The 72,089-nt window shown below is 38.6% G+C and overlaps 1 protein-coding gene and 1 pseudogene across 1 annotated transcript; both read right to left on the bottom strand.

Moving 5' to 3' along the window:
• Nucleotides 1–21,630: 21,630 nt before the first annotated feature.
• Nucleotides 21,631–23,947, bottom strand: LOC141657548 (3-ketoacyl-CoA synthase 7-like; annotated as a pseudogene).
• Nucleotides 23,948–25,014: 1,067 nt separating this feature from the next.
• Nucleotides 25,015–26,728, bottom strand: LOC141656155 (uncharacterized). The gene is made up of 3 exons (XM_074463029.1): nucleotides 26,591–26,728; nucleotides 26,391–26,481; nucleotides 25,015–25,350 (listed from the first exon to the last, which is right to left on the bottom strand). The coding sequence occupies exons 1-3, from the start codon at nucleotides 26,667–26,669 to the stop codon at nucleotides 25,215–25,217; spliced, it is 306 nt and encodes a 101-aa protein (XP_074319130.1). The 5' UTR covers nucleotides 26,670–26,728; the 3' UTR covers nucleotides 25,015–25,214.
• Between the last annotated feature and the right edge of the window lie 45,361 nt (nucleotides 26,729–72,089).

Below are 72,089 nucleotides of genomic sequence, written 5' to 3'. Positions count from 1 at the left end.
TAACTCCACAAAATCAAGCTCCAGAGATTTATTCATCAAAGCCTCTTATTACCGAGCTCCACATTCCAAATATCCAATCCAGTTTCACCTTGACCCATACACGGAGTCTTCAAATACTTTGCTACCCAGAACGGGACATACCCCAATTCATCCTTAGGGTCCACTTTTAGGTGTGCTCACATGACAAGGAAAATTTTTACAAAATTAATTATACCTCTTTGGTCTATAACCAGAGGGAGTTATCTCAAATCGATTCTTCGAGTCACCAAAGGAATATTACCCTTGTGACCCCTGCACTTTAAGGCCCTAACAACATAGCTTAGGCACACACTTGAACTACGAGCATGGTTTGATTTCACCTCTTCAGGTGGATACGTAGGCAGTCCTTTCTTACACAAGAAGGATACAACCACAACACCCAAACAAAATTAACCAAACCTCAGAACTACGATCTGGTTTGATTTCACTTCACGTGAATACGTAGGCAGTCCTCAAGGACACAACCATCCCACTTCCAACTTTCAATCTCAATTATCAACCACCATCAACTTTCAACCTCTATTTTCAACCATCCAACCTCAATTAACGTCCCTTCTACAACCAACGCCTCTATACTGGGGGCTCCTTATTGTCGCCCAGCCTCTTTTTACCAAAATTCCAGAGTCATCTTCTCATCCTGGGGGCTTCTCTTCCGAGATGCCACCCTTCCTTTATTCCTCTAAGTCTAGCTAGTACTCGGTCCGGACAATGACAAAGGTCTTAGATCGATTCTCCAAGTCATCGCGCCTCAAGAGGGGTCTCTTTTACAGCAAACGGTGGCGAAAGAAGTCCTAGTAGACAGCTGATCCATGGCTCATGCCTTACCTTTATATGCCTTCATCATTCTTGCAATTCTTATACCTTTGGAACTGATACGCATTGTCACCCACACTTGGCTAGGTTTGCGCATGCTTAAGCAAAGTCTGTCAAAGTTATCCCTGCGTCACGTCAAACCTAAGTTAGTGTCGCGTCAGTCCAACCTAAGTCTATATTTTCACGTCCGCATAAGGTCTACGCCGCGTCAGTCACGTGTCTAAAGCCCATTGAATATGCATAACTCATTACAAACGACAAATTTCCTTTACACAAGTTTTAAACAACTTTTATAAAGAAACGCCTTTTGCAAAACCTATGTGTTTCCACATTCGAGGTCCATGTGATAATTGCTTACGTGCATATGTGTTTATGTTCTATTTGCATATTAGATTGTATTCTTGTGTGGCTAATATCCATGCAGGTAAGTATCAGAAGCAGTGCTCGCTCCGATTGGGGCTTCACCCAAGTCTTCATTCTCCCAGTATGATATTTTTGCAAAGATTGCTCACTCAAGATTTCTTCCATGACGATCAAGATGTTCCTAGTCGTCAAAATATTTGTCCCAGTAGCAGCAAAGATATTTTTGCGATATTGCTCACTCAAGATTTCTTCCATGGCGATCAAGATGTTCCTAATCGTCAATATATTCCCCAACAAGAGTTCGCTTGAGACCGACGCAAAGCGATTCAACCTCAAGTTTTTTTGCCAGAGTTCGCTTGAGACCGACGCAAGCAGATTCCCCAGCAGTTTCTACCGACGTCCTGCTACCCTCGATATTATTGTTTCCTCACGGAGTTCGGCAAAGGTGTTGTTCTCCAGAAGTTCCCAGAGCCTCCTTCCTTAGGTTCGTAAACCCAAAGTTAGGATTCTTACTCCTAGATTCTTAGATCCCAAAATGGCCTGCTTTAGGTTCATAAACCTTTAAGCTCCCACACCAACGTCCTTAGGTTCATAAACCCATAAATCCATTTGGAGTTCTCATACCTCAGAAAGTTTAAACGCATGCGTTTAAAACAAGAATTAGTAACCCAGTAGTTCCTAAACTTAACCCTAGGATCCCCATTCCTTTTAGGTTCACAAGCCTTTAAGTTCCCATACCAGCCGTCCTTTTAGGTTCGTACACCCAGGTTCACACACCTAGCTTCTTTTAAGTTCCCAAACTCCCTAGAGTTCATACACTTTTACCCTTAGGATCATATTCCTTTAGGATCACCTTTTCCTTTTAGGATCATATTCCTTTAGGATCACCTTTTATTAGAGTTCCTACACCTAAACTTTGGTTATCCCTTAAGTTGAACTTATATTTGGCCTCCTTCCCGTCGATGCTTTTCTTTAGGGCCCCATACCCTAGCACAATCCTTATATATCCTTTAGGTCTTACCCTTAGCTCCCACGCTTACCCTTAGCTCCTATGCACCACCAGAAGCATCTCGAGAAAGAAGTCTCAGGTATGGTCTCTTCTTATGGCTGGCGAGCCTCCTTACGTAGTCTAATGGACTTTAAACGACCCTCCCCGATAGTCGACAGACTCTAAAATGTTCCCGACGACAGGTCCTTGGCTCAGACCCCTTGAGCCGCCTCGCGTCGCCATAGTCGTCAGGTTGTAATCTTCGATTGACCTGATGGCTATACTTTGACTTTCGCCTTGTCCAAGCCTCAGTCAAAGTGGGGGCTCTGTAGACACCTCGTTTCTACACCTCCCGCAAACCACCCGGTGATGATTAGGCCGCATGTTTGTTATGCGGAACGATTTGTGACAGTTCGTAAGTTTATCGTCAAGTGATTGCTCAAAAATTAATGTCTACCTCTTAGTTGTCATCTACGTGCCGATACGGTCGTTTTGACAGTAATTAGAGTACATTTGGAGTCCGGGTCAAAAACCGTCTTCATTTCCTAAAACCGTCAAATCCCGAGTCAAAGCAATGGGCTTGTCTACCTAAGGTTAGGATGTCATAAAATGTTGAGATTATATCTCATTTTGAGTCTCATGTCACTTCATTAGGCTAAACTAAAAGTTTACATTACAAAATGTGCATTTCATTTAGCTAAAATGACAACCCGAGCTTTAGGCCCGTTTTACGAGGTCATAACGGATTTTTTGGGTCAGGCCTATTTCACAGAAAGTTCTAGATCTCTTTCTTAGCTTTCCAACGCCACCGAAATCACCTTAATCCGAGTCTTGTAGAGAAAGTTATGCCTAAAATACGACAGGCTGTCAAACGCGTTTTCTACGCGCGGGAACCTACCCGGGAAAGGACGCGGCAAGTCTTTGCGCCTCTTCCAAGGGACGCAGACTGCTTTGCGCCTTTTCCCAGGGTTTTCTTTTTGTCCAAGTTTCCGTGTTTTAACCTAAGTCGGTTGTTTCCAGATCTTTCCTTCCGTATCCTACTCTTACCATAATTCCGTCGTGTGATTAGTATAAATAGGAGCCTTTGTTCGTCATATTTCTCACGCGAGTGTCCGCCCTTCTCTTCTCCCTTTGCATTCTAGACTTCGTTCTTACTAATTGGCGCCTACGTGCTTGGACTTCCGACCACGTAAGCTCGGATCTTTCCGGGTACCAGCCTTTCCGTTGCATGACCGACCAATTTGACCAACTACACTCAATCAACTTTAATTAATCAATCGTTTTCCTCTTACGAGGGCACTCTCTTTGCATTCGCGTCGAGCATTCACTAGTCGATATCTTAGTTCATCTCGTTTCGTCAACATGTAAGTCTGAGGGTGTATAATTCTCTTTTATTTATTGTATTTTATTTATCGTATCATCATTGTAAGGTTTGTGTCGAAAACACTATTAAAAACCGATTTCTAAAACCGTGCTTTAAAACCCGTTTTGCGGATTTCCGATGAGACGAGGCGTCGAGAAAAGACGCAAGAACTCTCGCGCCTCTTCGAAGGAGCGCGGTTCTGCTGCGCCTCTTCGTGAGGGCCGCCAGATTCCTCGCTTCTTTTCTTCTTCCTCGTCCTCTGTAATTCGCTTCCTTTTTATTTGTTATTTGTTCGTCCGTTAATTCTTTGATATAATCGTCACTGATAATTCACATGTATATTGTATCATATGATTCATCATTAGCATGCCTTAATCGTCATAAATCCGACTTAAATCCCTTGTAATTCATATTTGCGGGTTTTCGTCATTAAATTCATCCCGATTTTAGAGATTCAATTTGTTCATATTGAGTTTAAATTCTTCATTGATATAGTTTAATCTGTTTATTCGCATGTTCGTCGCATATTCGTTGTATATCCGTCGTATTTAGCCTAATTGACTTATTTCAACAGAGGACTCATTAATATTTTCATCATAATCTCATGTAATTAATCCGTTTGCATCCGTCTCATTCATGTTTTATCTTTTTTCATGACTCATTCACATGTAGTTAACTCCGTTAATCACTTCCATCCGAGTAAATAATTTTAATCCATCATTAAAATCACCAATCGACATTAACGGTTTGCGATTCCGGCTTCACGACCAGAATTCACCCTTGGAACAGACGCAAAGAATCGCTGCGCCTCTTCAGGGCGCGATCTGCTTCGCTGTTCGAGATGAGTTAATCCCCGAACTACGTTCCTGCCTTGACCTAATTAATTAGCTTTCGTAACTAACTAATATCCGTATTATCACCTTCTAATTCCTGTTCGTTTATTTCTTTCTTTTATTCCTTTTTCTCAAATTATCCGTTTTAAAGGTATTTTCGACATAAATCGCCTATCCCAATGTAATTATTGTAATTTTCATTATTGTAATTTTCTTTTATTGTATTTCTTTTATTTCTTGTATGCTTTCATATGTAAATGAGCATTAAATCCAACTTCGACTCAATTGTATGCTAATTACGTGTTTCACCGACTTAGTCTAATTCTTCACATGCTAGGATTAATCTAATGGATGTTGCATTGCATGCATTATAGCCGACGATATATCGAGTACGAATAACTTCCCTAATCATTAGTAGAGGCCGCTATCGAGGCGGGCGGGATTAGGTGTTCGATCAAAAGAGCTTCCTAATACGTACCCTCACCCCTTACTCCAGATCTCCGTGAGCACCCGTGTTCATTGGCATCCACGAGAGTCATTCTAGACATAGAATGCTAAGGGTAACGATTGCTTAGTGTTCATGTCACTACTTTGTGTCTTGACATGACACGAGGTACTCGAACGGTTCCAATTTCCCATAAAAATTGGTGGCGACTCCATACAAAATGCAAACGCTTGTTTTCGCTTCTCACCAAGCGCCCCCGTGGGCGGCCCGCTGTCCACACTCACTAATACTAAATCCTAGCTATATCGTCTCATTATCCTCATCACCACCGCATGTCAAAGATAACCACCTATAATCTAAACACTGCCATGCATATATCCAAGGCTCTCTTACTTAAACATTTCTCATAACTCACTCATTCGGCACACCCCTAACCTATACCATAAGGCTCGTAGCAAAATCACCACACTAACTCTCCATTATTTCTGCAAAACAACATACCTCTCTATGTAAAGCACCTATCTCCCAAAAGCATAACTCACGATCCACACTCGTTACGTATACTCACACTAGATCCTCAAGTTCTTTCCTTCATTATCGCAAAACTCAAACGTAACTTAACATGACACTAATTTTCCCAACACCCTACACTCACTGTCTCAACAAAGGATTATGGACCACCTGCATCTTTCAGGTCATTACCACACGTGTTTTACGAATCACTTGCCATTACCATGTCCACTAAAGCCTTATCTAGAACAAGATCAAAATTACTGTAACAACTTCTCACAACCGTGTCCCATCAACAGAATATCACTATACTATGACAACAACGAAAACATATACAACTCTATGTATATCATACTCTACCCTCATTCCCAACTTAACCAGGTAAAGAAAACATCAATAAACAAGACAACTGTCTATCTGCACAAACTGAAACTCGCAGGGAACAACATCAAACAAAACAACAATCTATGTATAACTGCTATGTGCTTTCGAAACTCGAATCATAATCATCCTGCCTACTCCACCACAACCGGTGACGGCATCACAACACCGCCAACAACAGCCACACCGCAGTGCGAAAATACCCGCATCACAACACTAAATATCGTGCCCGGATCACCACCCGAGGCACCACAACCACATCGATAGTCATCACGACTGCATACAACTCCCATAAATACTGACTCAGAATAATTTCTCAGACAAGGAAAAACTTACTCAAATCCACTTTACTAAATCATAACACAACATATTTTATGAATTAAACAGATAATAACCTTGTGAATATCATCCCCTTACCATATCACGATTGACATGTACCATGAATACGACAGCATAACTAGTCATGCCAAAACAACAAATTATTACCTTTTAAACATCCTTCCCTTACGTTCTCGTATCCAACATGTATTACAGAAAATTCAGATAACAACTTATAATTATCACACCATACCATTTCTTGTGAGGTCAGAACCTCACACAAACATTTATATATGACATAGACCCATAATTACATCCAACCAGTCAATCTTGATCACGTAAGTTACCACCTGTTAAAAGTTACCTCTCACCCGAGCTTAACTCGTATACACCTCATAACATAGTCTCTCCTTCGCATATCCATCACCCTCTGCCAAATGTAGCCACGCCATTAATACTCAACTACTAACAACCGCCTCATATAACCACATCTTATACTCTTTCATAACCATACTTATCAATCTTGTCCCTACAAAATCAATCTCTTTAGAATTGCTGCTTTTCTAATATACCGTCACCCTTAATCACTAGTCACAAACCATAACACTACCACTGTCCGGGCATCAAACCTCTTACACTCATCTCTAAACATCACGATTTCTTTCCTATATGTGGTTAGCATCCCAAATAACGAACATCAAATCCATCAACAACACTACCTCAACATTCTTCCCAATACTATCCTTAATTGTGTCATTATCTAACTCTCTACTCAAAATCTCATATCATGCAGATATTCTACCAACTTCTTACTCCCTTAATTCCCCGAAACTCATGATTAATCATGTTGTCCTGAAACTTCTGTATAAGCATTAACTTACTTACTCCTGATAGTATCATACATCTCGACGATTCCTTACTTTTATGTCACATAACTCCGGTCAACATTTTCCTAGTTTTACTCCCCTCATTCTTTTCTTTTACACTTGACAAAATCCATTAACCATTCAACTCTTTATCCCTTCTACCTAACTCTTCAGTGCTCCAATTACCTTTTTACCGCTCCAAAACTCAAATCTCATTATTTCTTATCGATATTATCTCACTCTTCCTTACCATGGGTCCCCTCTCATCACTCCACTCACTCACACTTATCACTAATTTGTCCTTAAAAATCAACATTTAAAGTTCAAACAATTACATCTCCCTTTTTACATCTCTAGAAATCAAAATTCTTTTTATACCGTTAATTGCCCAAGGAAATCACACATTAGTTTCGTCTCTCGATAACACAAATTTCTAAACTCAGACACTATCTGCGAATCCACATCGTGACATATCTCCATTAAGTTCAATATATACCACTCTTCTCAATTCCTCTAAAACGACCTTTCATTACATATATCCTTACTCAACACTATTTCCAACCATCTCCCTCCATAATTTGTTATACATCTCAGGTTGCTACTATCCACATCATTTCTTTCAATCTTTTCGTTCTCACGTTCCTTCAACTTACATCATCCCTTGCCCATATTCACTTACATTTCATTACTCAACATACAACCATGTCACTCATCTCGTCTCGCACAACATGCTATATGCCTCAATTAAGCCTTACCAATCTTCCTTTTCTTTTTCCTCTACCTATCATAACACATATAAATCATGTTCTCCTCACCGAACTCATACTCATCATAGGTGCCACTCTTTACATCATAAGATTGGGTAACTTACGCATCAGGATCAACATACATGTAAAACGGTGCATAAATAAGCAAAATAATACCTTTGAATTAAACATAATATGCAACGAATGTCAAAAGATAAGCATATGACCCAAAACAGGGGTCACTAGATCGAGTTCAGGCCACTCGATCGAGTAAGGGACTTACTCGATCGAGTAGGTGAAGATCAGAAGCACGTAAAACAAATTACCAGGGACACTCGATCGAGAATCGACGTACTCGATCGAGTACCCCCTACTCGATCGAGTACCTACGCATTTCTCAAAGATCTTTGTCCGGTTTTTATAAAACAGTCATAACTCACTCATTACTTGGTCGTTTTGGGCGTGTGACATATCGTTAGAATCGTAAAAGAACAAGATATCACCTCCAATTGGAATCACATTAAAATCATTTATGCATCTCAAGTTATAACAGTTTAAAGACAACTTTGCTGTAATCAGACGACATAACTATTCGATTTTCTCTTTCAAACAACTTAAACATCAACAAAGCGAATAAAAGCGACTCAATACTTGTAAAACCACTATCCCTAACCACATGTTATGACCTACCAAAAGCCAAACAATAACATTTATCATGCACATAATTCATTTAACTTGCCAATCATGGCTTCCCACGTGCTTTTATTCTATCACTTTTCGTAAACAAAATCACAAATACATGACATCAAGTCCCCTATTCACATGTTACTAGCATAACAACATTATAAAATAACTTTCATTATATAACATGCTTAATCATAAATCATATTATCATACAACGATTATTCATCTTTTTCCACTAATTCATCCATCATGCAACATATTTATCCACCACATTCGTTCAACATATTCACCCAACACATGTTCAATTCACACTCCCAACTTTCTGTACTCTTACTCAAAACGACAACAACAACATGTATACTTACGCATCGCTTTATATATATATAAACATAACACTTTTCCTTACATAATTATAACATGCCAAATTACATGTATCAATCATTATACTTTCATGCTTTACAATCAACCATCATACAATTCACGTCATCATCATCTTTCAACTCAGATCCCCCATCCTCCACATGCATGCATCCATCAATTCATACAACATACTACTACATAGATACACAAAGCACACAATAAGCACATAACGATCCCGACACATATCCCAAGGTGACCGGTTCAAAATTGTAGGGCGAGTTCGCGACTTTAGGACGTCTCCCGAGTCTTTGCATTAGCTCCTACAACCTTTACCCCGGGTTCATTTTAATTAGACTCCCTAGGTTCATTAGATTCATTGGTTACAGGTTTCAGGATCGTCGCTCTGATACCATTTGTAACACCCCCATACTCCAAGTGCCTTACCAGGACCACTCAGGTATAAGGATGTCACCATCTCGGTTACCCGAGGCAATGATATTCCTAAGACAATAAAGAAACATATTTAAAAGTAAATAGTTTAAGTGATTACATGATCAAAACCAAAACTAATAAACTGAAATACAACATTCTCGGGACGGTCTCATCGCTAAAACTATCAAAGCTATAAGACACCGTCCGACACAAATGAAGACTTCTAACTGCCACGTGATGACTCATCCCGGCTATCCCATACGCGTCATATCATACCCGCTCAATAATCGCTCACCACCCCCGAATGGATCACCACAGTTTTTAAAACATTTAAACGGGTCGACTAATCACACAATTCAATATATCAACAATAAGATAAATGCAGACGAACCGTCACCCACACACACAACCACACCAATCCCAACAATCTCAATCATCGATCGTCCACTGGACCCACCACCGATGGGGGACCGCAGCCGTACCCACCAAATCCCCGCTCCACATAGTGAGCGATAACCTGTCCATTAATGTGCACTTCCCTTCGTGGCGGGTTCCACGAAGGCGAAACTAGGGCGTGAAGCCACTCCCGCAAGTGACCCCACTCGGTAGGCCACGCCTCGCGAACCATCAACAACGATCACAACCACAATCACAATACAATTACTATATCAAACAACCAAACACAATACATCAACCAATATCCCATTATGGGACTAATACTTTTGAGTAGGAAATCCTACCCGTAAGCACACAATCGACGGTCTCTCTACCGCCGAATCAAAAAGCTTCCTCTATGAACCCTCCTTCTATCATACAACATATAAAGGCTACCAAATCACATACTACACATAAACCCCCAAATCTCTAAATTAGGGTTTAACCAAATCAAAGGAAAGACAATAAAAAGGGTACATAGATCTTACCCTCGACGCAAGGAACTCAACGGTATAATCAACGCTAAGAACTGACCTTCCAAACTCCGGGTATTGCTAATAATGCGATTAGGATGAAGAACTTGCTTGCTTTCTCTCTTAAACTGTAATTTAGGTTTTGCAAAAGTGATTTAGAATAATGACGACAAAGCTTATATACCTTAATCGCATAATTAACAAAACCCGAGAAAACTCCCCGTAAAACCGGCTACTCGATCGAGTACCCAAGGCTACTCGATCGAGTACCCCCTTACTCTATCGAGTACCTAAGGCTACTTGATAGAGTACCCCCTTACTCTATCGAGTACCTAAGGCTACTTGATAGAGTACCCCCTTACTCTATCGAGTACCTAAGGCTACTTGATAGAGTACCCTACAGGTCAGAAACTTTTCTAAAACGCAACTTACCCTTACTCGACAGAGTAAGGCCTACTCGATAGAGTACCCCAAGACTTATAAATACGGAGTATTACAATTTTTTTGTTTATCATATTGTTCATTTTCAAATTGCCATTGCTTGTTTTATTTAGTTGCGTTTTTCGCTTCTTCCTTTTTTACAGTTTTATATTTATCCTTCAAATTTTAGAAAATATTAGATAGGATAAGATAATAGGAAAGATATTATCTATGTTAAATTGTTAATTTATACTCGATAATGTTATTGGTATCTTGCATCAATGTTACTCTTTTACCATAAGCGACTCCAAATGTTCTTTTATAGTAGGAAATCTTGATGTATACTTCGTATTGAATGCCACGTGTCATAACCAGGTGAAAAACTATATATTAAAATATTATTACCATATATTATCATAATCATATATTATATCTTCCAAACTGTTAATTGTTAAGAATTGTAAATTTAGCTCAAATAACAATAGTGTGATTTGCGTTAAATTTGGCAGGTGTAGTTTGAATACTATCCTCATTAACTTCAAACAACCGCATCTCCCACAACATTTAGAAAAAAAAGGAATTCTTTCCAATTAATATTTCAATTAGAAAATTAGCATATTAATTTGACCAAATTCATTCAAAATGATTTGGATTATGATTATTCCAATTATGATTACCCTCATTAACGTCAAAAAAGGGATTCATTTCCAATTAATATTCCAATAAGTAGATTGGACTGTAGTACTCCATATTAGTCCCTCCGTCAAATCCATTTGTTTATCTTTAATATTCTTTATGAGAGGTCTTTTAATCAAAGATACATAAATAAATGAATTGGACGAAGAGAGTATCTTTCAAGAAATGTAACAAATACAAATTGACTGAACAATTTATTGGAGACGAGTTAGATAGAGGTTAATATTGGATTCGTATAAATTGATATGTTTAATAAATCATCCTTTGATTCATCCTTTTTTATGCTCTAATATACTCTTCACAATACTTCTTTTAACTTACAGTTACTGGTTACTCTTATGGGCAGTAGACTTTGGACAGTAAAGGTTACTCGGTGAGCAGTGGATATGAGATGCTGAGGAAAAAATTTCAGACTGTATATTGGCATCAGACTGTGTGGAACTCATGGTGTATTCCTAAACACTAGTTTATGGGCTGGCTAATTGCAAGGAATGCCATGCTCTTAAAAGATAAGTTGTTTGCCTTACATATTGCTGAAGATGATAAGTGCTGGCTGTGTTGGAATGCATCAGAGACTCATGAGCATTTGTTTCACACCTGTGAGTATAGCAGGCATGTCTATGGGGAGCTAGCCAGGCGCTGTGACATTTCATTACCAGCTGGGAATGTTCTTCATTGGTTGGGATGCTGTCAAGTGTCCAGGTTGAAGAAGGGGGTACTGTTGTGTGCCTTTATGGCTGCTCAGTACCATATATGGATGCAACGGAACAAAGCAAGGATTGAAGGTTGTCTCATTAGGCCTGACATTCTTGGTAGTTTGATTTTCCAGAAAATCAAGATGTGGGTGCACACTAGACTTAGTTCAGCCATCATTACTAGTGATAAAAATTGGCTTGCTAGTTTGCAATTGTTAGTGTAATGACCTTCAAGGTCGTTGTAATTGTTTGTTCAAAATTGTAGCTTGTAATAGCTGTTTTGTGCTTAATGGAAGTTTACATTTCACCACAAAAAAAAAAAACTTGCAGTTACTCTAATTAAGGTTGATTTAAAAATATATATCTACCATATAATTTTACACAAGTGACAATATATACAACACTAACCAATGACGTAGAAATTCACAACGATTATGGTTGTATTTACCACCATTTTGATACTTCACATTATAAATGCATAGTTGGTATTTATTAAGATGGGGTTAAATAACACCGTACTTGGATAGATCGGACAAGCTTATTATTAATCCCTAGATGTTATGCTTTTGTCCTATGTATTTTATTTGATCTGTTTTAAGTTTAAGACGGGGTATTAGAATTTAAAACGTAAACATTGATATGTCAACAGGGTAGGAAAACCATTTTATACATCTTTACTTAAATGCGTATGAGAACGTAAATATTGATACTTCAACGGGGAAGGAAAATGACATGTGTCGCATTGCAATAGTTCCAGTTTTTGCAATTGGGTAAATAAACTATGAAGTTTCATACTCCCTCGAGTCCTTTTGTCCCGATCATTCGTTTGCCTTTGGTCTGGACTCAAATGCCAAGAAAGGAGGATGGGGTCAATTATTAAATAACAAGTGAATCAAATTGAGTGTGGAGTATCAAATTGCTTATCAAAGGCATTCCCAAAATATAAAGGCACACAATTGATTGAGACAACCCAAAATGGAATAAGCAAACAAATGAGTGGGACAAAGGGAGTTTCAAATAAGGAGTTACTTATCCATTGTTTTACACAATTCAGGTTCAGATCAAGTTTTGTTCCTGAATTTGGGTGTCGGGTAGGGTTATTCGGATCAGCTCAATTTTGACAAGTCTAAGTTACCTCAGCCGCCAACTTCGACTACTTGCCAATAACTTATCAAAAGTCGAGAAAAAAATCATAGTATTTCGAATAAAAAATATCATAATTTTCTAAAATTTAATAACTTATCAAAAGTCGAGAAAAAAATCATAGTATTTCGAAAAAAATCATAGTATTTCGAATAAAAAATCAAAAATGTATGGGTAGTAGACAAAGTGGAATTTTCTAAAATTTAATAATTTACTAAATCCAAAAAATATATAAGTTGTTACTTTTAATAATACTTTCCGTTTCCACCCGTGCAGTGCACGAGTTCAAAAACTAGTTCATAATTAGTTTCATACATAAGTATGTATAATGTAATATATGAATTTTATCAATGAAATTACTTTTTTTCTTTGTTGGGACTTAAATTTAGGGCACGTGTTAATAAGTAATTAAATAAAAATTTATAAGATTATTTCATTAATTATGGTAAAAATAAGAGTGTAAATCAGTTTCTCATTTACAAAAATTAACTTATTAACGTTAACCAATAAAACTATTAGGATAAATATATGTAACTATTTATTCCTAATAATAAAAAACAATTTTGCTCACTTAAGTTAAAGAAAATAATCCATCTTAATATCTCATCATGTCCAAAACCTTCATTTTCTAGATTAACATCGTGTTCTAAAATTTAGATCGTGAATTATGATAATATAAATTGTAAGTCTCTTTAGCTTTTATGTTATTTTAGCATAGGATCAGACTCATTTACTCACTTATCTACAAGAGAATACAAATAAAAAATGGGTTTTTTTTTGTCAAACACAACTTTTAAAAAAAAAAAATTCAAACACCACCTTTAAAAAAAAAGTTTGTCAAATACAACCTTAAATAAATATTTTTGTCACACGGCTTTTTGGCCAGATTTTGACAACTTTCTGACCACTTCCAATAGGGTGACTTTCAGTCTATATTTGAGATATCAAACGAAGTCGGTTTGAGGTGTTCTTGGACTCGTTGGAAAGGTGGGAGTACAAGCTTTTCAGGGGTTGTCAACACGGTGGTCAAAGGTGGCCTTATGTGGGGTCGATTGGTGCGTAAAGTAAGGCCGGTAAGAGGAAGGGCTGTAAGTCTGGGTTTACACCGGGTGGTCAGGGTGTTTTTCGTGGGTCTTTTAATGGGGTTATGATATTTTATTTGGTCTGAAATTTGGTATGTAGGTTGACGGAAGTGCAAAGTATGTCGTAGTTATGTTGGTTGTGGTGGTCGTTGGTTGTAAGTGGTGATTCGAGGGGTGTTAATTAACACACGAAAAAATCATATTTTAACTAACATCAACCCTTGTGACCAGCCTTACTTTACACACCAATCTACCCCACATATGACCATATTTGACCACCGCCTTGACAACCGTTGGAAAATCAGAACTCCTACCTTTCCAACGAGTCCAAGAACGCCTCAAACCGACCTCGTTTGCTATCTCCAATATCGACTGAAAGTCACACCATTGCAAGTAGTCAAACTCTGGCCAAAATGTCGTGTTTGACAAAAAAAAAATTATTAAAAGTTGTGTTTCACAAACTTTTTTTTAAAGGTAGTGTCTGAATTTTTTTTTTTTTTTTTAAAAGGTTGTTTGACAAAAAAAATCCATAAATAATAGCAACAACTATCAATTACTATATGTATGAACGTGTTTTACAACAAGATTATTGTAAAACCAAACAGTGAAAACAAAAGACGAGTGAGTTATGCTCAAGAAAAACCCTTCTATCATCAAGAAATTCTGATGCTTCACAAAAGAACTCTTTTACATGACTAAACTTAAATTTCTAAAGACTAGGACATCATATCATATATTTATCTAATGCAAAAGCCAAAGCCGCTGACATGGCATCACAAAATTTGATCTCAAGATGACATGTCAACTAATGAAACAACTAATGTCAACTAATGAAACAACTAAGTTCAAAACACAAATATGACAACAAATTTAAAGCTTCCTATAATAAAAATGAATTTAAAATAAAATATGATATGATGTATTCCCTATCTTCTTTAAAAATATTTTAATTGATTTTATAGTTAACTTATGAACAACTATAATAGTAATCCAAATATAAATTTTATAGGAGCTTTTTTGAAAATCATTTTTCAAATACTTTTTTTTTTCCAAATTAAACGGGTGTAATCATTTCCGAAAGCATACACATGATAAAGTTGGCTGAACTTATCAACTGCGAGTAATTAGTGGAAAATGAAAATCATTCATTTGAATGAACATATAAATGTTTTAAAGGTGTTAATAGCAGTATGGCTCAATACATCTATATAACTAATTTTATCAATCTTGAATCAATATCTATCTATATTAATAAAGGAAGCTTTTTTCGAGTGATTAAAGAGAGTCCAACAATTGCGAAAGACTACATATTTTTTAATTTTATTTTTACAAAGGTCAGATAAATTATTATATTTTGTTATGGTCTTTGATTGTGTTTCAAAGTCGAATGCTTTTAAGAGATCAAATTGGAAGCAAAATACCATCGTAAAAGATATAGTTGTGAGGAATATTAATCGTAAAATAACTCTTAAGCTACGTATATGCTCCTATATATATCTAATCTACCCTTGCCTAACCAACCATAACCATTCGATTATTCCAATTATTTCACGTAATGTTTTTTTATTAGTTCATAATATTAGACATTGATTGAATGATTGATTCATGTTCTTTTTGTTCGTGTCTTCACTGTATTTGCATTGGTTCTTTTAATCCAATTGATTGTTTAAGATCGTAATTTATGTGTTTCTATGTGAAACTATTTTTGTAGTTTATTAAAAAAAATTAATATTTTCTTTTTATTTTAACGTTCAGGTTACTTCCACTGCGTTCCACGAATATTCTCCGTCTTACCGTCTATAAAGGTATGCAATCCAAACTTTTGATTTTTTGTTTTGATGTTTTCCGATTATTATAATCACATATGTGAAGTTATTCAATGAGAAACAAAATTTGTTATTGAATGTGTACGTCAACAACTTAAATTCAAGGGGTTTTTTAGTTGCTCACTTTTATGATTTAGCTCTAGGATCATGTTCTTTAATATACCTCATTTACATCAATCTATCTATCTATTTTAATAAAGGAAGTTTTTTTCGAGCGATTACAAAGAGTCCAATTTCTCGGAAACCCTTTGGAACAATATCGCTGCACTTATCATGAACTGTTTTACCACTATCATTTTACGTTTAGAGTCCTATCATGAACATACTTAGTATAGAGTAATCGTTGCATTGTATATTTGGTATTACAACATGCCTTGTCCCATTCCTATATATAAATGGTACAATTCACAAATTATCCCCATGACTCGGCAGATAGGAATACCTGCATATAATTTGTGTTGTGTTATTTTATGCCCCCAAGTCCCCAACCACACAATTCATGCATATGCAACTCCTTTCTAAAAAAAAAAAAATTATGTTTCGTCAATTATGATCTATGAAGTAATATGTTATTTACATTACCCTTTTTGTACGGTGTATACTTAAATTTGCATAATTTGAGTTTATAATTTTGTTGTTTATTCGTTTTGCTAGGAGGTTGAGATCATGGGAGAATGTGTTGGATTATTATGATCCAAAACATTCCATAATAATAAGTCACTTTAGTTTGATAGTTTTAGTTGGTGGAGATTATGGCTCCTAATAAGTAGGGTAGTTCACGTATGGAACTGTTATACGTGGGATTGATCCCACTTTTTCCTAATTCTTAGTTTATGGTTATGTAAGTTGTAAGTCTATAAATAGGCAAGATTAATTTGTTAGTAATTGAGCAAGTTTACGATTAACTTCTCCCTTTTCTCTCTAAATAATATTCCCCTTAGAAATTCTACAGAATGATTAGACGTGGTATTATGTTGGCGAGGTATAGTCACCCGGTTTATTTTATTGTATGCTAATCGTCTTTTGTTTGACCTAAAAGATATTAGGTAAGATGTTTTTAGTGACTTTTACTAATGAATTTATCTTGTCATATTGATAGGGCGAAGAGGTCAATAACTATAATTTATAAGTGCATGATCAATTATATGGAGTATAATAGATGGAACATGGCTTTGGTATCCATGTACCCTACTTAAGTCATTCATACCTATTGTTTACATCTGTGTCATTATTTTGCCATGGGAGTGTTGACGAGATGTGCTTTTGTTTGGGTTAGAGCACATGAATTATGAAGTACGAGTACTAATTAGTATACTATTTGAGATTGTTTATAAGTGTGTTAGTGATAATTTCAGTTTCGTTTTGCAGGAAACATCTGATCCGTTCAAGTTGAAACTTCATATGCACGCAGCTTTTGAATTGCGGGGTACAGAAGTCCTAAGAGTTGATCTGCTTAGTTAACTATCAACTACGGAGTACTATGGTAACTTGAGTATTATATGCTATCGAAAGAGCTTTTCGCGCGGCTTTGAATGTTGTACGTAGTATTCTCATGTGCGTGTATTATTTTGTACAGATCATATTTTTCCTTCAGATATTGCATGAAAATGGAGACAATGGGTTACAAAAGCATGCTTCAACCATACTCCATATTTTGTTTGTTGCCAAAAAAAAAAAAAAAAAACCTCCATATTATTGAAAAACCCCAACTAACATATACAAAGTTACCGTCTCTCCTAAATTAATTGTGTTACAATTAACATATATAGAGTTACCTTCATACTTCAAATGAGGTTCGAACCATATTAGACTCCTAGAGACTCCAAATATTCACAAACCACTTAATTTTTAGAAGGGAAAAAAAAGTAGTATTACTTAATTGATATCTAATTGGAATAGGAGATGATAAAGTATTGCATATTAAACCGATAGTTTTCATACAATATTCACAAACCACTTAATATTTAAAAGGAAAAAAAAAGTAGCATTACTTAATAGATATCTAATTGGAATAGGAGATGGTAAAGTATTGCATATTAAACCGATAGTTTTCATACCTTATAAAAAATACACATATTAAATGGATTACTCGGTTTCCTGTTGCTTTTTTCGTTTTCGGTTTAATTCCGTTTCGTGTAACCAAAAAAAAAAAAAAAAAAAAAATTAAATGGATTACTCGGAGAAACAATAAACCCGTGGAAACACGATCGGAGGACTCAAGTTAGACTTCGGTGGAAATCCGTCTATTCATGGACTCATATATACGGAGTACATAGATAAGCACGCCTGATTCTCTTCTTCCAACAGTTCCAAGCATTGCTACGTTCTTATTACAACAGTACAAAAGTAAAAAATTTATTAGCAATCGTGCTCAATGAATATCAATATGGCTTGATTAGTGATTGGCTGACTTTTATATAATCTCAAATAACAAATACGGAGTATGATACAGAGAAGAGCACATCAAATCCATATTTTTACTTTATTTAAGTGTTAAACTGTTAGTACACTCCTAATATAAAGATAGAGAATTTATTAGCTATCTTACTCAGTTAATAACAAATTGACAGACATTTATATAATCATAAATATTAATTTGCAATGTTGCTAAAAAGAAGTTAGGCATTCAAAGATTAAAACTAACAAAATAATTTAATTTGGATAATGAAATGTTTACATATACGTTATATACTAAGAGCAAGGTACCTAGAGGATTATTTTTATATTATGAAAATATAAAGCGAGAGTAAAATATACTCAAAACATAAACGCCAGTCGTCAACTATTGATTGAAACATCCAAACAAAGAATGTGTAAACTATTGATCGGGGTGAAGGGAGTACTTAGTATAAGTTTGGCTATAATAATTTATAAAAATTAAGATTAATTAACCTTTTTCTATTATTGAGACGGTCTGTTAGTTGTTAAATACGTACAATTTTAGGTCCTGTTCTTTCTGACTTAATTTTAGCTCATATTTCAATTCAGCTCATCTTTTTACAAATTAACTCTCACTTCAGCTCCCTTTAGTTCAACTAATCTTCATTTAATTAACTCAGCTCATATCCATTCAACTCAGCTCCGTTCGATTCTATTCGGCTCATTTCAAAACCGAAAAGATTGAGATAATACACGATAATAAATGCTATGTCATTCAACAACTGTTTATAAAACATAAAAGTACAAGCGGCCCGTGCATCGCACGGGCATTAAATCTAGTATATATATAAAAGAGGCTTTTTTCAGGCAATTCTAGAGACTCCAAATTTTTTAAAACACTCTAATTATAATAATAATAATATTGATCTAAAAAATAACAGAATTTTTAATTATTAATCTAAAAAGACAACTTTTCTTTCATGGAAACTTTATCTCTTTAAATTTTAAAAAAAATTATTGGGATGTGTATATAAATGCATCCGATCATGAATTCACGTTGACCTCATTAATGACTGTATATTCATCATATAAGGGCACTTTCCTTAACGCATTGTGATGATTTATTTGCAGTACAGTATCCATTAAATCGCATAATATAGAGTTTCTAATTACTCATATTTTTTTTGTTTTATTATTGAATTTGTTTATTTATATTGATCATGTCCAAGCTAGGTTTGTGAGTCTTATGGAAGGGAACATCTGGATTGAAAGTGAAGGTCTTGGAAAGGGTTGCACTGCTAACTTTGTTGTCAAACTGGGAACTCCTGAACATTCAAATAAAGCTATGATTCCATTTGCTCCCAAACCCTTGGCTAATCACGTACCATCAAGCTTTCCTGGCCTCCAAGTTCTTGTTATGGATGAGAATGGGTAAGTAGCCAATATACCTCTGTTAGTTCAAGCTTTAAACCATCAGATGAATTTTAGGTACTGTTTCTGTTTAGTTAGAAACCTAATAGTTTGATTGTTGTATAATTCACTTGCGTTTTGAGCGATTTGGTGTCAACCATCAGAAATAAGATCAGATGAGATCTGATCTGGTGCCGACAAAGCCGCCTAATTGAATTTTGTTATTCATCTTCGAAGCACTGCTGCTGACTAGAAACGCAGGAACTGTGAAAGATTTAAGGACTCGGCACATTCATTGATTCATTCCATTAATTTTTCCGTGAACATTTACAATCACCATCATTATTCCTATTATTCATTTTTTGATTTCTAAGACTTCTGATCTGAACATCCATATTACCGTTTCACTCTTTGGCGGCGTTCTTCCAGAAATACTAAAATGAAATACCATGCACCACCAGAAAATAATTATTTTGGTTATGATATATATTGGTTACATTGAATTCATTCAATCTTGGTTCGATTCAGATTGAATTGGCTATTTAGATTGTTTATATGCGGTATTCGATCAGTTAGTAATTCAGATATTTGCGACCGATTTTTGAGGCTCGATAATTATCATCATCATCACGTCATGAATGTTGTCTTACACAATATAACCACATCATATCAACACCTTGAATCAACACAATATCGTATGCATAACAACAACACCACCCTCATCGTCACACCAACATCACCAATCCACCATTGATGCACTTCACGGGATTACTGTGTTGCAGCGGTACAAGAACAAGACTTCCAATCAAGGGGAAGGGTGATGAACAATTGAATCATGAGTGAAGGAGAGAATCGTGATCGTGCAATTTATGAGGGTCTTGGACTTCGTATGGAGGGTTTCAATGTTTTACAATAGTTTTTGTTAGGAGTTCACTCATCGTTTCAGATTATTGCACTTGAAACAATGGTTTTAACGGAGAGTTAACAGAGTAATATTTGAGGTCCTTACCTGGAAAATCTATACGTTCAGCTCCTTATTTGGAAAAAAAAAATCAAAGTTCAGTCCCCTATCTTATCTATCTACTACGCTGTAGTAGAGTTAAAGTTGGGATTTTGTTAGGGTCTAAGCTTCAACCTTCGTCAGTTTAATTCCACAATAATCAACGGAATACCCTTCAATTTTACCAAGCTTTACAAATTTTTCATAAGGAAACATTCTTGGGTACACCGGGTGTACAAGATTATCGTACACCCCAACAGTATATTATACTATTATTATTAGGCACAAATTTGATTTACCCTAGAATTCTAAAAGAAACAAATTACATGTGACGGGAGTATAATAGAAATTCATTATTTCACAACTTTATTGAATCTACAAACCTTATTGCCTGGAAAAATAAGTACTTATCTCTGCAAATATCTTTCCACCATGGGAAAAACTAATTGTGAAATCTTATCAAATAACTCATCTTTCCTAAAAATGGTCCTATTTTCGATTTTTAGCTAAAGAGTTTGCATAAACATACAATACTTGGATGAATTCCAACTAATCCACTCCTTTCGGGGATAAAAATATTAATCTATAACAAGTGGGGTAGTTTTTGGTGTAGTGTTCCAACAGGTAGGATAATTTAACAACGTTTTTTTGTTAAGACATATAGTGCAACTATTTTTAGTCATACCAAATTTTAGTACCATATAGTGTGTAACTATTTTTAATCATAACAAATTTTAGTACCCGTGCAACGCACGGGCACAAAATCTAGTATATAATAATATACATAGACTTAATTTTTGTTATAAAATATTTATTATAAAGTATTTGATCAAAAATAAAATTGGTGCTATTATATGCAATGATTACTCCTAACGTTCAAATAGAATATAATTACTAAAAATTAATCAAATAAGTTAAAATAATGATACATTTACAAAATATCAAATTTTATATCAGCTAAACATATTTAAACCTGACTTATCTTCATCACAAAGCAATGAATTGTATTTTTTAGTTATTTGTATGTTTTACATAATTACATATAATTGCTACTTGAGAGTTTTTTATAACAAACCCGTGAATTTTCACGGGTTTAAACCTAGTTTATATTCATTCCCCTTAATAATATAAGTGTAATCTTGCTTCGATCAGTAATCAATAACTTCAGGTATATCAACAGGAAACCTATCAATTTTATCAGACCATGCACTTGGTACATTTTTATAACTTGGTCTCTTAGAAACACACTTCCAAACTGCACTATTACACTTAAAACCACTCCCAAAACAAATCTGAAATACCTTATCACCCTTCTTAACTCTTCCTTTGGCTTCATGGTAACACAATGAGTACCAAGTTGAAGACGATGAAGTATTCCCAAACCTATATAATGTCATTTTAGACGCCTCAACATCGCTCTCGCTTAACTTCAACATCCCCTTTATCCCTTCAATCACCGCCTTACCCCCAGCATGAATGCAAAAATGATCAAATGCCTTCTTAAATTTCGGACGCATACACGACTTTCTTCGTTGTTGCCTTCCCGGGGATGGAAGTAGTTCCACAAGAAATGTAAGACGTAGTGTATTTGCTCTGAGTAAGGTAATACAAGTGGCCCTAAGGTTGTCATGTTGATCCTCAGGGCTTCCGATGCTACTTCCACCACTCTTCTTGATAATGACACTCCTACATTGCCAACATCATCAGCCTTCTGGAATACACACCTATGACAAAAACAAAGCCCAATTTTTTTTGTTAATTCGAGAATAATTGACAACAATCTAAATCTATCAAAAACAAAAGACAAATTTTTCATACTATCCCCAGTCAAGTAACATTTTTATTTAAAGCGGACAAATAGTAGCCATAAAGTTTCAAATCAACAAGTGATAATAGTATTTCGCTACTCCCTCTGTTTCAGTCGGTAAGGCCCAATTTTCAAAATTCCCTAAAAACTAAATATGAGTTATCGCCAGTAACAGAGGAGCACTTGATAATGAAGTTGCGTAATGTCGAGTTTCTAAAAGTATCTATAATAAAGAATTACGTTTCAAAAAACCATCCTATGTAGGAGTTTTTATCCCGTCTGAGTATTTGATTATTAAGAATTTAAAAGGGAAAACCGCAGACGACAACCTATATGCTACTCGCAGCGATCGTGCTAGCTTGAACGAAATTTGCACCTGAGTGAGCGTATTTTACCTTGTTAAGCTACCAGATTTTAGATTGAACTTTTAGTTGATATAAACTGGATTTAACATGTGAATTAATTTTTGTACAGAAAAAACAAAAGGTGGATAAAATGACAACAAAAAGGGTTAGTGAAAATGCATACGTGTAGGCATCATCCTTGGCACCAAGATGGGTTCGGACAAGATGTTGGAGCTCATACTTAGCCACATCTCTATCACAACTCCGGTTAGACAGCAAAATTGCGGCCCCACCTACCCGGAACAAGCAATTAGCAAGAAGCATAGACTTGACACTCCCTTTGTATAAACTCGAGCAAATGGTCTCCGTACTAAGGACCAAAGCCAGTGAGTTCTTATGAACTTTGAGCAAGTCCTTAGCCAAGCCAATTGAGAGTAATCCCGCACTACAGCCCATTCCAGATAGATGGACGCTCCGAACATTGCTTCGAAACCCAAACTTATTTATAATCATAGCAGCTAATGAAGGTGTTGGACAGTTGACACTACAATTGGTTATGATGATATCAATGCTTTTAGGGCTAATGTTGTGTTTGTTAAGGAGGGTTTCAGTGACCGAAAAGAGCACTAATTTAACCTCATCCATCGATTGTTTGTAGGAGGTATCTACTGGAATAAAATCCATTCCTAAAGTGGCATAACTCTCATTCCCAATCCCCGACCTTATAATTACTTTCCTTTCAAACTCAGCCGCCCCTAATGTTCCAAAGTCCTTCTCACGCATCAGGGAGTGTTCGATGAAAGAGGATATGGGGACACGGTGACTGTCAGGGGACCGGAAACACTCGAAATCAACAAGAAAAATTGGAGCTCTTCTCCAAGATCTGTAGAGAATGATTGTCACAAAAAGAAGAGCTAGGATTAAGTTGAGGTGACTAGCACAAAATCCGATCACGATGTTTATGTAATTAGAGATGCAATCATCTCGATCAAATTGTAAGAGTCCCTCCATTTTAAATTCTTATCAAGGCAGTGAACTAATTAAATAATTTAAGATAATAGGAGAACATTAAAGGTTTGCCTCATAATTTCTCAGTTTTGGTAGAGATCTTATACTAAGATTACTACTAGGAGGAGGTTAAGGGAACTAAATGCATGTACAGCATCAATTAGGCATATTAACAGCAGAAATTAGGGAGTCATGCAACTTACATGTTTTAGCAGAAAGAAGTACGTAATGAGGTGAAACAGAAACGCATTTTCTGAGGGTAGACTTATTGGAACTGCATCATTCATCATAAATAAGGTGCTCCCTCCCTGCATAGGTGCATTCCTGTAATTACATGAATCGGGTCGAACACCATAGACAGTTTTAATTTATTTACATAATTTGGCAGTGTAGAGGCTTCATTGCAGACTTAGTTGATATATCTAAAAAACCATCAAAACATCATCTATGGAAAGAGATCAGTCATTTTAGGTATTTTACGCCCTCATGCTATAACTCTGTATAAGAAAGAAAAGATTGAGCAAAAGAACATACCAGATAAAACCCTCAACAAGAGTAGAGGTAGTCAAACTCCCCGATGATAACAGTAACAGCTGTCTGGACAACAGCTTAAAGCCTTAAAGAGACAAGAGTAAATGGCTGAATCAGTAATCACTTCATATTATTTATGGTACTTTCTATCAATTAAATTCACAGAAGCATATATGAGATAGCCGTACAATGGAGACCAACCCATGCATAATTTTATGAGGATTACACATGTGAGACGGTTTCAGACAAGACACAGTATGAAGATCATCACCAGTGGCCAATCACAAATCAAAACTGTCTACTAAACATCCTTAGTTAACAGGAAAGATAGTAGAAAATGCAGAACATATCTCCCATGCATCTGAAAATATAACCATAAATCATAGTATAACAATAGTGGTTTGATGTTTCTGTTCTATAACTGTCACCATTCACTTTCCCACACCAAAAATAATTAGCCCTTACCTGCAAAACAGATGTAAGGCAGAGTAAACAAGGAAAGCGCTAGTTAAATTCAAGTAATGAATAAAGTCTTTCCAACCTAACACATCGAAGTAACACAGCATTACTGATTGGTGCAGACCACAAAGATTCTCAGTATTCAAAAGAGACAGTTGAATGTAATTTCGCTGAGCTCCTATAGAAAAAATGTTTGTATTATTTTCATTGGCAAGTTACACCAAATCCTGAATTCTAGTTGCTCCATATGAGTTTGAGATAACAAAAATAATAGAAGCAACATCAATATCCTACAATACACAAAAAGAGAAGAGATCCCTAGTTAAAATGATTCTTCATGCTTGAAGACGGCTTATGAACTCCACTTAATGTTTGTGCGAGCTATTTTGAAGAGAAAACTTTGCACGTGGGTCATCTTTAGCTGGGGCACTTTTGCGGTCAAAGTATTCAACGGTTGCAGCACCAACAAGGGCAGCCAATGTAAGGGCTTGAGCATGCAACCTAGCAGAAAACAGCAAACTTTGAACAGTCAGTTGACCTTAATTAACAACCACGTACTGTTTTTAAGCGAAAAATCAGTGTGATAGAGACATGTTCTACTGATGCATGAGTCAGTTGAAGTTCAAAAGATTGAGTTGATGCATGAGTCAGTTGAAGTTCAAAAGATTGAGTTGATGCATGAGTCTCGCATCAAAATTCTTAGGACATTTTAGAGTGTTCTGCTGATTACAGTAGCTAAACCTTGATAAACCAGACATTTGCACCATCCAATTTCTACTGTATCACATGCTCGTTCAACAGTCAAATTAGCGACTACAAGTGGTAGGTTCTGAGAAATTAGAATAGAACACAAACTATAAAATAAAATATTTGAGAGTTTGTTGTCTTGCAACAATGTCTTTGAAATCTCGTATTCTCTCCGTCCCATTCATTTGTTTAGCTTTATTTATTCTTTGTGAGGCATATTTTAATCAAAAAGGAAACAAATGGTTGAGATGGAAGGGTAATTTAAAGACAAGTCAGTGGAGAATTTGATGAAACTTAACTCTACTAATGCAATCGTCACTCTACCCCAAATCACAACGGAAGGGATGGAATGGGGTTCATAGTAATATAGCAGCTGAAAGTATTGTAATAATGTGAAGTCTTTTTTCAATGAATGGCCACAGTCTTTAGTGCAGGAAATCTTCTGCCCTAATCGTTAACAAAGTCGAAATTGTTTCATCATTCAATGAATGACCAGGTAATTCAGGAGCCAAAAGAACCCAAAAAATAGATATTCTATCCCCTAAACTATGAATTTCGTTGTTTCACCACAAACCTCGCATCTAAATTGCAAAAATCTACAACACATACTTTAACAAGCTCTTCTGTTAAGGCGGTTTTTAAGCACGATCATCAACACAATGAATTCAGCATCCCAATTAATCAAACTAAATGAATTCAGCAAGCGAATTCAACCGTTACACCTAATATGTCCAATTGCATTATACAATAACAAATTAAAAGTACAAAATAATACTGATAAAGAAAGGCGTAACCTAGCATGAATGAGTCTGACGCTAGTTTTCATGGTGGGACGAGACCAATTGTAGGCGATTGATCCAGTAATTCCGCTCAACCATAAACACCCTGTCAAATTAATTCCTCATTTTTTTCATTATTCATAATTTAAATTAAGAGTAATTCTAATTCAATTAAAGAGATGTAAGGTTATTGACGGTAAAAGAAAGAGAATTACCGACGGTGCGAAGCTTGTGTTCGGCGACCCAATGTCTAGCTGATTCCATGGTGGTCTTTGATTCCGCCATGTTTGTCATTCAATTAAGAATTAAGAATTCAATTTAATTGAAACTGGGGAAGAAATAGTTTGTTTCTTGGAGAAGAAACTACTAGGATGGCGGCTTTGGCTAATTTAATAGTCTGAGGCGGGAAAACGGTCGAACGATAACAACCCGGAATTTACAACCTTTTGTGTACCTACTAGACCAATGGTTAGACCTCTCAAATGGATCGGGTTCTACGAACTACGATTAGACCTGTCTAGTGGGTGGCAACTGGCAAGGTCGTGTTAAGATAGAGCTGACAAATAATGACACGACACGAAAACACGACACGAATCCGACACGAAATTAACGAATTTGGGTTGAGCCTCAATGACCCATTTATGTAAGTGGGTCTACACGAACACGACACGATATTTAATTGGGTCGAGTTTGGGTTGAGCTCTTTAAACACGAACCCGACATGAATGACCAGTTTATTAAATTAATCCTAATTTTTTTTATCTTTCATCACATAAATATAATTAAATTTTCCAAATAGTGACATGACATGAAAACACGACCCGAACCCGACACGATATTAGCGGGTTAGGGTTGAGGCTTGACGACCCATTTATGTAAGTGGGTCGACACGAACACGACACGAGATTTAAACGGGCCAAGTTTGGGTTGAAGGGTTTGCGACCCGTTTACATGTGACACGAACACGAACTCGACACGACCCGATCTGTTTATCAGGTCTATGTGAAGATATGTGTCGGATCAAATGTGATTGGGTTCTATGAGTTGTGGGGCAAAATAATTATTAACGTCTTTTTTTATACCATTTTGAATTAAAATAATTTTGTAAGATTAAATCATATTTTATATTAATATTGTTTTTAAAGACATGACTAGTCTATCTATCTATAACTATTATTAAAAGGGTAACCCAAAATATCAAATAAATGTGACATGGCAAAAATCAATTGTAACATGGCGAAAATTTAATAGTGACATGTCAAAATTTATTATGACATGGCTCTAATATATATAATATAAATTTACTAAATTAACCTTTTCATATATACATAAAATATGCTAAAATGTCTTTAAAAATGTCATTATTATCATCATCATTATTCTTAACTTAATTGTGCATATTAAATATTTCATGAGTTAACAAATTCTAAATGTGATGTGATAAGTAAAAATCGCAATACGAAAATAAATACCGCTGCAATATTTAAAAAAAAAAAGACTAAATACCTCACTAAGTCATGTGCCATTTAGAATTCATCTCCAAATGCTATGTGTCACATGCTTATAAGTACAAAAATATAAAAAAAAAATTAGTTACAAACACAAAAAATAAATTAATACAATTTCTTTTATTTTCCACTCACAACGTTGGCTATTAATTTATCATATCTATTTAACATATACTTCTTTTATTTAAGTGTAAATTGATAAACAGTATCAATCTAATCACCATTTTTCATACTTTTTATCAGCATAAAATTTAATTTGTAAATAGTACCAACTTATCCTCGGATCAATAAGTAGTACCAAGACACCTGAAAGTACCACTTACTCACTTATACTCACCTAAATTGACGAAACTACCCTTATTTTTACCTCAACCCCATTCATCATCTCTCTCTCTCTCATTATTTCGTTTGATCCAAACTTACAAGACACAACACTGAATCCTCTCAAATAACCTTCCAACTTACCCTAATTTTCTACTTGTTCTTTTACCTTCAACGTCATTCCTTCTAAGAACAGCCAACATAAGGCCAATTGCTAAATCAACAGCATCATCAGTAAGAACATCAGGAGTAGTAACCTAATCCCTTTCTCCTTACACTTTTTCAGATCAATTTTGTCAAGACCAACACTGAAACTCGATACTATCTCTAAATTCGGCAACACGTCGATAAGGGTAGCATTTGCGCCGGCCGAAGCGTTACCTACCACGGCGCGTATGGCGTGAACCTCTAAAATCTTTGTTGTCCCCGAAACGCATGTATGATTCTTTTCCCTATCTCGTGTTAATTAATTTTTGTTTGTTTATTCTTGTAAATTACTGGGTTTTCTTTATTTATTTATAGATTATTATTCATTCAGATTATTTACACTATTATTTAACTTGGACCTTATTAATACGGTATGATTCAGTTTGGGGTTTTTGATTTTTCCTGTAGGATGAACAATGACACGCCAATTAGAGTGGTCATTAGGATGCATTTTGGGGGTAAATTTAGATATACTAACCATAAAACTGATTATGTTGCTAGTGAGGTTTTTTCGAATCAACTGAGTTGATTGGTTCTTTTTTATCTTGCTAGAAGGAAATGAGACAGGACAAGAGATGAAGATAAAAGAAGAGAATAAGATGGAGAGAAGAAAATGAAGATAGAAAACGTGAAAAAGATGGAAATAGAAGAAGAGAAGAGTATAGTTGCGAAAGTGATGGCGAACTCGCCTTCGATGAATCGGTTTGACACTGGAGTTGACTCGGCGATTGATGCGCGAGCAAGGAGGAGGCAACTCGCTCAACTCAATCGAACTGATTCTGGTGCTCATCGTGCTCTCAAGGGATGGAGGAATGCCGGAAATGTTTATTAGTTTGTTCAATTTATTCTTATAAATAATTGTGTAAGAGTGGAGGAAGTGGCAGAGAAGCAAGAAAATGAAAAATGCAACAATGGAAAGGCAGGTGATGTTCTATAATAACATAAAAAGAAGGGTAGAATGGGAATATAATCAAAATAATTGACGGAAAATTTCAAATTTTAAAATTAAGTGGCACTTTCGGGTGTCTTGGTACTACTTATTGATCGGAGGAATTAAGTTGGTACTATTTACAAATTAAATTTTATGTTGGTACTGATTATGAAAAAGAGTGATTAGATTGATACCGTTTATCATTTTACACTTTATTTAATGATATGTTTGTTAATCACCATTATTATACTTTGTAATTGTGTTATGATAATTTTTTATCTTCCCTTTCATTCACAAAACTTATCTTTTTCCCCCAAATAAATTGTTGAAATTAATGCGAGAATTAACTACAAAAATGATTTTATATATGTATCACACAAAACCTAATTATCATTTTTATCAAAAAAAAGTTGGTAAGTAAAGTATACATAGATAACTAAATGAATTGTTTTGCTTTTTTCCTTATTGTGTTTTTAATTAATCGTTAGAATCTAAACTTATATAAATATAATTAAAAGGCTACTTAAAATAATGTGACATGGCAATTTTTAATGTGATATGGTTAATTAATGTAACATGAATTATAAATTAATTATTATATGATATTGATTTAATTCACTTATTTATAAATAAAAAAACAAGCTAAGAGTATTTCATTCATAGCAAGTCACATCATTATTTCTTATTTAAAAAGGAAAAAGGAAAACAAATTAACATTAAATGCAAATAGCATAACAAACATTAAACTTTGGCCTTTTTAATCTCTAAATAAATTAGACAACAACTAAAAATAAAAAATTCATACTAAATTTTAAATTTCGACGCTTATTGTTAAAATATTTTAAGCAATAAATAAGAAAAAAAATTAAAGCCAAAATGGAAATATTGTGTAGGATTTTTTAAATTGTATGTAGGAAGTAGTGGCAAATATAGTATTACCATTTTGCCATTCGGCACACCTAACATTTATAAAGTCTCACTAAAGCACAAAAATATTTTAAAATATTGTTTATTGATGATATATTGTAATACTGATATCTAAACTTCTTAATCTTATCCTTTAATTAATTATATTTATAGATAGACTATCTCATGACCTTTGGTGTCAAATATTGTATAACCTAAGTTTGAAAAACATACATCTAACCAACATCTATATCTATATTTATATAATACTATTAAAAGGTTAGATTGAGCACCAAATCTAGCCACGTGTCAACAAGGAGAGTCACGAATAGTACGTAAAGTGTAAACTTATTTCATTTGCTGAAGGCTAAGATTGAACGTCATTTTTACTGCAATTAAGAAGTTCTTCAAAGCACATTAATATTCATAATAATTTATTACTGTGACTCTTCAATACTCCTTTGAGATTCCAATTTGTAACGGTCATTTGACTTCGTGCATTAACATGCAAGTTATAAAAAGCTTATATTAATTTCCTTAATTTATTTTTGTATCCCAATTCTTTTCCTGTTTTCATCTTCTTATATCACCTCCAAATTCGTAGTTATCTATCATTCGTCATTCCTCAATCTATTCTTTTTTTTTAAAGTTGGAGCATTCACTTGCATTTCAAAAAAATTTGCTACATTTTTACTGAAATTTATTGTCTTGGTTCTTTCAGGTATTTCAAGATTATAAAACATGTTAGTTGGTTGCGCGGTTGCGGAATATTTCGCTTAAGAACTACTCATTAGTTGATTGAAAGAAAGGTTTGGAACTCATGTACTTGAATTAAAGGTGTGAGATTATACTTTTATTTTATTTTCATCATTGATTATAAAGTAGGGAAGTTAATAGTTATTCTAAATTTAAACGTTTCACTGATAAAAAAAAATGAAATTAACCACTTTATTTCGTTCATTATACATTGTCTGTTTGGTTTGTTTTTAATGTTTCCTATTTCCTTTCTTTTTAAATTCTTACTTGGCTGATTTTCTACTTTTTTTTTTTCAGAATTTAATAACTATTCTTTGGTGTAGAAAGAAGGGATGAGGTATATGTTGTCATTTTATTTTGCTTTACCCGGCATATATTACTTCTACTTTTAAGTGATTAAAGTTACAAAAATTTACCAACAATGGATTTTGATTGTCAAAATCTCCAAAAATGGAGGGTTTTAAATAGATGTTCCACGATGAGGGTAAAGATGTTACACCTATGCGTATGTAGTTATATAGATGACTTCTTAGTTTCGATAGTTGATAAATAAAGATAGCAATAAAGAAGGTAAATAATTATTTGTCAATAGGGACTTGTAAGTTTGTTTCGAAACTTGAGTTGCGTAGGTTTCATGCAAATGACTTTAGAGTTTAGAATTAAGGGTAGTATATAACTAGATCTAAGACTGTAAACATACTTAGACGGACGAAAATATCAAGCAAATTTTCAAGGAGAAATGTATTCAATAAAAAAATTAAAAAAAATCCAATGAAAGGTTATGTAAGTTAACTTTTATCAATTAGTTTTTGTAAAACGGTTTTATAATAGAGTAAAACGACAAAAAAGAGGTTATAAAAATTAAAAATTGATTACCAAACCAACAATTTACACAATTCTTGTCCGCTTTACAAAGAATTTGTGAATTCTTAGTGCATTAATGTTTCTAAACTCACATTAATACTAATCAAAACTCTTACCCAAAAAAGTTAAATTGAGAAAACTGTTTAGATGAAGACGTGCGGCTTAGTTTCAACGGGAAATTATATATTTGCTCCTTTCAAAGCTTTTTTTTTGGTAAAAGGGAAGTATATATTGATGATATCAACAAACAATTACATCAAGAGTCCAAAATTTCCAAAAAACTATACATGAAACAAAAAAAACAAGGCTTTCTTAGAATCTAGCTATGCAGCTAATCCAATTAGCCTATCTAGCTGTGAGAACAGAACTGTTTCGAGCTCAGAACCTTTCCTTTCAAAGCGGGCAAGAATTGTGTAAATTGTGATGAAATAAAGTGGTTAACTTCAAAAAAACAAGGCTTTCCTTTCAAAGCTTTTATTTATCATAAATTATGAAGTTCTTGGAACTATTTTATTTAATTTTGGTTGCAATGGAAACATATGTTTAACAACATACATTATCGCAAAGCTTCGAATGTTACATAAATCGGAAAACAAAAAAAAAGTTCATGAATTTCACTCTTCTTTTATAGTTATTCCATTCTTAATGCAAGTTCTTTTCATGTTTCTTCGTTTAAGGCTAAAAATTGAGGTCATGTGCTAATTATGTTGCTCTATTTACAAAAAGAAAAAATAAACCAAAACACCCTCGTGAGTCATGACAACCATCTATTCTTAGCAAAATGCATTATCGTCAAAAGTACAACTCCTCATAAAGCGGGATATTGGGTGCAGGGCAGGATGGACTGTCGATTAATGGTCCGGGCATGGCATTGAAAAGGGGTCTCTTTCTGCTGGGTCCCTATTGTCTGGTACATGCCCGACCCATATAGGACTTATTTATTTATTTATTTTGATTTTTAGCGGGCCAGGAAAAGCTGGGCCGGAAATCTTGGGCCTTGGCCTGCCCGGGTAGGGGGGACGCTGGCGCGAGCCAGGTTGGTTGGAAAATTTGGGCCCAAAAGTGTGTGGGACGGATCGGGCCGAACTAACCGCACTGTTGTCCAACTTTAACTACAAAGTACAAATGAACGCCCCGTGAGTTTCACGGGCACAAGAACTAGTTAAACAACTAATAAATATTTTACCTCTTCGTAGTCTACATCCTTATATAAACCAACACAAATTTCATGCTTCAACACTACCTAGCGTATGAAATAAATTCTTTGCATGCCTGTGTAAAATTTCTCTACTTGATCTCAAAGGTATACATTTAAGTTCCCATGAATCTCATCAATTTTGGATTAGCATCATGTGTACGTCGATGTTGTATTTGAAGTGGAAAGATAGAAGATGAATGTAGGCAGAATGAAGTATTGCTTGGCTTACATAATTTTTTTATAAGGCATGACATGTATTAACGTTTAATATTTATTTTACTTTTACATTTTTTTTACATCTCATATAACTCCTACCATAAAACAAGTTCACAACTACACATCGATAGATAAGTTGAAGTCGAATGATTAATTTATCATTAATTATAAGAAAATATAATTTTTGCTTTAATTTCGACAAGGCTACATTTTTTATTTTAGAGTTTAATAAGTTTATAATATTAATTATTGCTACCTCTTTTTCAGGATTCAATCAACAAAATCGAAGTGTAATAATCGGTACTCTTAACTCTAGAATGTTGAAGATGTTTCAAGATTAGAGTTTGTCATGGTTTATAACCGAGGATTATATTAAAGTTTTATATGTAATAGTACGCTTGGTATAGCAATTAAATGACGATATTTTGGTTTATTGTGTATTTTTTTTTTTTTGTGTATTACTGTTGGTCTATCTCATTTTGATTTCTTATTTGTTTTAAATAAGAATTTATGTATTATCATAGAGTTCCACGTACATAATCAATGTAAGTAATCATATAAAAGAATTCACATCTTTCTATTACAATGAGATCCTATTTTAAAGTAGAGTTTTCAGGATTTTCTTAACCCTGAACATTTAAAAAAAAAAAAAAAAAACTGCTGGAAGAAACATAAAAGTTCCATGTTATAAGACAATTCAAAGAATATATGACTTTCGTATGTGATTAACTTATCATCACACGACTTTTATGAGAATTATGTACAAGTTATTGGTGAAAATAATAAAAGAATTTCCTAAAACTCTCTATTTAGAAAAAATTATACATCTAAAAAAAAATTATGAACCTGTGTGTCACTAACCTATAATACATCTCATTTTAACGGCGCATTATTACTAATGGTTCCGATGAATCTTATCTTAATATTACCTAATGAAACTAATACCTTAGTACAGATTATTATCAACGTTTAATATTAGAAAAGAAAACTCACAATAGAAATCAAGCAATTTAGAATATTAACTATACATAACAATTTAATTTTAATATTTTTTAAAAGGTTAGGCAAAAGCAATTAATTTTATTCCACATGCTACTAATAATTAATTTAAATTCACATAGGATTAACAATCAATTTACTTTCTATACATTTTAATTAATTAATTAATTAATTTATTAATTATCAAACCAAAATGAAGAGCAAAAAAAGGAGTAGCAAAAAAAAGGAAAAAAAGGAGTATTTTATTATTTACATTTCACCCAACCACATCCAATTTCACTTCCAATTCCACATGAGATTTTTTAATCCATTAATCCACAAAATATTATATTATTATTAAACAAAGGCTACCTAAACCATTTAATTTTATTTCAAATGACTTATTGATGGGGCATATTCTGTGCCCGCTGACCAAGTCAACATATTGAACGAGGTCAAAGATATCCACAGCAAGCCAATGACTTAGACATCCCGGCCGATGCGACCTTTCGGCTGCCCGGTCCTGGTCTCGATGGCAACCTACCAGTAGGGCACATACCCGCGTACTCATATCCAAGAACCCTCGGCATGGAGTCAACCAGGCTCGCCGGCCTGCCATAGGTCCCTCGGCCGAGGGGTAGATCAGTCTTTCCACCTGCTATGCCACTTGGCCCACTTGGCCACTACTTGACAAAAGGTGAAAGTCTATAAATACTCCTCAATCCTCATTGAGGAAGGGATCCAAAATCTAACCTAAGAACCACTTAAATTGGTATTATCTCTCTCATCTCTCTACAATACACGTCATCAAGCAGCATTCTACTTAATCACGATAAGTTCACTGACTTGAGCGTCGGAGTGAGTACGCTTGGCACAAAGCCAAGCCCTCGGTTGCTCATTGTTGCAGGAGAGGCCGAGGAGAGCAATCAAGGCTAGAAGAGGCATTATTCGACAAAGCTAGCGTGGTAAACAAACCTACTTCGAATTCATACCCGAACAATTGGCGCCGTCTGTGGGGATAACAGATACTAGAAGCTAGTCATTCCCAAACACAAAAAAAAAAAAAAAAAAAAAAAAACCCACCCAAAAAGCTAAGAAGATGTCAAAAGAACAAGAGGTGTTCGTAATCAGAAGAGCCCCTCCACCCGGATGATACCGTCCACAGTGCAGGTTGTGCGGCCCTCCACCAGCCGGATAATTCAACCGGAGTTCGGGATGCCAATAATGCCCAGATCTGTACGCCCCCGACCAGTCACCGTCATGGGCGTGTGGTTGATGCAAAAAGCCGACGACTCCTGGACCCGATTGTCGGCGCAGCAGCTCACACTTCACCACACCGACAAGAGCGGCGGGACCCGTCCGGGAAGCTAGGGCCCAAAAGGTGACTCAGAAACACAACGAAGCACCGAGAGAGGCCGAGCCTACCAAGACGGGGAGCCCGAGTGTCGGTGGTAGAACTAAGCCCTTCCCGCACTCGCGGAAGGACGATGTCGCCGCGACGCCCACGAGGCATGCCCCGGACGAGCGAAGGAGTCCGACTCACCGAGTCGGAGAAGGAGTCCGACTCACCGAGTCGGAGAAGGAGTCCGACTCACCGAGTCGAAGAAGGAGTCCGACTCACCGTAGTCGGAGAAGAAGCCCTTCCCGCCACGGGGAGAGGGGCCGGACTAGGGATGCGAGGAGCCGATCGCCGCGTGTCATTAGACACGTGGTCGAGCACCCCTCGGTGCCTCGTCCTAGAGACCAGTGCCGCCAAAGCTAAAGCTACCGTCTATATCATACAAAGGAGAAGGCGACCCAACCGATCATGCCGAGGCTTTCGAGTCCCACATGTCGGTGTGGGAGCAACTGACGAGGTCAGTGCCGAATTTTCCCAACGACCTTGGTTGGAATGGCGCAAAGCCGGTACAAGGGGCTACCCGATGGGTCGGTATACTCCTATTCCGACCTAAGAGACGCGTTTTTGGCCCAAGATGCTCTACCAATAAAAGGAGAGCCGTTGAGACATCGGATCTCCCGACCATCGAGCGAGGAGGGAGGCGAGTCACTCCGAAGCTATGTGAAGAGGTTCGATGCCGGGTTCGGCAGATTAGGGAGCTGAACAAATAACTAGCGGCCTTCGCACTGATGAAAGGCCTCCCCAGAGGGGACTTGAAAAACGAGCTCATCAAGTGCGGTGGCCTGAGCCTTGAGTCCGCCAGGAAATTGGCCGACCAGGCCATTAAGGTCGAGGACTATCACAAAATATGGATAGGCCACGGCGAGGCCGGGCACTCAGAAAGAAAGAGCCACCGGGAGGACAAGCCGGATGAAGGGCGCCGTGACAATAATAGGTCGCGGACCGACAGGCCCACCAGGAAGCAGAACCCAGCGGACGCCGGGGGGAGTTCAGGTCCGTACTACCATAAGAAATACAAGGATCACACCCCCCCTGGTCGTATCGGCCGCCGAGGTCTTCTCCCGAGCGAAACGAGGGGCGAGAAGTGGGAAAGGCCCCCAAACCTAGGGGGACGGTGACACGAGCCTGTACTGTGAGTACCACGGCCACACCGGTCACTTAACCAACGACTGCCGGCATTTGAAGAATGCCATTGAAGATCTGATCCGAAAAGGGAGCCTCGGCAAGTATATTGCCGGAGGCCAAAAGACTAACACCGGTGGCTCAGATAAAAAATCCGTCTTTGAACGGATAGGAACAATTCATGTTGTCATCGGGGGAAACGAGAACGGCGGATCCGCTCACGGGCACAAACGGCACCTGAACGAACTGTATCAGGCCGTCAACTTCGTGCCCACTACAGGCGGCCGCGCTTCCAACATCCCGAACATAACTATTGGGAAGAAGGACTACGAAGGAGTCATCGCCCCACATAGCGACCCACTCGTAATCCACTTAGACATAGCTAACCACCTGGTCATGAGATGCCTGATTGACACGGGCGCCTACACAAACATCATGTTCAGGGAGTGCTTTCTAGGGCTCGGCCTGAAAATTGCGGACCTTAGCCCATGCACCAACCCATTGTACGGCTTCTCCGGGCAGGCTTGGTCCCCCAGGGTCTATCAAGTTACCGGTGATGTTCGGCCGATCGACGCGGCCAAGAATGTGATGTCCGAGTTCGTGGTCATCGACGGCTCATCCGCATACAACGTTCTCATCGGTCGTGTCACCCCGAGTGAGGTCGATCTTTGTAATGTCCATCCGGGCCCGACACTGATGTATGTCTCGGACCGCGGGGAAGTTCATAAACTCGTCTCAAAGAACGAAAAAGACGAGGTGGTCAACGTCCAAATATCGGCCAGAGGATGCAACATGCAATCCTTCAAAGTGGCAAAGAAAGAGGAAAAAGGGAAGAACCCATCCTTAAGACAGGAGGACGAACCGATGAGCACCAACCACGTCGCCATGGTCGAAGGGGCCGGACCGAGACCGGATAGAGATTGATCCAGGGCACCGTGATCGCTTCGGTGTCGGCCGGAACCAAAATTCGGGCCGATCTCCTAGACCTGCGAGAAGGAACAAAGACGTCTTTGCGTACTCACCGCCGAGATGCCAGTGTAAGCCGAGAAGTCATCGTTCACAAGTTGAACGTACTCCCCAGCCTCGCCACCTGTGAAGCGGAGGGTGAGAAACTCCTCGGCCGAAAAGGAAGATGCCATCAAGGCCGAGGTTGATAAGTTGTTAGATGCAGGCTTTATCATCCCTTGTACATACCCTGAATGGCTAGCTAATGTTGTAATGGTTAAAAAGTCATCAGGGGGGTGGAGGATGTGTGTTGACATCACGCAACTTAATAAAGCATGCCCGAAAGATTGCTACCCCTTGCCTCGGATAGATAGCTTAATAGACGCAACGGCAGGCTACACAATCTTTGAGCCTGCTCGACGCCTTTTCAGGATACCATCGGTATTCATGGCGAGAGGAAGACATGCCTAAATGCGCATTCATCACCATACACGGCACCTACATGTACAAGATGATGCCGTTTGGTTTGAAAAACGCCGGCGCGACTTACACAAGACTGGTGGACAAAGTGTTCCAAAACCAAAAAGGGCGAAACATTGAGGCTTACGTCGACGATGCTATTGTCAAGAGCAAGTCCGACGGCGAGCACCTAGCCGATTTACACGAGACATTTTGTTCACTAAGGAAATACAAGATGAAGCTTAACCCTACAAAGTGCAACTTGGTGTCCGGGCCAGCAAATTCCTCGGCGTGCTTGTTAGCGCCTGGGGGAATTGATGCCAATCCAGAGAAAGTCCAAGCAATTCTAGACCTGCCGGAGCCGAGGAATCGCAAAGAGGTTATGATAATCTTGACCGGGAGGATGGCGGCCCTTGCCCGTTTTATCTCTCGGTCAGCCGACAAGAGCACCCCATTCTTCAAAGTGCTAAAAGGGAATAAAGACTTCTGGCACTGGGGAGGAACAGAGCACGGCTTTCAAACAATCAAGGCCCATCTCGCAAACTCTCCCGACCCTGTCCAGACCGACGCTGGGAAAACGCTATATCTATATTTAGCAAGAACCTCGGCCACGGTCGATCTGTCGTAATCGTCGAGAAAAGAAAACAAGCAAGAAGACCCAATATACTTTATCGCCCATACACTGTTGCCCGCCGAGAGAAACTACCCACTGATTGAAAAAGCAGCCTTTGCCGTGGTTGTTGCCGCAAGGAAGTTGAAACCCTACTTCGACGACATCCCATGACGGTCTTAACCGACCACCGTTGGAAAAAGCATTGGAAAAATTGAACAATCGAGGCGGACTTATCAAATGGGCAGTGGAGCTATCCGGCTTCGGCATTCAATACAAACCGAGGCCTTCGATAAAGGGGCAAAGCGTTGCGCCGACTTCTTGGCCGAGTGCACGTATCAGGAAGAATCGTGTCCCGGCATATGGGAGGTATATACCGATGGATCCTCCACAACGAACGGCTCGGGAGCCGGCATCCTTATCATCAGCCCAAACGGGGACGAGTTCGAGTACGCTTTGAAGTTTACCTTCTCGACCTCAAACAACGAATCCGAATATGAGGCGGTGATAACCGGAGTTGAGTTAGCCGGCCGCGTAGGGCGAACACATCATTTTGAAAACAGACTCTCTCTTGGTGACTAACCAATACGAAGGAGAGTCTGGCTCGGGACGATGGGATGGTAAGATACCCGGAAAAGGTAAAAGCGAGACCTCAAAATTGAAGTCATTCAAAATGCGACACATCCCAGTGTCCGAGAACAACCGGCCGACGCTCTCTCAAAGCTGGCGGTTCAACCATAAAGAATATCACCAACCGTGCTAGTGGACATCAGGAACGCTAAAAGCATTGACGAAACCATCGGCATGGTGTGCGGCGTGGAAGCCGAGACGACATGGATGACTCGATAAAGAGGTATAAACTGTCAAATGAATTACCGGGGGACCGCAACCTCTCGCAAAAAGATAAAGAGGATCGCAGACAAGGTACTTGGTGTTTGAAGGAGAGTTATACGGGAGGTCCGTGACAAGGCCACTCTGAAATGTGTCGGTCCGGCCGATGCGAGCTAATCTTGACAGAGATACACGAAGGCATCTGTGGACATCACATGGGGGCAAGAACACTAGCCCACAAAGCTCTCCGAGCCGGCTACTTCGCCCACCATGCTTGAAGATTCCGAAACAAAACCGAAAATGCAACAATCGCCGGATGCACGCTCCGGTGATACACGCACCTTCCCGAGACTCGCAACCGGTGCTTAATCCCCTTCCCTTTGCACAGTTGGGAATGGATCTACTAGGGCCATTTCCAACGGCATCCGGAGGAAGAAAGTTCCTAATCGTCGCCGTCGACTACTTCACCAAATGGGTTGAGGCCGTGGCGGTGCTGCAAAAATCTGCGGCGGCCGTAAGAAAGGTGATCTGGGAAAATGTCATAACTCGTTTTGGGTTACCCCAAGTCATGGTGTTCGACCATGGCCGAGAATTTTGGAGTGACACAATAATGAGCTGGTTGGAAGAACTCGGCATCAAATTTGCATACTCCTCCGTCTGCCACCCCCCCTGAGCAACGGACAAAGGAGGCGACCAATAAAACGATCCTCAACGGCTTGAAGAAGACAGTTGAAGACCTCAAGGGAAGATGGGCCGATGAGCTACCCGGCGTTCTATGGTCCCTCCGGACCACGGAGAAAGAAGCAACGGGTGCAGTCCTTTTCACCTAGTCTACGGTCCGAAGCGATCCTGCCGATTGAAGCAACGGTGCCAACATTCAGAACGGCCACTTTTAACCCGGATGAAAACGAGGAAGGCCTAAGAACCTCCCTGGACCTGGTCGAAGAAAGCCGAGATACGGCACGCCTCAACTTAGCAAGATATCGAGCCGAATGAAAAGGGCCTACAACCGAAGAGTCCACAAAAGGGACTTAAAAGTAGGAGATCTGGTCCTAAGGAAGTCAGCCGCCACCAACAAAGGAAACATCCATGGCAAGTTGACGGCCAATCGGGAGGGTCCCTACAAGGTAGTTGAAGAAATGAGGCCGGGTACATACCGGCTGACGGACATGGGAGATGTACCTTTGATGAGCCATTGGAACACCGACAATCTCGAAAAATACTTTGTATAACAAATGAGTTGCCCAAAACAATTGTTGGCACCCCAATACATATTCATATCTAATGAGGAGTCATCCAAGTTTTTCATCAAAGTGTTAATCCACCCCAATCAGAAGGCATACTAACATATGTACACAACAGACAGAGCCAAAACCTCGATCATCCCGGCCTTTAACGGGAGTGACGGGGGACGAGCCGATATGCTAACATATGTTCAACGGCGGTCAAAACGTAAACTCCGTTGCCCCGAATGGCCGGGAAGAGACGAGTGAAACGCGATCGCCCTCGGCAAATTAAGACCGAGCTTAAAGACGTTAAACACGGTTGAGATACGCATTCTAAAATCGCCTCGGCCAAGCCAAGGTAAAAACGAAAAAGCGCTCAATTAATTAACGCAATCGCCCTCGGCAAATTAAGACCGAGTTTGAAGACGTTAAACACAGTTGAGATACGCATTCTAAATCGCCTCGGTACAAGCCAAAGGTAAAACGAAAAGCGCTCAATTAATTAACGCAAGAAGACAAGTGAAGGAATAAATCAAAGGCCTCGGCCAAGCCAGAGGCAAAGCAAGCAATTTCTCATTAAGAAAAAGATAACGAGTTACAAGAAGGAGAAACACAGACGACGGTAGTCCCCTTTGGGATAAGCCAAGACTCTACCTACCAAGGTCTTACAAAATACAAGGAAAAGAAAAAGCAAAAGGTTTCGGACTGGTTCTTTGAAAGCGCCAAAAGGATGGCGGGAGAAAAGGCTTAATAGTTGGCCCCGAATAGCTGAAGCTATCCGAGACGCCGGTGAGCCTCGGTGACGACCGCCCGTCTCCCTATGCCTCGTTCTTTGCTTGCCCTTACCGCCATCGGCGCGTTACCCTCGGTGAGCGACTTAGATGCGATCCGGGCGCCTTAGCATCCTCGGCTTTCTTGGCGCCTTAGCATCCTCAAATGCCTTATCCGCCGCAGCTTTTTCTTAGCGACCTTAGCATCCTCAGTGCCTTGATCTAGCGGACTCCTCCTTGGCCGCCCTCATCTTCTCTCGCAAAGGCCGCCTTGCGGCGGTCGCCTCCTCCTCCTTCTTGGCCCTCGCATCCTCGGCGGCCTTATCCGCCGCAGCCTTCTCTTTAGCCTCGAGCCTATCGTCGAACAGCTCGTCAAATTTTGTCCACGAGAAGGAGCCATCCGGATAGACCTCATCTATCACCTCCCGAAAGCTTCTTCGGTCGAGTCCCTATACCGAGCACACATGCGAGGGAGAATCGTGCTTTGAAGCGTCTCAATATCCTTCTCCCTTTGAGCAAGGATAGCACTAGTCTCCCTATGCGACTCCGCTTGGAGCCGATACGCCCTTTTCGACTCCTCCCTTTGGGCGACAACAACGTCGTAGCCGCCCTTGTACTGTCCCGTTCCTCCTTCAACTTGGCGGCGGAATCAGCACCTCTACCTTGGCCTTCTCGGCCGACAAAGAGCTTCTCAATTTCCTCGACCCGCGCTTGTGCAAGAAGAAGGTCAAGCTTAGCCTTCCGCCACCCCTTTGCGGCAGCAACATCGAGCCTCAGCCGCTCTATCAACGGTCCCGTCTCGGCCAAGGCCTTTTCTTGCTCCCTAATACGAGAGCCGACCAGTTCGGACCAAATCCCAACCTTCTTGCTCAGCTTTGTACCCTCCGCTATGAGCCGGTCGTTGGATATCGACGCGAGTACGAGTCGGCATTTTTCCCGCCGCCCGCATAGGCCTCTTCTCAACTCGCCGCTCGATGGGGACAGATGCGCCGGTTGATCTACAAAAATTCAACCAAAGAGTCCACGTCAACGTTCATGGACATACCGAGAGCCGGTCATCGGTATATCTAATGAGCCGGCTAAATCGAGCCGCAAGTTAGACCCTGTACCAGGGGCTTGCTCTTCTTGGCCGGTTGACCCGTTTCCTCGGCTACCGGCATTAACATGAGCGACGGAAGCAGAAGCATCGGTGGCATGGGTAGATCTTTTCCTCTTACGCCTAAGTGGAGATCCTCAAAGATCGGAATCCTCTCCGTCGACAATGTCAACGACCTCCACCTCGTGGAGGCGGAATCGAGGTTGACACCGTCGCCGCCGTAGACTTGGCTGGACCCGGCGAGGCAAGGCAAGCGGCTACCTTGGCCTGGGCCGTCTCGTCCAAGCCCTTCAGAGGTCGATGGCGACGGACGGCGGTCATGCACATCGACCTTCTGGATTCTTCTCATTAACGTTTCGTCTTTGTCCAGCCCATCTTCTCGAGGAGTTGCTCGGATGAACGGGACCAAAGTGCTCTGTAAAAGAAACAAAGTAAAACTTAGACAAAGGGACATGTCAAGAAACAAACAACGAAAAACATTAAAGCAGAAATGGGCCTCACACCGACCCCACTCACCCTGTGCTAGGGCCGGTATGAGGCCGACATAGCAAAGCGGCTCGTCCATCAAGATGACTTGCGTCGGGGGCAACCAAACCTTCGGCGCCCCATCATCATCAACCTCGAAAAGCTTCGATGCACGCTTCTCGTCCTCATTAAGATAGACATTCCCGGCGTCCATCTTATTCTTGCCCTTGGGGATCATCTTCTCACGCTCCCTTTGCTCTCGCACCGCAAGTTAACGTGGTCTTTGAAAAGACCGAGGCAACGGATAATCATCTGGGACCTCGACATACACCCACCGTTCCTTCCAGCCCTTGCAAGAGGTGAGCTTAGGCACGGTGAGATAGCCCGGCTCAGTCTGGACGCTATACCACTCCCGGCCACCTTAAACATTCATTCGAAGAAAATGAATTCGGAGGAATAAGTTTACCGTTGGGATCACCCCCCTGAAGCGACACAGCCACACGAAGCCGACTATAGTCCTAACGGCCAAAGGGTGAAGCTGCGCCGCTGCAACGTTCATCGCCTGAATTATGGTAGAGACGTACACATTGAGAGGAAACCGGAGACCATACTCCAAGTGCCTCATATATACGCCGATGTGACCCGGGGGAGGGCAACAGACGGTCTGACCCTCTCCAGGGATGACAATGCTGTACCCCTTGCCAAAAAAGAAGTGCTCTTCGAAAAATTCAGAGCCAGAGCAACGGGCGAGCCCATCAGTCCAAGCACGATTGGGGCCGATGGTATAGGCATCGTAATGATGCAAGACTGTCGCCCTCTCCGCACCGGAAGGATTCCTTTCCTCATCATCAACATCATCTTCCCACTGCTCCAGAACTCTGCGGTCAACTTCAGGGGAAGGAGACCTAGGGCCCCTCGACCTTAACGGAATTGCGGCTACCGCCTCCTCCTCATCAAAACGCGACGGGAACCCCCGGCGCACCGGGTACTTGGGACCGGCATCAGTAGAAGACATGGTTCACAACAATTACTTAAGCAAAACAAAAGTTGAAAAGGTTTTTCGGTTTACCTTGAAGAAAAGTGCTACGCCGACGTAAAAATTCTGAAGATCGGAAGAGAGGGAAAGACTTGGAATTTTGGAAAGAAGAAAATTTTTTAGAATGAATGAAATTATTAACCAATTTCATTCATTGATCTGCTATTTATAGGCAAAGGCCCATAAAGGAGGACCAATCAAAACGCAGCCCATAAAGCGTCAGCCAATCAACGAAGAGACACATGTCAGGCATGCGTACACGGAATGTCAATCAAAGCAACAGTAACCAAGCGTCTTCAACACGCCCCTTCATATCCCTTAGCCTATTCATCTTCTTCAGCAAAACTCCTAAAGTATCTATTCTCCGCCGGCAACACGACTAACCAAGCTAGGCGACGGCCGGGGGCAATCAAAAATACACCAAAGACTCTCAACCTTGGGTCCGCCGCCAGAAGACACCTTCTCTTCCACATTTTGATGTCCATTACACATCCATGTGGAGGGGGATACTGATACGGCCTGTCACGAAGTAAGCCGAGGAAGAAAAAGCCGGCGAAAAATTTTCACTTGCACGAATATACACTCAAAGATACATCGGAGCCCATACCACGGCATAGATGACTACGCTGGGGCAAATTGATGGGGCATATTCTCAGCCGTGACCAAGTCAACATATTGAACGAGGTCAAAGATATCCACAAAGAAGCCAATGACTTAGACATCCCGGCCGATGCGACCTTTCGGCTGCCCGGCCACTGGTCTCGGCATGATGGCAACCTACTGCCGGGGCACATACCCGCGTACTCATATCCAAGAACCCTCGGCATGGAGTCAACCGGCTCGCCGGCTGCCATAGGTCCCTCGGCCGAGGGGTAGATCGATCTTTCCACCGCTATGCCACTTGGCCCACTTGGCCACTACTTGACAAAAGGTGAAAGTCTATAAATACTCCTCAATCCTCATTGAGGAAGGGATCCAAAATCTAACCTAAGAACCACTTAAATTGGTATTATCTCTCTCATCTCTCTACAATACACGTCATCAAGCAGCATTCTACTTAATCACGATAAGTTCACTGACTTGAGCGTCGGAGTGAGTACGCTTGGCACAAAGCCAAGCCCTCAGTTTGCTCATTGTTGCAGGAGAGGCCGAGGAGAGCAGTCAAGGCTAGAAGAGGCATTATTCGACAAAGCTAGCGTGGTAAACAAACCTACTTCGGAATTCATACCCGGAACACTTATAATCCATTAATTCGTACGATATTATTATTATTATTATTATTATTATTATTATTATTATTATTTTTTTTTTTATAAAGGGATGCGCGCAACTTTCATTAAAATAAAAATAAAAGTTTACATGAAATTGGTGGGGAGCCGAGAGACAATTTGGGCTCCCACACCCTTAGCAATAGCAAAGCTAAGTCTAGTAAAAATGTAAGCGGCCACCCGAACCCCCGCATCCTGAGATACCGAGAATTTCTGGATCCGCTTGAGCAAGGCAACAGCATCCGAAACCAGCTCCCCAAGTGAAGAGAAAGAGAAAGGTAGGAAACCATAACCCGCTACCGCGCACAAATCCCCATACTTAGCACACTTTCGCTGAGCAAAGATCCGACAACCCGCCCGCCCAAAATCGCCAACCCACCGAGTCAAAGGTGAAGAACCCGTCGTCGACGCACACATCACGCCCCCTATCCCAAGAATAAAGCAATACATCCGCAGGACGAAGAGAGCCACCATGCCCATCAACCAAACCGATATCAACCTCCTTCCCCGCAGTAATACCAGATCTATAGCAGATGTCGAAAAGAGTGTCCCGGACAAGGTTATGCCGATGTTTAACGCCCACAAGATGCAAGACAAGAAACAGCGTGGTCCCCAAAAACATCCCCAACAAAAACCCGAGAGCAAGCAGGACAGGCCTAGATACCGTGAATAACGGAACACCCAGACGATACCCCAAAGACACTACGGTAAGTCCTCCCGTTCATAGTCTGCCCCAACCCAGAGATAGGAACCGCACGTAACCAATCAGAGGAGTGAGAACCCTGCTGAGACTGCTGTTGGGAAATGTGTCCTCAACAATAGTGCGATCATATGATTTAAATATCATTATTAAATCTCATTTTAAAGAATACAATTGGGAAGTATTTGTCTTTGTCAACCGGTCAACATATATCGGTAATGATTGGTGACTAGAGTTTGACATTACTTGTCGTGCGACGGTGGTGACTATTGATCCCCTTAGGTCATACCTAAAGGGTAACACACTTAATTGATCATTTAATTGATCGTATGACGATACGGGTTAATTAAATTGCTTAAAATTGACGGACGTTTTTGGAAGTAATATTTACGTGTCTTATTGAAATTGATTAAATGAGATACGGTCTAAGTAATCGAATTGTTTCGTTACTTTAGATGAAATTATTGTTTAAGGAAACAATTGCATTTGAATGAATAAATTATTATAAATACAAGATGTTGTGATTTATAAATTGGTAAAATTTTTGGTACAAGTAATTATGAATTACTAAGTCGTTTTTGTTTGTGACGTATTTTTGATGATACGTTGATTTTTAATAAGTTAAAAATACATAACAATTTTATGTGACATGTGACATGTGACATATGACAAATTGACAAATTGACAAAGATAAAATGGAATCCATTTTATCTCATTTGGACCGAAAATTAGAAGGGAATATGGTGTTTAAATTATGTTTTATTTTGAGTGGAAAACAACATAATTAGACCTAGCCATAGCCTTGCATGCCTATGTTTTCTTGGATAGAAAAACTTCACCATGCATTGGCTCCCTCTCACTCTTGGCAACCGGTTTTTCCAAGGGCTAATAGAGAGTTTTCTCTATCATTATTCATTCATACTTTTTGTATATTTTTCCTAGAGAGAAAGAATTAGAAAATGCTCTCTACATCTTATGAAATTAGAGAGATAAAAACTCCAAAAATGCTTCTACTCTATGCCGAAATTATAGAGTGCAAAATAATATTTTGGGTCAATTTTTGGTAAGATTAATATTGTTCTAGATCTAATAATATTAGTCTTTTTAGTGGTTACCTTGGGTATATGCTTTTGGGAGGGATTCTACACTTGAATCCTTGTTCTTCCATTTGGAAAGCTCAAGAACAAAAGAAAAGGAGATTTCTTTTGTGCCCATTTGAACCGAAATTTCAATGTAAGGATATGATTTCTTCTCTTTTATTATATTGTTTGCATGCATAAAATCCACATTTAATTTTATGACAAATTAATTTTGACATATAAGAGTATGTTAGTATGTATATGAATCTACATTTCCTTCAATCGGTATCAGAGCCACGGTTGTTTGCATGCAAATCGGTTAAAAGTTTTTCCGAGTTATAAGAATAACAAATAAAACTTGTAAAATTTGTGTTATTATGAGATATCACGAATTCCATCCATGCATGTTAATATTTCTGGTCCTAAAATGTTTTAGGATATTTTGGTTAATTTTACGGATTTTTATTGTTCATATTTCACTATAATGACATTTAAATGTGATTTTATGAGTAAAAATGTCATTTTTGGTCTAAAATTAGCTATACTTCGAATTTTCAGTTGATTTTTGGATATGTTGTTACATATATTATTTTGAGATAACCTGTAATTTTTCATAATTTTTGGACTTGTTATGCTCGAAAAATGGATTTTTCATTATTAAATTCGGATTTAGGTGAAAAATAGGTTAATATGAGTTAAATTTCGAATCTGGTCATAGAAAATTAATATGTTGTCACATGCAATTTTACAAGATGTGTGTAAAATAATTGGCTATAAAGAAGTTTTTTTGCATGATTTATGGATTTTTGAAGAAAAATAGCATAAATAGTGACATTATTAGTGAAAATTAATAAAACATAATCTATGACTTAGGAAAAATGTCTAATGTTGCATTTTATTATCTTTTTTAGATCTAAAATTGAAAAGTTAGTGAAAATAATTTTTCCATGTTTTTATGATTATTTTATTAAAAATCGATAAACCGCAACATTGTTTTTCCGGTAAATTTTTCCGAAATTTTTTAACCTAAGATTTTGAACATTATGAGTGTCATGGAATTTTTCCAGAATGTTCATGAGTTTAAATTTCAAAATTTGAATTTATTTGAAATTTTGTGATTTATTTGAAGTTTAATAGCTTATTTTTGTAATTTTGGTCCATTTATGAACAAATTTGTAAATAAAGGTTAATTATGGTCAAATTATTAGTGAAGACTATATTTTGAGTCCTAAGAGGTTAGGGTAATTAACTTATGCATAAATATGAGTTTATGTATTTTTGTGATTATAAAATGTTGAAATCACGCAAATCCGTAAAAACCGAGTAATATACGATATTGGCTATTTAAAGGCGATTTAGCATAAAATTGAGCATGTTCATACATATTATAATGCTGCATTTTCTTTATGATTGTCATAATTTTAATTTATGTAATTTTGAATTATGTAATTTTACTTAGTATGGCCTTAGATTTTAATTGGTATTTCCCGAAATGTATGGGAATATCGATTCGGTTGTAATTTTTATTGTGATCTCGTATCACCGTTTTGTAATTAAATAGATTTATTTTATTTGAGTCACAAATGTATAATAGGAAATTATGTAATTTGTTATGTAATTTTATTCATTCCGGAGTACCCAAAGACGGATTTCTTCAAGAATGGCGATACATAAAGACGGTGTTACCTCGAGATGCGTGAAACAACCGAAGTTCAAGGGACCAATGGAGTTGGTTTCCGAATATGTAATAGATAAATAGTTTTCTATTTTAGGAAAGGCCATACTAGGATTTATTTATCTTTATGCTTGCATTTTATTTTATGTCACATGCATCGCTAAATCGCCATAACTAAAACATGCATCCTTATTTTATCGAGTTTATCGACCGTGTCAATTCAAATTATCGTAGTTCACCGCTTTAGTTCACTTAAAACGTGATAGATAATAAATTGACATGACCTCTCGCTAAAACAATCAATTGAGACATAGCCTTACCAAATAGTAGAAACCATGAAAACCTATTTCGCGAGGGAGTGCACTCGGCTACCCCGGGGTACAAACCTTGTTACGTAGGGGAAGTGGGTGATAAATGTTAATCCACCGAATTCATGTTGATGAGGGTTTCATCGGCTACCCCGTGCCTAAGTTAATGTGGGTTTGGATAATGGACACATTTATTCGAAATTTGGATTGAACTCAACAAAAGTAATTGATAAGGGTTTCATCGGCTACCCCGTGCCCTTGTTGATGTGTTTTGGGCTATAGATAAATATTAGAGTAATTTTATCGACCGAGAGTTCTAAAAGTAGAATCGATTAAAGAGTTAATCCACCGAGTTATATTGATAAGGGTTTCATCGGCTACCCCGTGCCCAAGTTAATATGAATTTGGATCTTGGAATCATTTATCATAGTTGGGTAGAGGTCACTATGTAAATGCTATACTTGTTTACAAGTATTAATATAACGATGAATGTTTTGTTTTCCACTATTCCGTTATCATATTGTTCTATTTCTTTACCACAATTCATATACGATATCATTTCGATTTTGATTCAAATCTCCATTAAAACATCGTAACTAAAGACAAAATATGAATTTTCTTCTAAAGACCTCGTATGAACCATTGCTAAGGATCTCTTGTAAAGAGTATAGATTAAAGTTATTCATTATCAAACAGGTTTTTGATTCTTGACTAACACTTCTACTTACAATGGATTGTTTTTCATATACTTAAGTGAATTAAGTACTTTGAAGCGATAAATTATTTTGGTAATTAGTTTTGTCAAATTAAGTAATTGACCAAAATAACGCAACCACTTCAATGAAAGTTTTAAGACTAAAACGAACAAATGAAGAGTAATCTTCATGAATTCAATTTTGCTTCTCAAAACAAAGACTCATTGAAATGAGTGGGAGCATTCTCTTAAACCGTTAAGATGAGGACGAGGTTAAAGAAGTAAAATTAGTATGGAATTGATACAAGGTTATGTTAAAGGTAAAGTTGTTGAGAATGACGATACTAAACCTATCAATCCCGACCGATAAAGTTTCCATTGTCTTAAATGTTGGACACGAGAAAGGAAACTACCCCAAATTATTGAAGAATCAACAAGTTAGTTGTGGGACATCTAATGGGATCTTCTTTTATAAATGTTTATATGATTGACATAAATTTTGCTAGTACCACTTCGTCAATATTAGAAACCGGTGGTGGTTTACATCGTTGTACTTGTTACATAGAATGATTAGAATATGACGACTAGCAACAATAATGTCGAGAGATAGAGTAATTGTGTACTCAATCTAGTTTTCGGGTTTGGAGTTGTACTTAATTGTGACTATTAAGTACATAAACTCTAAATAAGAATATATACTTGTTACGATACAAAAGAGGTTTCACTTTTGTGACCCTATACACCACGATTTGATGTATGGCTAGCCCATTATCAAGGTAATAATATTCTAAACCAAACTAGAATGATATATCATGAAGATGATGCAAGACTCAAATTGGTAACCCAAGATCAAACCTTAAATATTGGAATAATGAACGCAAAGAGTTATCGAGTACTCTTGAAACCATTAGATTGTTAATGGTATATGCGTATCTTGTATTCAAAGCAAGATGTCTCGTGCCTTTTGGTTGAAAAGGAGATCGAGGTTGTAAATCATTGATCCAAAATAGGTTGATCATTTTCTTTTACCAACGATTTAAGTTGACACTAATATGTTCACTTAATAAGGTAAATAGAGAAATCTTTGAAGAGGTTCAAGAGTTCAAGGAATCACGATTTAGTCGTGATGGGATTATCAAAGTGAAGACTTTGATATAAGCCAAAGGAAATGTGATATAGTATCACAAATTAATCTCTCTTAACACACATTATGGGACAATGTGTGGTTGGATAAGAAATCAAACGCTATTCGATATGGTTTGGACTTCGATCAAGTTACTTTGAGTTACTTGATCCCTTGGGGATCTTATCATTTTGTCTAAATTATTTTCCACTAAATCATATGAGATATGAAATGGTAAGGGTACCATATTTGTAAGTTTTCACAAGAAACAAATGCTCATTTTTCCCTTTCTTTTCTCACGAGTACGACAGGTTTGCGGCTCGTGAAGCTGTCTTTCTAAAATACAAGTTTATTTTAGAAGACAGAGTGGGAGAAATTATTCAAGAGCCACAAAGAATGTTATGTCGCAAGAAACTGGTCTTTCTTGGCTACATGAGACGTTTTGTGTAAAATATTGTTTCTTTAAAACCTAGGAGGTTAAATTCGTCACTTGTTAAAAATGATGAATTCATGCTACTTTTAAGAAAGTAAAGAGCTTATAACTTACAAACGAAATTGGTTGATTCAAGTTGATTACTTCTAGAAAGTAATGAACATATGACTTACATAAGAGTGTTTAAGTCACAACTCAATACAAGGCTTAGAGCCATGAAAATCCGAAACAAAAGGGCTTGATTAGTGACAAAGGGTTTTGCACTAATAAAGAGATATTTCAAAGCAAGATTGGTTGCAAAGGGTTTTGCACTAATTGAAATGATTAAGTCTATTTGGATCTTCTTAGGGATTGTGTTTCATCATGAGGTTATGAAATACATAGCGAGTGAATCTAAAACCCACTTCTTCAATAGAAGGAATGTATTCAATACATGTCTTGAGTTTAGTAGATTCTTGCAATCCTAAGATAATGTGAAACTTAAGAGAGGGTCTTAAGTAGGACATCAATGAGTTAGAATCAACATTTTGATCATGTGGTAAAACATTTCTCGATAAGTCGAGAAGTTGTGTTTATACATGAAGTATTAGTGGGAGTTACGGAAATTTTAATTAGTCCGATATGTGGATGACATATTGATCATTGAGAATGATTTAAGACTTTTGGAGTAATATAATACATCCTTAATATCTAGATTTATGAAGATAAATCCACGTGATATTAGCGTCAATAAGAAGTCTTATGTTAATAAGATTCATGACTAGTTCAACCAAGTTGAACATATTTGATTGATTCCATTCGCTTCACTGCCAAATCAATTAAAAGGAAATGATGTATAACACTTCATATACTTTGAGTATGATGAATTGTTTTCAAAATCGAATTTAAGTAATTTTTACCAAGTAAGCTATAAAGATTACCCTTTAGTGCTTGCAGAAGCATTAAGGCTATGATGCAAAGTGTTTATGATGCAATATTGTGTAAGGGTGTTACACAAGTGAAAATTGACAATTGAGATTGCGCATGGTTTCCGACAAAACCATAATCAAAACACATTAGGATGGTTAAGATACCATTGTGTCAATGTTAATTAAGAAGTAGATTTTCTAGAATCGTTCTAGGCAATAAAGAACAATGAGAGATATTTATAACGGAAATTGAGTACACTTGCGATCATGAGATGTGCAAGAAAGATGAGTCCTGCACACTGTGAAAACAGTGGGAGCTATTCTTAGGCTAGAGGGCCTATGTCTTGATTGGATCTCGACACGTACTCAGAAAGTTTTGTAATGCAAATGAATACATTACAAAGGAAAACGAGTATGTAGTAAGGTTGAGTAAGGTACAAGAAGTTGATAAAACCTACTAACCAAAGCCTTCTCAAAGGCTAAACATGATGAGTCATGTCATTTCAATTGAATTGAAATGAACAACTACGTACAAGATCAAATTAGATTATAGAACATGAAATAGTAATCAGGCATTGACTATTCATGTGTGATAATCGCATTTGTCGTTCGAGTTTTATTTTAAAACTCTTTTATTATACTTTGTTACATCCAAACGGGTTGTAGAGACAATTGAACCCCGTTAAAGTGAACACGGATTAACATTGTATTCGCCCATAGTCACTTGTATGAGGTGACGTCTCGAAGTGACTAGAGTGTGATGCGATTGATGGCAAGTTCAAATGCCATAGAGTCATGTGAGATGACTCGTCGATCACATAGGCAGACTGTTAGGAATTTTTTGTCGGGCCTAATGACCGCTTATAGAGTTCTGGCAAATTTATATAGCCTGGTCGTGGCGAGAGCTGCTATAGTATTCAAATGAGTCGATTCTTTTGACTAAAGACTATTCACCTAAGATGGCTCGGTTTGATTAACTTTGATTTGTGTTACTACGACCTTCGTAAATGGGGTCAAATGGGCATATTTTGGGTTATGATGGCTGTGGCTAGTCGAAGGGAATGAGTGCGATAAGAATTGTCCATCCCCTTGTCAGGGTTAAAACAATATCTCGGGGCCACTCGAGGAGTAATGAATCGAAATGCGTGGGCCACGCTCGGAAGGTATCTATGATAGATAAATCCGGTCAATCAGTTATTCTCCAGATCGAGGAAACCACTCTCGATATGATCACTTGCAAGTACGACCTGAAAGACACCTTGCATTGAGTGGGAGATAGTAATAGGACAAGAGAATTGGTGACGCACACTTGTCGAGGACAAGTGGGAGATTGTTGGGAAATGTGTCCTCAACAATAGTGCGATCATATGATTTAAATATCATTATTAAATCTCATTTTAAAGAATACAATTGGGAAGTATTTGTCTCACAATCGTCAACATATATCGGTAATGATTGGCTGACTAGAGTTTGACATTACTGTCGTGCGACGGTGGTGACCAGTTGATCCCCTTAGGTCATACCTAAAGGGTAACACACTTAATTGATCATTTAATTGATCGTATGACGATACGGGTTAATTAAATTGCTTAAAATTGACGGACGTTTTTGGAAGTAATATTTACGTGTCTTATTGAAATTGATTAAATGAGATACGGTCTAAGTAATCGAATTGTTTCGTTACTTAGATGAAATTATTGTTTAAGGAAACAATTGCATTTGAATGAATAAATTATTATAAATACAAGATGTTGTGATTTATAAATTGGTAAAATTTTTGGTACAAGTAATTATGAATTACTAAGTCGTTTTTGTTTGTGACGTATTTTTGATGATACGTTGATTTTTAATAAGTTAAAAATACATAACAATTTTATGTGACATGTGACATGTGACATATGACAAATTGACAAATTGACAAAGATAAAATGGAATCCATTTTATCTCATTTGGACCGAAAATTAGAAGGGAATATGGTGTTTAAATTATGTTTTATTTTGAGTGGAAAACAACATAATTAGACCTAGCCATAGCCTTGCATGCCTATGTTTTCTTGGATAGAAAAACTTCACCATGCATTGGCTCCCTCTCACTCTTGGCAACCGGTTTTTCCAAGGGCTAATAGAGAGTTTTCTCTATCATTATTCATTCATACTTTTTGTATATTTTTCCTAGAGAGAAAGAATTAGAAAATGCTCTCTACATCTTATGAAATTAGAGAGATAAAAACTCCAAAAATGCTTCTACTCTATGCCGAAATTATAGAGTGCAAAATAATATTTTGGGTCAATTTTTGGTAAGATTAATATTGTTCTAGATCTAATAATATTAGTCTTTTTAGTGGTTACCTTGGGTATATGCTTTTGGGAGGGATTCTACACTTGAATCCTTGTTCTTCCATTTGGAAAGCTCAAGAACAAAAGAAAAGGAGATTTCTTTTGTGCCCATTTGAACCGAAATTTCAATGTAAGGATATGATTTCTTCTCTTTTATTATATTGTTTGCATGCATAAAATCCACATTTAATTTTATGACAAATTAATTTTGACATATAAGAGTATGTTAGTATGTATATGAATCTACATTTCCTTCAACTGCCATAAAGCAAGCTGACATGGTGTCAAAGAGAAAACAGACTCTGAGGCAGCAGCAACCGTCGTGAAATAAATGTCTGCCAATTTCTTCATAAGTTTGGGGGCAGCAATTTCACTAGGGTGACCTAATATACCAGAACCTGTAGTCGCAGTAAACACCTGCGCGGCATCATCAAAATCATGGCCAACAGCTACAATACCAGAAGGGCCGAGGAGCTTAGCCTGCAAACCAGCAGACTGCAAGCAGGACGCAATAAAAGCATAAAATAAAACATCTCCCGCCGCATAGACACCAAGACCACCAAGATGAAAAGGGAAAGTAGCAAGGCGCCACTGCCAATCCCCAAAACCCGGCCCTGATGCGGTGACAATACGTTCCAAGCTAGAACGAAGAGCGGCATCAAAAGGAAGATGGACAGACCCAAAAACACTAAGGGAGCAAGTACGAAGGGAGAAGTAGAGCTTAGAAATACCAGTACAAGCTCGAAGAAGAAGCAACTCACATTGCGGGTCCTCAATCCTCGCAACCAAGTCCATTAGCTCAATCGTCTTAGTTACTCTCGTCGCCACAATCTCACTGCTAAAACCAGGACAAGTACTGACAGGTCCTCCCAAACCAGTAACACCACGCAATGGCCGAGAAATAGAAGTGGGGAAAACCCCAGGAAGCCGACTCGTGGATCTTCAATAGTTAAAGACCTCCGTCTTGGAGACATTAAGATGTAATCCAAAACGAGGGCCATCCAACATAATCAAGTCCAAAACCTTCCCCACCTCCAAAGTATCACCCACAATGGTGTCATCATCTAAGTACCATGCCTGCAAAGTGAGGTCAAAAGTGTCCCGGATCTTGCAAACCAAGGGATGCAAAACCAACGCGAAAAGCAAAGGCCCCAACGGATCACCCCGTTGAACACCCCGACAAGACCACAAGCGTGCTCCCCATAAAAAAGGCGGGCGGGCTGAATAACAAAACTCCACCCAACGGGAGAGAGCGGCAATGACGGCGGACCTCCGAAGCATGGTCGAACGGTCAACAAGGTTGAACGCATTCGAAATCAACCAAAGCAAAGATAAAAGCCCCTCCTGAGTCCCACGAGCCTCAATGAGCCGGTTCAAGGCATGCAAGATAGCCTCTCCTCCACCGGACACACCCACCCCGAATCAAGCCCATCAAAAAAAGAAGATAAAGACGGACCAACCATAGAAGCACCAACCTTAGAGACAAGCCGTCTCCAGACCGTACCAACAAAGAATAGACGAACTCCACCACCCTGGTTTAACGAGTGGTGTGAGAGGGGCGCCGGCAATGTACTCACCTAGAGGAAGAGGACACCGACCCTCAAAAAAAAGATTAACCACCCTAGTAATAGAAGTGATCAAATCATCGGAGATAGCCACGGCAGCGCCACTCAAACAGTCCACAAGGTGCAGTGCACGAAAACCATCCCTCCCACAGGAAGTACCACGAGGAAAGCTCCGAATCATATCCAAGACCACAGCTAAAGAGGCAACCAGAGGATGATGATCCCCAGACAGAGGAGGCAATGAAGGAGGTGGGGCGACAGGATGCTTCTCACGCAGGGCCACGAGGGTGGCATCGGAGTAGGGGGCGCCCCAGAGGAAGAAAGCACCCGTACAAAGCAGAGATATAATGGCAATCGAAATCTTCCGCCGGCATTGGCGAGGTTGAGGTCACTCAAATCCGATCCTCATCCACCGAAAAAGAAGAAGGACCCTCATCAAAGCACTCCTCAGAATAACCGCAACCCCCCCCCCCCCCACTGTCCCCCAAGCAAGTATGGCCCTGACAATACTCTCCTCCTGATGCTGACGCCGAATAGCAGACCGACACTCATGATTACTCCGAGGAACGAAAGTCCTGAGCAAACAAAGAGGTAAAGCAAGCAAACGAATCCAGCGGGAGAGATCAGTAGGGGCATCAAACACCGCGTCCAAGGCCCATTTCAAAGCCCGAGCAAACCCAAGACGGCACTTGGGAGGAATAGATTTCACAGTGCGAAGGCCTAAAGACAAAGAAACGATCCAAATAAGATATAGACCACTGAACGAGCTCCACACTATCATCAGAAGAAACCAAAATAGAAGGAGCCAAAGGTCTCGGAATACCATAAATATGGAAGGTGTAAATGCCATCAACACACCCCGGATGCTCCACAATATCACCCCGATTATGCCGACATCTTGCTCTAACAGTACGGGTCATAAAGCACACCCCACACAACCAGAGCCCCATCCGTCTCAAAGAACTCTCGGCATTGGAGAAAACAGTCAAACTATCAGAAAGAGTCTGACGCGTAAGGTCCAACGCACCGCCATGACAATGTCGGACCTGTAAATGTTTCTGCCACGCTGCCTTTGTAAGGCCCTTGCCGAAACCATCCCGACACCCGTGAAGACTCGAAAAAGGACAATGGTACCGTACTAGCTCAGGCATGTAAGGACAACAAAACCCCAACACCCTTCCTCGCACACGGTGGCGTTGAACAACCAAGGACCACCACCAAAAACTGATGACAACCGGCCCAAGACTTAGACAACCCGAACCTCCACACCACACAAACCGCAACACCCACAACAAACCTAACCCCACACACCTAAGGCGGTGGCAGGTGTTGTGGCCGATCACTGGCAGGGAACCGGACCACCACAGCACGGCAAACAAGCAGCACAAAAGAAGCAGCGAAAAGAATAAAAAAACAAACGGTAAAGAACCAAAAAAAAAACTCACCGGTGGGAGGTAAAAACAAAGCCGTGCCGTCAGCCACCACCAAAATGACCGGCGACTTGAGGTCTAAAAGCCAACTGGTGGCAGCGTAGGTCGACAAATGACGCAAAAAAGGCGACAAATGCCCCTGAAAAACGAAACACAGCCGCTCCCCTCACCACACAACACCGTTCGAAACAACCACAACAACAGCCCCTGACCGGCGACGTGAGGTCTAATGGTCGACGTGGGGTGGTTGTTGGCCGCCAACGGTGGAAGAAAACCCCAGAATACCGATGCCCTAATCGAAAAACACCGAAGCCCTAATCGAAATCACCAATGCCCTACACCCAAAAACGATCCCAAGACAGCCAAAGAACACCAACAAAGCCGACAGACAACGGCAGGGATGGCGGCGTGAGACGGCGTAGGTGATGACGGTGAGTGGCAGCCAAGAAACGCCTGAGGAAAAGCACGATGATCGAGGAAAAGCCAAATCGCCAAATCGCCCTCCCCTCCCTCCCGTGATTATTATTATTATATTTATTATTATTATTATTATTGTTATTATTATTGTTATTATTATTATTATTATTATTATTATTATTATTATTATTATTATTATTATTATTATTATTATTATTATTATTATTATTATTATTATTATTATTATTATTATTATTATTATTATTATTATTATTATTATTATTATTATTATTATTATTATTATTATTATATATACAATCACAAGGCTACCTAAATCATTTAATTTTATTTCACATGACATATTTATAGTCCATTCATTCACAAATTATTGTTATTATTATTATTATCATAATTATCTATACAAAAACATAAAAATGATATTTTGAGCAATTTTTTAAGTGTTAAGTTACATCATCTTACTCTAGCTAAGTGATCATTTAAGAACCTTTACAAATTTTCTAAGATAAATATGCACTAAATTTTTCATAACCCCATGAATAATAATCTTGGTAACTAAAAAGACAAAGAATGATAAATATGCACTAAATTTTTCATAACTAGATGAGTAATGATCTTGATAACTATAAAGATAAATAATAAAAAAAAAGGTTAAATAAATGACTAAGTGATCACGATTCACGATTCATGTAAGAACCTTCATAAACTCCCTAAGATAAATATGCACTAAATATTTCAGTACTCTATCGTTAAAGATCTTGGCAACTAAAGTGACAAAAAATAAAAATTGGTTAAATTGACTCATTAAAATAATAATTACATCTTATAATCCTTTATAATTCATTAAAGTCTAATTTCAATAACTCTCATTTATCACTAGCACTAGGAGGGTTTGTGGAGATCAATTGTAACCGGGAACTCGAGATATATTAATTAAAACTCATATAACCCAAGATTATAAATAAGACCATAAAAGGCGGCGGGACTTTCATTCACCTATAATTTTTATTTGCATACTTTTTTTTTGAGGTGAAAGCCCGTAGGCCTCATTATAATAACGATAAATCATAAATTACAGCGCTATTGGCACTCGGTGGTAACAGTTCCTCCCACACCGATCTACCAACACTACCTTGACGAAAAAGAGCTAAGACATGAGCAACACTATTGTTATACGACTAGTATGTGACCAAATAACGGAAATAAAAGAAGAACTTAACGATAAAATGTCCTCAATAATAAGAGAAAAAATGCTCCTTCCTTGTTCCTTCCTTTGAAGCGCTTCAATGACTTGTAAACAATCACTCTCTACCACAACTCGATGAAGACCTCGTCGTTTCGCCTCTTCCAGCCCATCTAGGATCGCCATTGCCTCCGCTACATGCACCTCCCAACGCTCCTCGTGGACTTATGACACACCCCACATAACACGTCCATTCCCGTCCCTACAAACTATACCCGTCCCAACTCCCTCCCCCTCCTTCACACCCGCATCCACATTGATCTTGGCAAACTCCCCCGTAGGTGGTGTCCATCCGCCATGTCCGCTATTATCCTCGACCCCTCGACCCCACACACTTCCCCTACCCTTGCTCCCTACCGAGACCAGGCTTTCCCCCACCCCTTCATTCAAAACATCTTCAGCTCTCTTCACGATCACCCGCGGGTCCACCTCCACACCCTCAAACTCCACTTTGTTCCGGTGTTCCCACATGGCCCAGCAGCCAACCATCACCTTGTTGTAGTCCTGGACATCCATCCCACTCCAAAGCGCCTCTACCCACTCCTTTATCCCGAGGCAAGCTCTCTCCATCTCCCCGTCAATCCCTAAACCAGCCCAGACGAAGCCCGCCACCCCACAATCCCTAAAAAGATGAAGACTCGACTCAAAACAAGAATGACAAAAAGAGTAAATAGAGTACTCACCTCCAACTCGAGCGGCGATGTTCGCTTTTGTAGCTAATGCTTCCCGACACAGTTGCCAGAAGAAAAGTTTAACGCGGGGCCAGACCGGAGATCTCCAGAGCTTGTTTCAAAGCGCCTTTTCCCGCTCCCAATTCGACATCTCCACTACTTCATACGCCTCACCCAAGAGCAGTTTATAGGCCAACCTCACAGTATAAACACCATCTCTTTCTAATCCTCAGTACCACACATCTTCCGGGCGGTTAGGACTAAGACGGATATTCATAATTTGGTCGCATTCAAACGGAAGAAAGAGCTCCATTACTCGTTGCCTATCCCAGCCTTCACCATTCGGACCCAACAGCTCCGCCACAGTCATATTTTCCCTCCTCTTTATTTGCATACTTTTGTTTAGTCTTTTACACTCTATTTAATTGGATTATAATTTATTTTTGTTTAATTTCAGAGTGTACTTACCAAGGATATAAACGTGAAATGTCGAGGTATAAACAATTAATTTATTTTATCTTTTTTACTTTTATTTCACATATACCAAGTATTTTCTTAGTGGCACATATACCAAGTATATTTCTTCCCTTAAGTAACTTTGATTTAGTGGTTACAATCCTCGAATATTAAAATGGAATACTAACTTAGGGGTTGTATTAAGACAAATCATACTATCATATAGATTCAGCGGTTTTGGTGTTATTCCTCATTACGTAGTTTCAATTCATATCACAAAATTTCAAAATACCCTAACTATAATATATCTCCAAGTAAAAAAGAAAGTACAAAAAAAAAGCCGAAAAACACTTTCACGAACAACACACCGAAAACAAAACAACAACAAAAGTCAAACCCGTGATTTTCACGGGTCACAAAACTAGTTCATTAGTAAAATATCAAACAATACTTACAAATGATATATTGATGAGAACAAGAGTACCTCAAATGATAAGAACTCGATCTTTTACCCCAACCATGAAGTTTGGGTTCAATTGTCACCTGCGACATAATGCGCTCATTTGAACCAAACAAAAAAATGATATATTTGATATGTAACATCAAAAACAAATTTATTACAGTAGTAGCAAAAAAATCCCAATGATATGACGATTCAGTGCGTCTCATATCACTGTGTTGATGCAGTTTTTTAGGGGAATTTTCGCTCGATTAAAATGTAAGTTAAAAATTACGTATTGATGGAACCAAATATTGTTGATGATAAACTTATATAGTTAGTATCTATATAAAAAAACAACTAATTTTATGACCCGTGCAATCCACGGGTTTTATCAAGACGCTTCCTTAAAACTTTGTTCTTATACGAAAATTTAACAAAGGGGAAGGAAAATGGAGACCAATTTTTTTTCAACTATAAATAAAAGATTTTAAGATAAAATATAAAATGGTTGACACATGTTGTGAAATAATCCATGTTGTAGTAAAATTTAAAATAGGGAAGAATTTAGTTTGAGAAGTGGGTAGTTAATACAGAGTATAATCCTTCTTAAAACTTATTCATGCATATGTTTGTTCAAAGTGGGTTGCGAAGTCGAAATATACTTTTTTGTTAGTAATTCGACGTGTACTTAATGTGATGACATTATAAACAAAGAAGGAAGACATAGTTTTATTTACGTGAAAATTCTTATGTTAATGACAAAGTATGCAAACTTAAATTCATTTTGGTAGACTATCTTGTGAATTTGAGTTGTATAATCGTTATAATCTACATAACATTTTAAACATGATGATGTAACTTGTTGCCTCAAGTCATATGCATAATCATTTTTCATTGTATTTAATTACTTTGTAGGATAACAACCGAATATTCTACATCACGTTTCAAACCAAACAATTGTTGTGACTAATCACATACTGCAAATCTGTCGGAATCTTGAAATAGGACGAATTTGTCTTAGCAATGTAAATCAAACTACTTAATGAATTCACAATGATACTGTCGTTTCGTACCAAAAATAAATACCTAAGTACAACTAACAGAAGTCAGCGGTAAGTAGGGTCGATCTCCACAGGGAGGCGGTGTACTATCTATTTGTCCGTTTATCTGTCTAAATGTCACAATGCTGGGGTTCGATTGATTTAACTAAACTAGAGATTAATGCAAAGGAAATGAATAAGAGAATTAACAGTAAGAGAAGGGAAGTATGCTAAGAGTCGGTCCACCGTGGCAGCTATCAGATCCTATACTATCGGGAATACTAAGGCGATTAGACTATTGATAAGAAGAGCTATGGTCGTCACCTTTCGGTCCTTAAACCGCCCTAGAGCGTAAACAGCTTAACTTTCGCCCTCACTGCAATACCCTATTGTAATTAAGCAAGCCTTCCCTTCCAATCTTTCGATCTAGGTCGGGGTTAACTAGATTTATTGGTCTCCTGCATGCATTCATTCGACCGGATAACAATTAAATTGCCTAATACAATTCCTATCGCAAGACTAATCTATATAAGTCAGTTAAAACATTGCTACCACGGCTTCCCTAATCCTAACATACTACGGGGAATTAGCTACTCATAATAAAATAAGCAATGACAATAATTAAAGAAGAAATAAGCATTAAAAGAGAATAAGGGAAAAAATTACTGAATTTTGTGATCCGGAAAAGAAAGAGCAAAGTAACAGTGTAAAAGTGACAGAGTATTAAGAGTAATTAGAGAGGAGAAGCCCCCCCATTATGTCGACCTCCTATCCTATTTATAAGAAAAATAGGATTATTAACCTAATTGCGGAAAATAAAGCTTAAAAGCCCAGCCCGTCAAGGATTGTTGCTCGATCGAGCACTTAAGGCTCTCGATTGAGTGATATTCCTTAGCATTCCTCTCGATCGAAGACTTCTTTCCCTTTAATCACTCGATCGAGAAGAAGTAGCTCTCGATCGAGCAAATGGGCTCTCGATCGAATAAAAATAGTTCTCGATCGAGCACTTCTCAGCGCGTAATTCCTGCTTCGCGCACTGAACTTCAAACGGCTGCCATTCCTTCGTTACTTGGACAAATAGGGCGTGGTTGGTGGCGTTGGAAAGCTAAGAGGATAAGCTTTCACCTCCAACTGGAATCACCTTAATATCTGTTGTAGAACTCGAGATATGGCTCTTACAAGCAGGAACTAGCAAATTGAAGCACTCTCTTGGCTCGCCTAACTTCCTTACTCCAATGCGCATCTCAGAATAGCTTCATTCCCGCTCCAAATTCACTCTTCCTCCAAATGCATGCTAAAAGGATGGTAAAAGGCTTGATTTCACTACTTTCGGGTTCATTCCTGCAAATAAGACAAAACAAACCAAAGTAGCATATTCGGGGCATTTCGTAGCATAAAACCACGATAAAAGCATAGAAATACGTGCATAAAGTAGGCTAATAAGACTATATAAAATGCACGTATCAAATCTCCCCAAACCAAACCTTTACTCGCCCCCGAGTAAACTAAAATGCAACTAAAGGAACGGAAAAAGATAACTCAGAGCTAGCTACAAATGCCCACTTAAGCCAATTTAATGCAAGCAAACTAACACCTATAGCAAATAGTCAAATGCAAACGAGTTATAAGATGTTTATAATAAAGCTGAACCGTCGACCTTGCAAGACCTTTAATAGTGGACTCTCACGGGTCACTCTTTCTCTCATGAAGCAAAGGGTGAACATATATATGTAAGAGAGAAAGAAAAATAGTCGCTCACCTAAACTACGACCCACATAACATGCATGCAACTAATATGATAGACAATTCTAGCTACCGTACATACATTCCAACCAACAAGGTCCTGTCACAGCCGAGGGCTTACAAAAATATGGTAAAGTGAGGCAATGGGTAAGAAAAGGCAAAACATTTATGGGAATGTGGAGGTATAGGCGGCCAAGCTAGTACCTAAACAAAACCATATATCAACATCCGTTTCCAACTCAATTATGAACTAAGCACAATGCCCTTCATTTGGCATAAAACTCACCAAACCGAACCAAACATACTCCTCAAATGATAATGATAAAGCATAGGAGTGAAAACCGTCTCAACAAAACAACATCTTTTTTTTTCTTTCTTTTTCTTTTTCTTTTCGGTTTTTTTTTTCTGATTTCTTTTTTTTCGTTTTTTTTTTTCAACTTCTTTTTCACGTCTTTTTTTTTTCATCATCCTCCTTTCCTTCATAAATTACCAACTCCAAGTCAACAGATACAAGCCAAAATTTGATACAATGAAATATATACCGCAAAACATACACTAAACTAGCTTGACAAGGCAGGCTAAATTTGGAATGTAGCTAAGGGTCAACTGGCAAATTTGGCTAATGTGGAGTTAAATGGGTAAAAATGAAAGAAAAGGGAAATTGTAAGCACCTCCCTGCATGCAACACCAACCACTAACCCGAATGTATGACGGCAAAAAGCAATTGAATTTCATATACGTGCAAATTAATGAACATGATATGCAAGGAGTAACTACTCACAATCCTACATGAAACCGGTCACAAATGACACCAGTTTATAAGGCTCTAATTCCTTAGAAATTATAAGTAGGTTGCCAAAATTTCAGGTCAAGTCTATTCGTTCAGCTAAATTAAACATTAACTCGTAGATATGCAATAAGACAAAGCTAAAAGATAACAGTTCAATGCAAGGCCTAAGCAAAAAGACAAACGCAGTGCAATTTCATCATTGAAATCTACCGTTCCGACTCAACCTATATGCAAAAATAAACGTGAAATTTTTTTTTTAAAATTTTGAACAATTTTTTTGAATTTTTATGGAATTTTAAATTTTTATGAAATAAACAACGATGCAAACATAAATTAAATGTGATAACTGAAATGCAATAAAGACAATATGCAGACACAGATATGGATGCATAACCTCCTCAAACCAAACCGTACAATGCCCCCATTGTACCAAAACATGGAAAGGAAATGCAAACTGAAGGAGAAAGAGAGTAAAAGCGGAAAAACTCACAAAATGCGCGAATAAAGGGACCTCCCCAAACCGACCATGAAATGGGAGGTTGCTAAGGGCCCGGAAAACCGTCTCAGGAAGCTAATCCAAGTCAATAACACTCGATCAAGAGGGATAGTAGCTGATCGAGTAACATGGGCGTCCAAAAACTGCTCGATCGACTGGAATAGTGGTCGATCGAGTGGTTCTCTAATCTGCAGGTGGTCGATCGAGTGGAAAATCTGCTCGATCGAAGGGAATTCATCACTTTACAGATGCTCGATCGAGTAGACAAACTACTCGATCGAGTGCTCCTCAATGTAATTCCTGCAAGACGTAATTAAAACAGCCCGCAAACTAACAAGACAAGCATACTGAGATAGTCTATGGTATAAAACCATTTATTACAACTGAGATTGTGTAGACACCTCGTTTCTGCACCTCCCGCAAACCACCCGGTGATGATTGGGCCGCATGTTCGATTCGCGGAACGATTTGTGACAGTTCGTAAGATTATCGTCAAGTGATTGCTCAAATATTAATGTCGACCTCTTAGTTGTCATCTACGCCCGATACGGTCGTTTTGGCAAGAATTAGAGTACATTCGAGTCCGGGTCAAAAACCGTCTCCATTTTCTCGATAACTTGTTAAATCCCGAGTCAGAATGTTCTGGAATGTTCCGGATATTTCTATTCCATATTTTACAAATTTTATCTTTTGGCAAATAATATCCCGTAATATTCACAAGATAATCGAATTATTTCCGTCCTACCATAACTCAAACGCTGAAATCTTTCTTCAAAGAGAGGAAAACCTCACGGGAATAGACGCAAGAAAGTCGCGCCTCTTCCAAGAGACGCATGGCTGCGCGCCTCTTCCCATGCCCTTCTTTGCATGATTTACGTATCTTTTTTTTATATCTTTCCGAGATTCACTTCCAAAGAGTCTCCGAAACCCTATTCCTTCATGTGATTAGTATAAATAGGAGCCTTCGCTCCTCATATTTCTCACGCGAGTGTCCGCCCTTCTCTTCTCCCTTTGCATTCTAGACTTTGTTCTTACTTATTGGCGCCTACGTGCTTGGACTTCCGACCACGTAAGCTCGGATCTTTCCGGGTACCAGCCTCTCCGTTGCATGACCGACCAATTTGACCAACTACACTCAATCAATTTAATTAATCAATCGTTTTCCTCTTACGAGGGCACTCTCTTTGCATTCGCGTCGAGCATTCACTAGTCGATATCTTAGTTCATCTCGTTTCGTCAACATGTAAGTCTGAGGGTGTATAATCCTCTTTTATTTATTGTATTTTATTTATCGTATCACTCATGTAAGGTTTATGTCGAATACACCATTAAAACCGATTTCTAAAACCCTTTGTTAAAACTCTTTTTTTACGGATTTCCAGTAGACAGACGTCGAGAAAAGACGCAACAACTGCTGCGCCTATTCGAAGGAGCGCGAGCCTCTGCCGCGCCTCTTCGTGAGGCTGCCGCAGTTCCTGCTTCTTTTCTTCTTCCTCGTCCTCTGTAATTCGTCTTTGTTTATTTGTTGTTCACTTGTTTTCTTAAATTCTCCGTTCATCATCATTAATATTCACATGTATATTGTATCACATAATTCCTTCATCATTAACATGTTTTAATTATTCAAATCCGACTTAAATCCCTTATAATCCAATATTTGCGGGTTTTCGTCATTAAATTCAAACCCGGGTCGTAGAAATTCAATTTGTTCATATTGAGTTTCTGGAATTCGTCATTGACATAGTTTTAATCTGTCTTTTGTCATATTCGTCATTAATTCATCGTATCTAATGTTGGTTAATCGATTTCAATAGAAGACTCATTCATTAACATCGCTCCTTCTTGTAATTAATTCGTTTACATCCGTCTCATCCGTGTTTATCGCTTTTATGACCATCATTCACATGTAATTAATCTGTTAATCACTTTCATCCGAGTCAGATATGTTAATCAATCCTTTAAATTCACTAATCGACATTAACGGTTTGCGCTTCGGCTTCACGACCAGAATTCACCCTTGAATGTGACGCAAAGAATCGCTGCGCTCTTCCGAGGGCGCAGCCTCTGCGCTGTTCCAGGATGAGTTCTGCCTCTGAACTCCTTTTCTGCCTTGACGTAATTAATTAGGCTACGTATTAATTAACTAATATCCGTAATATCACCTTCTGTTCTGTTCATATTTCTTTCTTTTATTCCTTTTTCTCAAATTATCCGTTTTAAAGGTATTTTCGACATAAATCGCCTTTTCCAATGTAATTATTGTAATTTATATTTATTGTAATTTATAGTCATTGTATTCCTTTTATTGCTTGTATGTTTTCACATGTAAATGAGCATTAAATTCCAACTTCGACCCAATTGTGTGCTAACTTAATTGTCAACCGACTTAGTTAATTCTTCACATGCTAGGATTAATCTAATGGATGTTGCATTGCATGCATATGGCCGACGATATATCGAGTACGAATAACTTCCCTAATCATTAGTAGAGGCCGCTATCGAGGCGGGCGGGATTAGGTGTTCGATCAAAAGAGCTTCCTAATACGTACCCTCACCCCTTACTCCAGATCTCCGTGAGCACCCGTGTTCATTGGCATCCACGAGAGTCATTCTAGACATAGAATGCTAAGGGTAACGATTGCTTAGTGTTCATGTCACTACTTTGTGTCTTGACATGACACGAGGTATTCGAACGGTTCCAATTTCCCATAAAAATTGGTGGCGACTCCATACAAAATGCAAACGCTTGTCTCGTTTCTCACCAAGCGCCCCGTGGGGCCCGCTGTCCACGCTTTGGCGACTCATGGGATAATACACTTACGTGTAGCCAAGGGTGAAACTTGAACAAGGTTAGGGAATAGTTTGTACAAGACAATTGTCGGTTTTCATAACTCGGTCTTCCTAGACCGTTTTATTCGGCCTTCCTAGGCCCAACCCAACCCATTCGACCAATCGTCCCGTCTAAACGGTCCTAATTCTTATTTGGGCCTAAGGATGGATAGCGATTGACGTCATCCATACCATGATGCTTACTCTTGTTTGTATCAAGGGCCTCCACTACTTGAGGAAATGGACTAGGAATCGGCCTTACTCTTGTTTGGCACGAGCCTCTCCACAGACTTCGGGTTTGATGGTTCGGTATGGCAACCCACCCTTTAAACCAAAATCCTTTTAAATGCACTCAGCATCCCGTTATAATGCTTGTATATATGTTTGTACCTTACGTGATCACCATTTCTAAACCATGACGATTTTTTTCAAAAATCAAAATCCTTTTCTTAAATAAAATTTCGAAATAGGCTTTCAATTAGCACAAAATCCGGTCAAAACTCTGTCCGTTTGTCGAGTCAAAACTTCGGGCCTAAAACCCATTGCAAAACCCATTTCAAAAAACCAAAAAAAAAAAACGTTTTCTAAAAAAAAAAAAAATAAATAAATAAAAAAAGTAAATCCAAAAAAAAAAAACGTTTTATTCAAAATATTTTCAAACCATGTAAATGCGAATATGTAAATTCAATTGGGCTAAGTTAGAGTCAAAGTTCAAACCGACTATGTCCTAGTCGGAACTCTGTCGAGTCATAAACCGTTTTCCTTTACTTTTTTTGGGTCTTCAAGTCAAGTCCTAAGGCGTCACGCCGTCATTTTGGACCTCCTACCCCAATTCAGTTAGGATCTAAACATTTACACACCTCGACTCACACACTCGAGGCTAACACATCGAGTCATTCCAATATCCGTTTCTTGAGTTCTCCTAATGACACGTTCGGGACACACGTACCCGAACCTCGAGTCAAGTCTGTCTTAAACACACGAATTAGAATCAACATGTGTCATCAATCCCGTCAACCACATAAATGTCACTCCGTCAAAGTCAACACTCGAGTCTAAAATTAAAGTCAAGCACCGTGAATTCAAACACGAGAAGTCGCTCACGACGTTTCACGAATTCACAAATCAAGTCTAGATTTGTCATCTTGTCCCTTCTTTTGTTATTGCCTTAGTATGCGTGATCCCATGTCGAATCGAGTTATAATGCGCGTCATTTCTGTCGAGTAGGAATCCATCAAGTTCAAATCGCAAGGTCACGGCGCTTCAAGCCACAATCACCATGTCTCTCCAAGACATTTATGCCATGGTCCTACGAGTTCAAGCTACAGTGGAAAATTTGAGCATTCGCGTCCTCACCCTTGAAAATGGGATGGTGGAAAAGAACATGCCAACTAGGGAAACCTCTAGTCTAGGTCGTCCAAAGCTTACCTGTTGCAATAACCATCATCCTAGAAAGCCGAAAACAGCTGAAAAGAAACCTGGGAGGCATCAAAGGGTGCTTACCGATTTAGGCATGTCTTATGCCGATGCTTTGAAGAGACTCTCTGCCCAAGGCGAGCTACATCCAATAGGGCCGACTCCGGATCCACCTTTGGAGAAACAGGTGAACCTCTGGAAGGGCAACAAATATTGCTTATATCACCAAGGTAGAGGTCATGATATTGAAGAGTGTTTTCTCTTGAAACACACCATCCAAGATATGATCGAAGGGGGATGCTTCCGAGCCACCTTCAAAGAAATCAAAGAAAATCGACCCTCTTGGGTTTAATATCATTAAACATGACGAAGAATCATCTCTAGACTGTTCTCATCTCCTCGATCCTTATGACAACGGAGATGTCAACATGCTTGAAGACGACGATATCCAAAATGGAATGCTCATGCTTTCCATTGCCTTCAACAATAGATTTGCCAAAATGGAGGGGACTATTGATAACCTAAACTCTCGACTTTCCAACATGGAGAACCAGTTTGTTGAAATGGGTAAAAAGCTTGATGCCAAAATGAAAAGTGTCCAGACAAACCCTCAACCTGACAGTCCTAAAGCAACAAACGAGACACTTATCTCTAGTTCTTCCAATCCAAGCATCAAAATCAACAAAGTCAACCTCATGGAGCCTTTGTCAAAGAACTCTCCCAGGTCATTCACAAGTCTAGGCATACCGTACGCCCTAGCCTTAAACAAATTATCCTCTCTAGGTCTTCTTCAACCAATAGGGCCCACCCCAGATCCGGAAAGGAAGTCTAAGTTTTGGGATGGCAATTCGTATTGTCAATACCATAGAGGAAGGGGGCATGACACCGAGAATTGCTACAAACTAAAGAATATCATCCAAGATAATATCGAGAATGGCAAGTACCATGTATCGACCTTTGCTCAAGATGACATTAAGTGTGATAGGGCTAAACTCATGGAAGTTCCACCCAGAAGACCAGGACGGGCTCCTAGAGCATTCGCTAACCTTGGCATCACCTATGCGGCGGCGCTACAAATGTTAGTATCACAGGGCAAAGTACACCTAATCGGTCCAACTCCAGACCCTGAAAACATACTACCTAGATGGAACAGTAATGCATATTGCCAATATCATCGTGGTAGGGGACATGATACAGAAGCGTGCTTTTGTTTGAAACATATGATCCAAGATATGATTGAAAGTGGGAAGTTGTCCCTCTCAACTTTTAACCTACAAGGTAGCTTAGGCAATCCTCATGGATATACCACTTATCAAGAAACTCTTCTTGACTGTTATCCTTCCAGTGTTCCCAATAATGAGGACGGGGTGCTCAAATGGGTGAATGCTCAAAGTCAGATGCCGAAGCCAGTTGCTAGAAGAGTAAATTTTCAAGCGTGGGCCGATGATTACGAGTCTAGATCGAGTCAAAGGCTTTCTATCTCATATTTTGTTCTAGTGTCTTTCTTCGTGTCCATTTCCATTTCTAGTGACAATCTGGGGGCTGTCCCACGAGTCACGTGTCTTCTCGAGTCTATGTTAAGTACATTCACTACTCATTTCAATAAAAGTACACTTTTCAATCCATATATTCTATCCCGTCTCTTCCTTTACTCTTTTCCTGTGACAATAAGAATTGATTTGAGACATTTTTAAAACCAACGCATGACAGTCGATGTGAGTACACTTAAATGATGTTCCATTCTAAGTTGTAGAGGACCTGAAACTCCGTGTTCTTTTCTTACCTATTCCATGTCTGGCAACAGAAACCACAATATAACCCTAGTTTAGGACGAGCCTATCTCAAGAGATTCTAGGACAAATCCAGACCATCTCCCTTGTTAACAATCCATGACAGAAGGCAAGCCCATTCCCCACAATAAACAACCCGTGTTACAACCCGTTTCACACCAAAGGTGCTAGTCTGGACCAAATCCATGGTAGCAAGCAAATCCAAGGCAATACGAGTCATGATCAAAGACAAAGGCTCAATCAAGAGAAATGACCAAGATCAATATCCGAGACAAATGAGTCAAAAGAATAAGGCTCAATCAAGCAAGTCAATGTCGATATCCAAAGTTAAAGTCATCTTCAAAACCTGAATCAAGAATCTGAGCAAGAAGCCGAAATATATTCTAGACCAAGAATCTGAATCTGAATCAAGAACAAGTCTGAAATCAAATGCTAAACGGAATACTCCTGAAGTCTATATAGAATCAAGTTACAGTATAGAATCAAGACACCAATGAAGATGGTCAACTAGCACCCTCACTTAGCCTTTCACACATCACACACCCTAAGTCCTTCTCGAGACCGTTATGGGGAGATAGTTAGGAATTTTGAGAATCCTCTCAAGCTCGTCAAGTATACCCATCCTTTAGGGCCAAGACATGGAAATTTGAACCCACATCATTTTAACCCACCTTTATGTGCTCAGGCTACATCAAGCCAAGAGACTCCATTTCCAAGACACATTACAAGCCGTAACCCCATAAAGCCTTAACTCCACAAAATCAAGCTCCAGAGATTTGCTCATCAAAGCCTCTTATTACCGAGCTCCACATTCCAAATATCCAATCCAGTTTCACCTTGACCCATACACGGAGTCTTCAAATACTTTGCTACCCAGAACGGAACGAACCCATATCATCCTTAGGGTCCACTTTTAGGTGTGCTCACGCGACAAGGAAATTTTTACAAACTTAATTACATCTCTCTGGTCTATGATCAGCGGGAGTTATCTCAAATCGAT

Source organism: Silene latifolia, chromosome 5 (assembly GCF_048544455.1).
Source record: "Silene latifolia isolate original U9 population chromosome 5, ASM4854445v1, whole genome shotgun sequence".
In the NCBI taxonomy this organism is placed as follows: Eukaryota; Viridiplantae; Streptophyta; class Magnoliopsida; order Caryophyllales; family Caryophyllaceae; genus Silene; species Silene latifolia.
Note: the sequence above shows the minus strand (reverse complement) of the source record. Positions and strands in the feature narration are given on the sequence as shown.

Coding starts and splice junctions, on each gene's coding strand:
- LOC141656155 (XM_074463029.1), bottom strand. CDS start 26,669: ATGACAAACATGGCGGAATCAAAGACCACCATGGAATCAGCTAGACAT. Junction 26,482..26,590: donor ACACAAGCTTCGCACCGTCG/GTAATTCTCTTT, acceptor TTAATTTGACAG/GGTGTTTATGGTTGAGCGGA. Junction 25,351..26,390: donor GTCAGACTCATTCATGCTAG/GTTACGCCTTTC, acceptor GTTTTCTGCTAG/GTTGCATGCTCAAGCCCTTA.